Source organism: Pseudophryne corroboree, chromosome 10, assembly GCF_028390025.1.
Source record: "Pseudophryne corroboree isolate aPseCor3 chromosome 10, aPseCor3.hap2, whole genome shotgun sequence".
In the NCBI taxonomy this organism is placed as follows: Eukaryota; Metazoa; Chordata; class Amphibia; order Anura; family Myobatrachidae; genus Pseudophryne; species Pseudophryne corroboree.
In genome coordinates, this window is record NC_086453.1 from 84,103,575 (window position 1) to 84,175,663 (window position 72,089).

Here is a 72,089-nt window from a genome sequence, read left to right on the forward strand (position 1 = left end):
GGGAGACTGGCCTTGCTGGGCATACCGTGTTTTTGGACCAAATGCGGTGTCAGAATGCGATTGTAGGTCAGAATGAGTGTTTGTAAATTGTGGTGTAGAGGTCATTTTGGAAAAAAGCTGACCTAGGAATTCACGGTTCTCGCTGCTGATCTTATCCTGCATAGCTACTATTTGCGTTAGCAAATTCCTCTGCAGTTCACGTTCATTGTCCATAAATTTTTGCAATCTTGCATCCTCTTGACTCTGCCAATCTGAGTCCATCTCGCGTAGTTGGTCGCACAGGATATTTGTCATGGCTTTTGTAGCTACCTCTATTTTGGTCTTCTTTTTCCTACGAGGCGGGACTGTGTAAATTGAAAAACAAAGCAGATTTTTTTTTGACCATCTCAAAGGTAACAATGGGATATGGCAGAGAAGTGTAAGTTGGACAAATAGATTTATAAAATATATGAATACATCTGTGCTTGCGGTTACCATACGCTAGCACAATATGAACGCAGCAACAGGTACAGTTTAATAATAACACCCTATTACGTCACAATATCATAGTCATTACTGCTAGTATACTACATAAAACTATTGTCATTTACTATATGTTAAATATGTCTCTGACAATGATAATGCCGGAAACTTACTGTTTGAGCATAGGGTAGGCTTGTCTACCTGGGTCTGTGGTAGGGAATCGTCCCCCGTGCTCTGCGACGATGCTGTCACATCTGTGGCCTTGTTTGGATCGATGATGATGGTGACATCCGAATCAACATCTGGATCATCATCTAATAGGCTCTGCGATGATGCCGGGCTCTGCTGGCTGCACTCTGGAGACGATGTAGCTGCAGCTGATGGTATAGCAGACAGCGTGCCAGCATCACTAGATGAGGATAGGGCAACGGGATTGGTAAGTGCTGTATGGCCAAACACGTTGCTGCACAGTTCATATAAGGGCCACTCCATCCTTCCCATGCCACTGCGATTTCCATTGTGGTCATGGACCTTGGTATATTGTTTCTTAAGGGACTTTAGTTTGTTAAGAACTTGCTGTTGTGTCTTCACAATACCTCTGCTGGACAGGATCTTTGCAATGTTGCCATAGATCATGGCATCCTTAACAGTCCCTCTTATTTGTGATTTAATTTCCTCCTCACTCCTCACATGTAGTAGCTCCTGGACCTCCTTCTCCTTCCAGTGAGCCATTATGAACAAAATGGCAGTCTCTTCACTGGCACCCTCTGGCACACTTCTCTGCACAGCTCTGTGTTACTCTGGCACTCTCTGGCACTGGCACACATACATGCACCGCTCTGTGTACCTTCTGCACTCTGGCACTGCCACACTTCACAGCAAAGCTCTCTGCTTCCTCCCATGCTGCTGTGGCGTCTGTTCCCCTCTGTCTGCCGCTGATGAGGTCATCAGCAGGCATCAGGTGGCCCTTTCTGACCAATGAAAACCTTTTTCATGCAGCCAGAGAGCAAATTCCCTGGTCGCGCCTTTCAGACTTAACCCGGGAAGCCAACCCGGGAAGAAAAACCCGGGAAAAACCCAGGTCAATTGCAGGGTTGGCGACCCGGATCACATTTCCGGGTCGGTGCCTTTCAGACATACCAAATTCCCGGGTTGATGCGCGTTCATGTGTAAAAACCCGGGAATTTAGAGCATGTCTGATAGAGGTATAATTAGCAGAATTTGCTATCCTTTTCCTAGCATGCTGGTGGCCGCCCATCGCTAGGCAAGGCCGCTCAGCATGCTGACCGACGCCTTTCGCCCCTTGATGAAGCAGAAATTGTGATCTCCTCGCAGTTTCTGCTTCATCGTAGAAATTAGTGATGGCTCCTGCAGGCGCAGCTCAGCTGCGCCCGCAGAAGCCCCGCCGTAGTGATCATGATCACGGCGGCTGCATGTGACATCACCCAGCCGCCGTGATCACGCCCCCGACACCCTCCTATTTGGCAGCCTCCGCCCCCCGTTCGCACCGCACCGTCCCCGCAACGCTCCCTCTCCTCCCTGGAAACAGAGCTTTGCAATTTGCGATCCAACCTGAATTAGCCCCGTATCCACCGAGCACACTTGTGGCATTCTATCCACAATGGAAATAAAATATTGTTCCGGAAGTTCTTCCCAACATGTTACAGAAGTTGCCGCAGATGTGTTGCACTTGTTGCTTTGCTTTCACTCTTCTGCCCAGTTCATCTTAATCCGTGCTGGGGATGGGGTTAAGCTTGGAGACTGGTGGTCCATTCCATGATTTGGAACATGCCGTTCTGGTTCTTTCCTGGAGGTATATTGTGGGCCATTATCTTGCTGTAGAATGATCCCTTGACCACCTATATAAAGGGTACTGCATGACTCGCCAATATGTGTGGTAGCCCTTTTGGCTGAAGATGTCAGTCGCTCTGTGCAAGTTGCCAACTCAGGATCCAGCAAAAGAGCTCCAGACCATCATGCTTCATCCTCTCTGTTTGAAAGTTGGCATCTAAGCGGCGCTTTGTAAAACACTGTGCTTACTGGCATGTTTAAGCCTGAAATTGAAAAAGGCAATGCTTTTAATAACAAACCATGGTTTTGCATTTAAAGGCATTGCCCTTTTACAGGCTGCCGCTTAGTAAATAAACCCCAAACATCCTTTTGCCTACTCAATGGTGTACAGTCACCCTGAGCTCTGAACCAAAGATTTTACATTTGAATTAATCGATCCATAAGACCTTCTTCCACTTTTCAGCAGTCCACTGAAGGTGCTTCATGGCTCAGGTTACCCTCTTTTTCATTGCTGCAGAACAGCTGTAAGGTCTTAACTCATTCCTTTTCATAATCTGTAATTGACACAATTTTTCAGTTTTTGATTATTTATTTTTTTCAACCTCCAGAAGCAGTGCCGTAACTAGGTGTGGGCCAGCGGTGCATTGCATCTGCACTGAGCATCTGCACTGAGGGCGCATCCGCTGGCACACACAAGAAGTGGGCAAGCAGTGTAATAGCATTTATCCTGTAGGTGCCGTCACTTCCCTCGCTAGCAGCCAGATTTTTTAACAGCAGTGCTGCGCTGCCGTTCCCACCCAGCATCCCAAGCCAGAATGCGCAAGACATTCTGGGAGCGGCAGCGGAAGGAGTCAGGAAAGGCGGCAGCGGGAGGACAGAGAGCAGCAGCGGAAGGAGTCAGGACAGGCGGCAGCGGGAGGACAGAGAGCGGCAGCAGAAGGACGGACTACAGTGGCAGCGGGAGGACAGAGAAGAGGAGCCCTCAGCAGTACAGCGCATCTCCGCGTTGGGAGTGGTTCCAAACACCGGAGCGCTGCATCCCGCCTCCCTGACTGAGCCCCTCAAATACAGGAACTGCTGTGTGACGGACGGTCCCAGGGCTGACTGCGCTGGGAGACAGAGTTTGCTACCTGTGAGGATTTCTGTAAGTGCGCTGTCAGAGTGGGGGACTGTGTATGCGTGTGGAGGGGTTGTCAGTGTCAGGGGGGAGGGCAGGAATCAGAATCAGCTTTATTGGCCAGGTGTACTCACGTACACTAGGAATTCTTTGTGGTACAATGCATCGCCAAGCAGCAACATGGAGGAAAAAACTTAGCATACATTACAAACATTACACATATGAGTTCATACTGTACATATGCAACTGTACAGTAGACATATTATACATTTAAGACTAAAAACTAAGGCTGCTTGGCAGAGCAGCACCGAGGCAGCCATCCGCGGCGCCAACTAGAACTCACACAATGCACATAATACAGAAGATTTAAGTATTACATCAAAAGATAAACCACACAGACAAAGACACAGAAAGAATAATGCATGATTGGTGTAGGCATTTTGAGTAATAACCTCCAGGGGTTGTGTATTCCACCATCACAAGGCACCAGCCATCTTAGGCGCACTGCGTAGGATTACCCAGGGTGGAATAGTCCACCCCTAGAAGAGAACACAAAATGGGGAGATTGCAGAGTCCTTAAGTTCAGAGTAGGGTTCCAATAAAAACATCAGGTCCACGCATTTTTCATCCCATCCACAAGCGCACCAGATAAGGCAGCCATGTTGGGCGCACTACAAGGTTACACAGTGGGAGATGAGCCACACAGGGGCCAAATGCATGTATGGGAGAACTGACACGTGTGTAGGAGTATGCTATACCCTGCATGGAAAGATCCAAATGAAGCACACCCCGCCCACAGGGGAACCATCCGAGGCAGCCATGTGGGGCGCACTGCATAGGTTACTGCTGGCAGGGTGTGCAACCAATGGAGGTACACATTACGGGAATAGCACACAGTGGGGTGGAAGTACCGTGTAAGAAGAAAGAGAAGAGAAAGACACATTTGCAGGAAAACTGTACTAACATTATTTTGTGAAAAAGATAAATGTCCTGGTCTCATGAGAGCAGTGCGGGTGCGTGTGAGAATGTGGAGTGCACACTAATGTCCAATGGAACTGACCCAGCAAAGTCTGGTCCTGATGCGCACGTCCCTCAGTTCCCTGCTGAGCTTGGGGGTAGTCCTGGGGGCAGTCATGATGTTCTTGGACACAGAAGTAGTAGGCATTGGTCCTGGTGTTCTCATGGCAGAGGTGAGGAGAGGCCACATAATGTTCCAGATTTCTTTCTTGATGCTGTTCAATGTTTGTTTAACTGTTTTTTTAACTGTTCATTTTCAAGACGATTAGAGAAGGAACGCTTTGAGTATTGGAACGCACAGCTGACATGCACAGCTTTGCATGGTTGAAGTTACAGATATACTATAGGAAATTGACCCAACTACAGCTGAGGCAAATGTCCCACTAATCAAAGGTGTTACATTACACAGTGATTGACTAAACAAACACCAGCCCAGTGAGCCTTAATTAAATATGCGGCACTGACCAAGCTTTGAAACGCAGGTATTTTAAATTACAAACAAAAGCATAAATCACAAAACTGTCTAACAAATGATTTGAACATACATTTGGACTATAGATGATTTGCATAGGTGCAGATAGCAATAGGCAAATTACATGGGGAGATTTGAACATACATTTGGAATATAGATGATTTGCATAGGTGCAGATAGCAATAGGCAAATTACATGGGGAGATTTGAACATACATTTGGAATATAGATGACTTGCATAGGTGCAGATAGCAATAGGCAGATTACATGGGGAGATTTGAACATACATTTGGAATATAGATGATTTGCATAGGTGCAGATAGCAATAGGCAGATTACATGGGGAGATTTAAACATACATTTGGAATATAGATGATTTGCATAGGTGCAGATAGCAATAGGCAGATTACATGGGGAGATTTGAACATACATTTGGAATATAGATGATTTGCATAGGTGCAGATAGCAATAGGCAGATTACATGGGGAGATTTGAACATACATTTGGAATATAGATGATTTGCATAGGTGCAGATAGCAATAGGCAGATTACATGGGGAGATTTGAACATACCTGAGGATGAGAAGAAAAAGGAAGATGGTTAAGTTCAGTCCAATGCAGGATCTGTTTTTTTAACTGTTCATTTTCAAGACGTTTAGAGAAGGAACGCTTTGAGTATTGGAACGCACAGCTGACATGCACAGCTGTGCATGGTTGAAGTTACAGATATACTATGGGAAATTGACCCAACTACAGCTGAGGCAAATGTCCCACTAATCAAAGGTGTTACATTACACAGTGATTGACTAAACAAACACCAGCCCAGTGAGCCTTAATTAAATATGCGGCACTGACCAAGCTTTGAAACGCAGGTATTTTAAATTACAAACAAAAGCATAAATCACAAAACTGTCTAACAAATGATTTGAACATACATTTGGACTATAGATGATTTGCATAGGTGCAGATAGCAATAGGCAAATTACATGGGGAGATTTGAACATACATTTGGAATATAGATGATTTGCATAGGTGCAGATAGCAATAGGCAGATTACATGGGGAGATTTGAACATACATTTGGAATATAGATGATTTGCATAGGTGCAGATAGCAATAGGCAGATTACATGGGGAGATTTGAACATACATTTGGAATATAGATGATTTGCATAGGTGCAGATAGCAATAGGCAGATTACATGGGGAGATTTAAACATACATTTGGAATATAGATGATTTGCATAGGTGCACATAGCAATAGGCAGATTACATGGGGAGATTTGAACATATATTTGGAATATAGATGATTTGCAAAGGTGCAGATAGCAATAGGCAGATTACATGGGGAGATTTGAACATACATTTGGAATATAGATGATTTGCATAGGTGCAGATAGCAATAGGCAGATTACATGGGGAGATTTGAACATACATTTGGAATATAGATGATTTGCATAGGTGCAGATAGCAATAGGCAGATTACATGGGGAGATTTAAACATACATTTGGAATATAGATGATTTGCATAGGTGCACATAGCAATAGGCAGATTACATGGGGAGATTTGAACATATATTTGGAATATAGATGATTTGCATAGGTGCAGATAGCAATAGGCAGATTACATGGGGAGATTTGAACATACATTTGGAATATAGATGATTTGCATAGGTGCAGATAGCAATAGGCAGATTACATGGGGAGATTTGAACATACATTTGGAATATAGATGATTTGCATAGGTGCAGATAGCAATAGGCAGATTACATGGGGAGATTTGAACATACATTTGGAATATAGATGATTTGCATAGGTGCAGATAGCAATAGGCAGATTACATGGGGAGATTTGAACATACCTGAGGCTGAGAAGAAAAAGGAAGATGGTTAAGTTCAGTCCAATGCAGGATCTGTTTTTTTAACTGTTCATTTTCAAGACGCTTAGAGAAGGAACGCTTTGAGTATTGGAACGCACAGCTGACATGCACAGCTGTGCATGGTTGACGTTACAGATATACTATGGGAAATTGACCCAACTACAGCTGAGGCAAATGTCCCACTAATGAAAGGTGTTACATTACACAGTGATTGACTAAACAAACACCAGCCCAGTGAGCCTTAATTAAATATGCGGCACTGACCAAGCTTTGAAACGCAGGTATTTTAAATTACAAACAAAAGCATAAATCACAAAACTGTCTAACAAATTATTTGAACATACATTTGGACTATAGATGATTTGCATAGGTTCAGATAGCAATAGGCAAATTACATGGGGAGATTTGAACATACATTTGGAATATAGATGATTTGCATAGGTGCAGATAGCAATAGGCAGATTACATGGGGAGATTTGAACATACATTTGGAATATAGATGATTTGCATAGGTGCAGATAGCAATAGGCAAATTACATGGGGAGATTTGAACATACATTTGGAATATAGATGATTTGCATAGGTGCAGATAGCAATAGGCAAATTACATGGGGAGATTTGAACATACATTTGGAAGATAGATGATTTGCATAGGTGCAGATAGCAATAGGCAGATTACATGGGGAGATTTGAACATACATTTGGAATATAGATGATTTGCATAGGTGCAGATAGCAATAGGCAGATTACATGGGGAGATTTGAACATACATTTGGAATATAGATGATTTGCATAGGTGCAGATAGCAATAGGCAGATTACATGGGGAGATTTGAACATACATTTGGAATATAGATGATTTGCATAGGTGCAGATAGCAATAGGCAGATTACATGGGGAGATTTGAACATACATTTGGAATATAGATGATTTGCATAGGTGCAGATAGCAATAGGCAGATTACATGGGGAGATTTGAACATACCTGAGGATGAGAAGAAAAAGGAAGATGGTTAAGTTCAGTCCAATGCAGGATCTGTTTTTTTAACTGTTCATTTTCAAGACGCTTAGAGAAGGAACGCTTTGAGTATTGGAACGCACAGCTGACATGCACAGCTGTGCATGGTTGAAGTTACAGATATACTATGGGAAATTGACCCAACTACAGCTGAGGCAAATGTCCCACTAATCAAAGGTGTTACATTACACAGTGATTGACTAAACAAACACCAGCCCAGTGAGCCTTAATTAAATATGCGGCACTGACCAAGCTTTGAAACGCAGGTATTTTAAATTACAAACAAAAGCATAAATCACAAAACTGTCTAACAAATGATTTGAACATACATTTGGACTATAGATGATTTGCATAGGTGCAGATAGCAATAGGCAAATTACATGGGGAGATTTGAACATACATTTGGAATATAGATGATTTGCATAGGTGCAGATAGCAATAGGCAGATTACATGGGGAGATTTGAACATACATTTGGAATATAGATGATTTGCATAGGTGCAGATAGCAATAGGCAGATTACATGGGGAGATTTAAACATACATTTGGAATATAGATGATTTGCATAGGTGCAGATAGCAATAGGCAGATTACATGGGGAGATTTGAACATACATTTGGAATATAGATGATTTGCATAGGTGCAGATAGCAATAGGCAGATTACATGGGGAGATTTGAACATACATTTGGAATATAGATGATTTGCATAGGTGCAGATAGCAATAGGCAGATTACATGGGGAGATTTGAACATACCTGAGGATGAGAAGAAAAAGGAAGATGGTTAAGTTCAGTCCAATGCAGGATCTGTTTTTTTAACTGTTCATTTTCAAGACGCTTAGAGAAGGAACGCTTTGAGTATTGGAATGCACAGCTGACATGCACAGCTGTGCATGGTTGAAGCTACAGATATACTATGGGAAATTGACCCAACTACAGCTGAGGCAAATGTCCCACTAATCAAAGGTGTTACATTACACAGTGATTGACTAAACAAACACCAGCCCAGTGAGCCTTAATTAAATATGCGGCACTGACCAAGCTTTGAAACTCAGGTATTTTAAATTACAAACAAAAGCATAAATCACAAAACTGTCTAACAAATGATTTGAACATACATTTGGACTATAGATGATTTGCATAGGTGCAGATAGCAATAGGCAAATTACATGGGGAGATTTGAACATACATTTGGAATATAGATGATTTGCATAGGTGCAGATAGCAATAGGCAGATTACATGGGGAGATTTGAACATACATTTGGAATATAGATGATTTGCATAGGTGCAGATAGCAATAGGCAAATTACATGGGGAGATTTGAACATACATTTGGAATATAGATGATTTGCATAGGTGCAGATAGCAATAGGCAGATTACATGGGGAGATTTGAACATACATTTGGAATATAGATGATTTGCATAGGTGCAGATAGCAATAGGCAGATTACATGGGGAGATTTGAACATACATTTGGAATATAGATGATTTGCATAGGTGCAGATAGCAATAGGCAGATTACATGGGGAGATTTGAACATACATTTGGAATATAGATGATTTGCATAGGTGCGGATAGCAATAGGCAGATTACATGGGGAGATTTGAACATACATTTGGAATATAGATGATTTGCATAGGTGCAGATAGCAATAGGCAGATTACATGGGGAGATTTGAACATACATTTGGAATATAGATGATTTGCATAGGTGCAGATAGCAATAGGCAGATCACATGGGGAGATTTGAACATACCTGAGGATGAGAAGAAAAAGGAAGATGGTTAAGTTCAGTCCAATGCAGGATCTGTTTTTTTTAACTGTTCATTTTCAAGACGCTTAGAGAAGGAACGCTTTGAGTATTGGAACGCACAGCTGTGCATGGTTGAAGTTACAGATATACTATGGAAAGAAGATGCATGCATATAGGGGATGCTGTCTGCTGTACTGTGTAAAAAGGGGGACGCTGTCTGCTGTACTGTGTAAAAAGGGGGACGCTGTCTGCTGTACTGTGTAAAAGGGGGGACACTGTCTGCCGTAATGTGTGAAAAGGGGAGGCTGTCTGCCGTAATGTGTAAAAAGGGGGACGCTGTCTGCCGTAATGTGTAAAAAGGGGGACGCTGTCTGCCGTAATGTGTTAAAAGGGGGACTCTGTCTGCCGCAATGTGTAAAAAGGGGGACGCTGTTTGCCGTAATGTGTAAAAATGGGGACTGTCTGCCGTAATGTGTAAAAGGGGATCTACCTGGTGTAGTGGCGCTACTGTGCGGCGTAATTTGAATAATGGAGACTACTGTGCACCGTAGCATGAATTGATATTATTTTGTGACCACACCCCTTCCCTATGAAGCCACGCCCCTATTTTTTTTGCACGCGCCTACGGTGCGCAACGCCCATATTTTACATGGGAGGGGGGTGTGGAAATGACGTTTCTTGCACACAGCGCTGGAATGCCTAGTTACGGCACTGTCCAGAAGTTTACCACTTACCCTTGCACCATGTCAAGTATACTCGACTTGCTTAAATTATAATAAACAGTGGCAAAATGGCCGGGGTTCTTTTTTTGACCAGTAGTGAATACATATTAGCATACACAAGGCACCTACAATTATATTATCTACTTAATTCCAGATATTTAACAGATATTTATACACTGTTGTATTTATCTAACCACAAGCACAGATGTGTAAGTGATGGTTCCAACTTATGTGCCATACCCATTCCATTCCCCTTCTCTTTGAAGGGGTAGCAGTGTGTCAGGAAATAAGAACTGTATATGGGTAAAGTGGTTTAAGGGGCTCAGAATTGTATACATATAGCAGAGTGCCATGAACTCAGTATTGAACACAGGTAGCAGGGTGCAAGGAAATCATATTGCCCACAGGAAGTATAGTGTCAGGAACTCAGTATTGCATTTAGGTGTCATAAACATATATATAGCAGAGTAAAAGGAACTCAGATTTTTACTTGGGTAGCAGAGTGTTCAGAACAGATGAGTAGCAGTGTAACATGAACTCACGGTTGCACATGGGTATTAGTGTGCCAATACTGTAACTCAGTATTGCATTATGGTAGCAGAATACCAGGATCACATGAATAACAGAGTGCCAAGGATTTAGTATATGGGTAGCATTAATTTAGAAACTCAAGATTAGACAGAGTCTCAGGAGAACATGGATAGGAGACTGTCGGGAACTCAGATTTGCACAAGTTTTGTATAGTGTTATGAACTCAGGCTTGCACTTAGCATAATGTCAATAGCACTTGGATGAGTGTCGAAAACTCAAAATTGTACACAAGTAGCAGTATACTAGGAATACCTGAAAACACAGAGAGCAGGGTATCAGGGACTCTAAATTGCACATGGGTAGCAAAATGTCTGAAACTCAGGATTACACATTGGTAGCAGATTATGAGGATCTCAGGATACAATAGTAAGATCAGTCTACCAGGGACTTATAATAGGAGAAACAGTATCAGGACTGAATCATAGGAACTTCAACATTATGACAACAAACGATCACCAATAGTATGGCCATGATTGCAGGTAGAGACAGTTTTAAAAGCCAAGCAACAGGGTGTAATTCATTAAATGCTGGGGAGTCAAGCGGGACTAAGTAACTGCTGGATTGCTGAAACAGTAGACACCCAAGATACAGCAGCAATTCCGGTAGGAGTACGATATTATAACTACAAAGTTCAGTCCACAGGGTTCAATGTTTCAAGCCCAGACAATGCCCTTCTTATCTTCCAATGCCTCTGTTTGGTAAGGTTTATTTACTATGTTGACCGGTGGCAGGACTCTGACATTCACACTACTTACACAGTCTGTGTATTCTGCCTTCACAATTTCATTGCGTAGTCTCTTTTTTGACTGGCTTCAGGACTTCTACATAGACGGCAGTTCTCAAGTGCTGAAGCCATTTCCAGGCACCATCCAAGAACTCGCGCCCATGGTGCCCTTCTCCATCACGACAGTGCATCTGCAGGCACCGAAAGTTGTCGTGGAGGCCTACTTCCATCATGTAGAAGACACAACTGCTTCAGACTGGTCCAGCTGCTTCATCAAGTGTTTTTTGAGGCATGCAACTTTGCATAGACTCCTCTGGCGAATACTTAGAAAAAATGTAATGTTCATGTTGTTGTAAAAATAATACTTTTTGTGCATCCGGAAACTTATTACATTTATTGTACAAGACTATGGGGGACATGTACTAAGCAGTGATAAAAGTGGAGAAGTGAGCCAGTGGAGAAGATACCCATGGCAACCAATCAGTTGCTCTGAATAAATGTATAGTATGCAAATTATAAATGTTACGTCTAGTGATGTGCACCGGACATTTTTCGTGTTTTGGTTTTGGATTCGGTTCCGCGGCCGTGTTTTGGATTCGGACGCGTTTTGGTAAAACCTCCCTGCAAATTTTTTGTCGGATTCGGGTGTGTTTTGGATTCGGGTGTTTTTTTACAAAAACCCCTCAAAAACAGCTTAAATCATAGAATTTGGGGGTCATTTTGATCCCATAGTATTATTAACCTCAATAACCATAATTTACACTAATTTCCAGTCTATTCTGAACACCTCACAATATTATTTTTAGTCCTAAAAATTTGCACCGAGGTCGCTGGATGACTAAGCTAAGCGACCCAAGTGGCCGACACAAACACCTGGCCCATCTAGGAGTGGCACTGCAGTGTCAAACAGGATGGCAGATTAAAAAAATAGTCCCCAAACAGCACATGATGCAAAGAAAAAAAGAGGCGCAATGAGGTAGCTGTGTGACTAAGCTAAGCGACCCAAGTGGCCGACACAAACACCTGGCCCATCTAGGAGTGGCACTGCAGTGTCAGACAGGATGGCACTTCAAAAAATAGTCCCCAAACAGCACATGATGCAAAGAAAAAAAGAGGTGCACCAAGGTCGCTGGATGGCTAAGCTAAGCGACCCAAGTGGCCGACACAAACACCTGGCCCATCTAGGAGTGGCACTGCGGTGTCAAACAGGATGGCAGATTAAAAAAATAGTCCCCAAACAGCACATGATGCAAAGAAAAAAAGAGGCGCACTAGGTAGGTGTGTGACTAAGCTAAGCGACCCAAGTGGCCGACACAAACACCTTGCCCATCTAGGAGTGGCACTGCAGTGTCAGACAGGATGGCACTTCAAAAAATAGTCCCCAAACAGCACATGATGCAAAGAAAAAAAGAGGTGCACCAAGGTCGCTGGATGGCTAAGCGACCCAAGTGGCCGACACAAACACCTGGCCCATCTAGGAGTGGCACTGCAGTGTCGGACAGGATGGTAGATTAAAAAAATAGTCCCCAAACAGCACATGATGCAAAGAAAAAAAGAGGCGCAATGAGGTAGATGTGTGACTAAGCTAAGCGACCCAAGTGGACGACACAAACACCTGGCCCATCTAGGAGTGGCACTGCAGTGTCAGACAGGATGGCACTTCATAAAATAGTCCCCAAACAGCACATGATGCAAAGAAAATTAAAAGAAAAAAGAGGTGCAAGATGGAATTGTCCTTGGGCCCTTCCAACCACCCTTATGTTGTATAAAAAACAGGACATGCACACTTTAACAAACCCATCATTTTAGCCACAGGGTCTGCCACACGACTGTGACTGAAATGACTGGTTGGTTTGGGCCCCCACCAAAAAAGAAGCAATCAATCTCTCCTTGCACAAACTGGCTCTACAGAGGCAAGATGTCCACCTCCTCCTCATCGTCCGATTCCTCACCACTTTCACTGTGTACATTCCCCTCCTCACAGATTATTAATTCGTCCCCACTGGAATCCACCATCTCAGGTCCCTGTGTACTTTCTGGAGGCAATTGCTGGTGAATGTCTCCACGGAGGAATTGATTATAATTCATTTTGATGAACATCATCTTCTCCACATTTTCTGGAAGTAACCTCGTACGCTGATTGTTGACAAGGTGAGCGGCTGCACTAAACACTCTTTCGGAGTACACACTGGAGGGGGGGCAACTTAGGTAAAATAAAGCCAGTTTCTGCAAGGGCCTCCAAATTGCCTCTTTTTCCTGCCAGTATACGTACGGACTGTCTGACGTGCCTACTTGGATGCGGTCACTCATATAATCCTCCACCATTCTTTCAATGGTGACAGAATCATATGCAGTGACAGTAGACGACATGTCAGTAATCGTTGGCAGGTTCTTCAGTCCGGACCAGATGTCAGCACTCGCTCCAGACTGCCCTGCACCACCGCCAGCGGGTGGGCTCGGAATTCTTAGCCTTTCCCTCACAGCCCCAGTTGCGGGAGAATGTGAAGGAGGAGCTGTTGACGGGTCACGTTCCGCTTGACTTGACAAGTGTCTCACCAGCAGGTCTTTGAACCTCTGCAGACTTGTGTTTGCCGGAAAGAGAGATACAACGTAGGTTTTAAATATAGGATCAAGCACGGTGGCCAAAATGTAGTGCTCTGATTTCAACAGATTGACCACCCGTGAATCCTGGTTAAGCGAATTAAGGGCTCCATCCACAAGTCCCACATGCCTAGCGGAATCGCTCTGTTTTAGCTCCTCCTTCAATCTCTCCAGCTTCTTCTGCAAAAGCTTGATGAGGGGAATGACCTAACTCAGGCTGGCAGTGTCTGAACTGACTTCACGTGTGGCAAGTTCAAAGGGTTGCAGAACCTTGCACAACGTTGAAATCATTCTCCACTGCGCTTGAGTCAGGTGCATTCCCCCTTCTTTGCCTATATCGTAGGTAGCTGTATAGGCTTGAATGGCCTTTTGCTCCTCCTCCATCCTCTGAAGCATATAGAGGGTTGAATTCCACCTCGTTACCACCTCTTGCTTCAGATGACGGCAGGGCAGGTTCAGAAGTGTTTGCTGGTGCTCCAGTCTTCGGCACGCGGTGGCTGAATGCCGAAAGTGGCCCTCAATTCTTCGGGCCACCGACAGCATCTCTTACACGCCCGTCGTTTTTTAAATAGTTCTGCACCACCAAATTCAATGTATGTGCAAAACATGGGACGTGCTGGAATTTGCCCACATGTAATGCACGCACAATATTGGTGGCGTTGTCCGATGTCACAAATCCCCAGGAGAGTCCAATTGGGGTAAGCCATTCTGCGATGATGTTCCTCAGTTTCCGTAAGAGGTTGTCAAGTGGACATTGGGTACAACTGCATTTTTTAGGACACTGGTGACTCTTTTTCTGACGTCTGTGTACATTTTCGGTATCGCCTGCCTAGAGAAATGGAACTTAGAGAAACGGAACCTAGATGGTGTTTGGTACCGGGGACACAGTACCTCAATCAATTCTCTAGTTCCCTGTGAATTAACGGTGGATACCGGAAACACGTTTTTCACCACCCAGGCTGCCAAGGCCTGAGTTATCCGCTTTGCAGCAGGATGACTGCTGTGATATTTCATCTTCCTCGCAAAGGACTGTTGGACAGTCAATTGCTTACTGGAAGTAGTACAAGTGGTCTTCCGACTTCCCCTCTGGGATGACGATCAACTCCCAGCAGCGACAACAGCAGCGCCAGCAGCAGTAGGCATTACACTCAAGGATGCATCGGAGGAATCCCAGGCAGAAGAGGACTCGTCAGACTTGACAGTGACATGGCCTGCAGGACTATTGGCTTTCCTGTCTAAGGAGGAAATTGGCACTGAGGGAGTTGGTGGTGTGGTTTGCAGGAGCTTGGTTACAAGATGAAGGGATTTAGTTGGCAGTGGACTGCTTCCGCTGTCACCCAAAGTTTTTGAACTTGTCAATGACTTCTGATGAATGCGCTCCAGGTGACGTATAAGGGAGGATGTTTCTAGGTGGTTAACGTCCTTACCCCTACTTATTACAGCTTGACAAAGGCAACACACGGCTTGACACCAGTTGTCCGCATTTCTGTTGAAATAATTCCACACCGAAGAGGTAATTTTTTTTGTCATTTGACCAGGCATGTCAATGGCCATATTCGTCCCACGGACAACAGGTGTCTCCCCGGGTGCCTGACTTAAACAAACCACCTCACCATCAGAATCCTCCTTGTCAATTTCCTCCCCAGCGCCAGCAACACCCATATCCTCATCCTGGTGTACTTCAACAGTGACATCTTCAATTTGACTATCAGGAACTGGACTGCGGGTGCTCCTTCCAGCACTTGCAGGGGGCGTGCAAATGGTGGAAGGCGCCACCTCTTCCCGTCCAGTGTTGGGAAGGTCAGGCATCGCAACCGACACAATTGGACTCTCCTTGGGGATTTGTGATTTAGAAGAACGCACAGTTCTTTGCTGTGCTTTTGCCAGCTTAAGTCTTTTCATTTTTCTAGTGGGAGGATGAGTGCTTCCATCCTCATGTGAAGCTGACCCACTAGTCATGAGGAACATAGGAGAGGGCCTCAGCCGTTCCTTGCCACACCGTGTCATAAATGGCATATTGGCAAGTTTACGCTTCTCCTCAGGCGCTTTTTATTTAGATTTTTGGGTCATTTTACTGAACTTTTGTTTTTTGGATTTTACATGCTCTCTACTATGACATTGGGCATCGGCCTTGGCAGACGACGTTGATGGCATTTCATCATCTCGGCCATGACTAGTGGCAGCAGCTTCAGCACAAGGTGGAAGTGGATCTTGATCTTTCCCTATTTTACCCTCCACATTTTTGTTCTCCATTTTTTAATGTGTGGAATTATATGCCAGTAATATATCAATAGCAATGGCCTACTACTATATATACTGCGCACAAAAACTTAAATGCAGCACAGGTATGGATGGATAGTATACTTGACGACACAGAGGTAGGTAGAGCAGTGGCCTACTGTACCGTACTGCTATATATTATATACTTGTGGTCAGCAAAATTATGCACTGTCCTACTACTGTATATATATACTGCGCACAAAAACTTAAATACACCACACGTATGGATGGATAGTATACTTGACGACACAGAGGTAGGTAGAGCAGTGGCCTACTGCACCGTATTGCTATACATTATATACTGGTGGTCAGCAAAATTATGCACTGTCCTACTACTATATATATACTGCACACAAAAACTTAAATGCACCACAGGTATGGATGGATAGTATACTTGACGACACAGAGGTAGTTAGAGCAGTGGCCTACTGTACCGTACTGCTATATATTATATACTGGTGGTCAGCAAAATTATGCACTGTCCTACTACTATATATATACTGCGCACAAAAACTTAAATGCACCACAGGTATGGATGGATAGTATACTTGACGACACAGAGGTAGGTAGAGCAGTGGACTACTGTACTGTACTGGTATAATTCTGGTGGTCACTGGTCAGCAAAATTCTGCACTGTCCTCCTACTATATACTACAATGCAGCACAGATATGGAGCGTTTTTCAGGCAGAGAACGTATAATACTGGTGGTCACTGGTCAGCAAAACTCTGCACTGTCCTCCTACTATATAATACTGGTGGTCCCCAGTCCCCACAATAGAGCACACTGAGCACAGATATTTGTAGCACACTGAGCACAGATATGGAGCGTTTTTCAGGCAGAGAACGTATAATACTGGTGGTCACTGGTCAGCAAAACTCTGCACTGTCCTCCTACTATATAATACTGGTGGTCCCCAGTCCCCACAATAAAGCACACTGAGCACAGATATTTGCAGCACACTGAGCACAGATATGGAGCGTTTTTCAGGCAAAGAACGTAGATATTTGCAGCACACTGAGCACAGATATTTGCAGCACACTGAGCACAGATATTTGCAGCACACTGAACACAGAAACTGAGAGAACGCCAGCCACGTCCTGTCACTATCATCTCCAATGCACGAGTGAAAAATGGCGGCGACGCGCGGCTCCTTATATAGAATACGAATCTCGCGAGAATCCGACAGCGGGATGATGACGTTCGGGCGCGCTCGGGTTGACCGAGCAAGGCGGGAGGATCCGAGTCTGCTCGGAATCGTGCAAAAATGGGTGAAGTTCGGGGGGGTTCGGATCCCGAGGAACCGAACCCGCTCATCACTAGTTACGTCAATGCTGATTGGTTGCCATGGGCAACATCTCCACTGGCTCACTTCTCCACTTTTATCACTGCTTAGCATATGTCCCCCTATGTCACACTGTCCACTGTTAGGAGCTCTGCTCATCATGCTCATCTTCTCCTTGGACCCACCCCTCCTCTGGTAAGTACTGGGTCTGTGGGTCAAACATACAAGGGATGATTCTGTGTCACATGCAAAGTGGTTGTAGTTGTGGGCATCCACGGGAACCTAACTGACCACCTTATGCTAGTGTGACTATCTGTTCAACTAATGTGAGAGTTTGTAGAAGTGCAAGCGGAAACCAGTGCCGCCCATTGATTTTACGCCAGCCGCTGTACCGCCATCATTAGTAATGGCAGTTACACCCTCCCCGTTTGGTGCAAGAGATCCATCAAAGAAAGGCTTCCCTTCCACACATCACATTGTCACTGCCCAGTTCCCGTCCCTAAAAGGCCAATATCACAGAAAGACAATATCCTGCCAAGTTGCTCCCTAGTCAAAAAAGTACAGACACACTTAAAGATGAGTTAATTTGCATCTGCACTTGTGCTGCATGCAAAAAATCGCTGTTTGCATACACAAAAAAAATCCATTATAAAGTTGATTATCGTCTCCCTTATATAATAAGCCAATGTATTTTAGGTTTAGTGACCCTTTAAATCGATCGGGCAGTCTTGTCTGTGAAATTTCCCATTTTTACTACCCCCATTCATCCAAGAAAGGGAATTTAAAACTTTGAAATCTTTATTAAATATGTGAAATTCGGCTCTCCAGGAATCCAAATCCACAAATTTTGTGGATCAGAACTGAACCAAAATCCGAGGCCGGTTCCCAGTTTGAATCTTCCAGCGGTTTGGAATTCTGATTTTAAATCCGAATTTCGAGTTTAGGATTGCAGAAAATTACATGGTTTTAGCTGTTTTATCGATTTTTATCAATACACTTTTTTTAAATCGATTTTAAACCAACCCGAAATCCGAATCTGAACCAAAACACGATGATAAATTAGAACCAAAACAAAAACATGGGGGTCCGTGCACATCTCTATACTTTATAATGAACAGTCAATTAATCCTAATTGGCTTTCTACAGTATTCCAAGTAACACAGGTGCTGTCTACAGCTAACTAAATGTATCCGGAGGCACATACTGTAATGATGTCCGGAAAGTCGGTGGGAGAGTGGTCGTTACCAACTCGGTCCATTTAGTTTTCTTTTTCACAATTATTCATGATAATTAAAACATGTAATTAGACCACTTATCCGTCTTAAAGAAGTAGTCAATGAGAAGAAATCAGGGATTTTAATTAATGGTCTTACAATCCTATACAACTTTTATGATACTCCAGTGGAAATTTCTGTAGTGTCAGGAGGGTTTCAGTTTCTATATACAAAGTAAGAAACTGAACAAATGGTGGGCCTGGCACTGTTCCTATATATATATATATATATATATATATATATATATATAAAATAAGATTTTACTCACCGGTAATCTATTTCTCGTAGTCCGTAGTGGATGCTGGGTACTCCGTAAGGACCATGGGGAATAGACGGGCTCCGCAGGAGACTGGGCACTCTTTAAAGAAAGATTAGGTACTACATCTGGTGTGCACTGGCTCCTCCCTCTATGCCCCTCCTCCAGACCTCATTTAGGGAAACTGTGCCCGGAAGAGCTGACATTACTAGGAAAGGATTTGGAATCCAGGGTAAGACTCATACCAGCCACACCAATCACACCGTACAACTCGTGATAACTATACCCAGTTAACAGTATGAACAACAACTGAGCCTCATTAAACAGATGGCTCAGAACAAAAAACCCTATAGTTAAGCAATAACTATATACAAGTATTGCAGAATTCCGCACTTGGGACGGGCTCCCAGCATCCACTACGGACTACGAGAAATAGATTTACCGGTGAGTAAAATCTTATTTTCTCTGACGTCCTAGTGGATGCTGGGTACTCCGTAAGGACCATGGGGATTATACCAAAGCTCCCAAACGGGCGGGAGAGTGCGGATGACTCTGCAGCACCGAATGAGCAAACTCAAGGTCCTCCTCAGCCAGGGTATCAAACTTGTAGAATTTTGCAAACGTGTTTGATCCCGACCAGGTAGCAGTTCGGCAAAGTTGTAAAGCCGAGACCCCTCGGGCAGCCGCCCAAGAAGAGCCCACCTTCCTCGTGGAATGGGCTTTGACTGATTTAGGATGCGGCAGTCCAGCCGCAGAATATGCAAGTTGAATCGTGCTACAGATCCAGCGAGCAATAGTCTGCTTAGAAGCAGGAGCACCCAGCTTGTTGGGTGCATACAGGATAAACAGCGAGTCAGTCTTCCTGACTCCAGCCGTCCTGGAAACATAGATTTTCAGGGCCCGGACTACATCCAGCAACTTGGAAGCCTCCAAGTCCCGAGTAGCCGCAGGCACCACAATAGGTTGGTTCAAATGAAACGCTGATACCACCTTAGGGAGAAATTGGGGACGAGTCCTCAATTCTGCCCTGTCCATATGGAAGATCAGATAGGGGCTTTTACATGACAAAGCCGCCAATTCTGACACACGCCTAGCCGAAGCCAAGGCCAAAAGCATGACCACTTTCCACGTGAGATATTTCAACTCCTTGGTCTGAAGTGGCTCAAACCAATGTGATTTTAGGAAATCCAACACAACGTTGAGATCCCAAGGTGCCACTGGAGGCACAAAAGGGGGCTGAATATGCAGCACTCCCTTAACAAACGTCTGAACTTCAGGCAGTGAAGCCAGTTCTTTTTGAAAGAAAATAGACAGGGCCGAAATCTGGACTTTAATGGATCCCAATTTTAGGCCCATAGTCACTCCTGACTGTAGGAAGTGCAGAAATCGACCCAGCTGAAATTCTTCTTTTGGGGCCTTCATAGCCTCACACCAAGCAACATATATTCGCCATATGCGGTGATAATGTTTTGCTGTCACATCCTTCCTAGCTTCCATCAGCGTAGGAATGACTTCAACCGGAATGCCCTTTTCCATCAGGAGTCGGCGTTCAACCGCCATGCCGTCAAACGCAGCCGCGGTAAGTCTTGGAACAGACAGGGCCCCTGCTGTAGCAGGTCCTGTCGGAGCGGCAGAGGCCAAGGGTCCTCTGAGATCATTTCTTGTAGTTCCGGGTACCAAGTCCTTCTTGGCCAATCCGGAACGATGAGTATAGTTCTTACTCCTCTCTTTCTTATTATCCTCAGTACCTTTGGTATGAGAGGAAGAGGAGGGAACACATAAACCGACTGGTACACCCACGGTGTCACTAGAGCGTCCACAGCTATCGCCTGAGGGTCCCTTGACCTGGCGCAATATCTTTTTAGCTTTTTGTTTAGGCGGGACGCCATCATGTCCACCTGTGGCCTTTCCCAACGATTTACAATCAGCTGGAAGACTTCTGGATGAAGTCCCCACTCTCCCGGGTGGAGGTCGTGCCTGCTGAGGAAGTCTGCTTCCCAGTTGTCCACTCCCGGAATGAACACTGCTGACAGTGCTATCACGTGATTTTCCGCCCATCGGAGAATCCTTGTGGCTTCTGCCATCGCCATCCTGCTTCTTGTGCCGCCCTGTCAGTTTACATGGGCGACCGCCGTGATGTTGTCTGACTGAATCAGCACCGGCTGGTTTTGAAGCAGGGGTTTTGCCTGACTTAGGGCATTGTAAATGGCCCTTAGTTCCAGAATATTTATGTGTAGGGACAGGGCCGTAACTAGGTGTGTGCGAGTGGTGCCTCGCACACAGCGCAGTGCCCTGGGGAGCGCACTTTCACTGCCCTGTTTCAGTACCTTCAGTCGGACATTGCTGAAACTGCAGGCTCCATTTCCAGCGCCATAACGTCACGCACTGAAGTGCCGGAGCGCCGAGGGCCAGCCGATGCATTCAAGTCCCAGACAGCCTCAGTACACCAGGCTCAGCTCCACTGTACGGAGCATCAGAGCAGTGAGGACCCACCAGCACATCCCAGCCGCAGGCCCCCTCAGCTCCACCGTATAGCGCATCGGAGTGGGGAGGACCCGCCAGCACATCCCAGCAACGGGCCACCTCTGCTCCACTGTACAGCGCATCGGAGCGGAGAGGACCCGTCAGCACATCCCAGCCGCAGGCCGCCTCTGCTCAACTGTACAGCGCATCGAAGTGGGAAGGACCCGCCAGCATATCCCAGCCACAAGCCGCCTCAGCCCGCCCCAGCACAGCAGCACCAGTACAGCCAGTGTCACAGTGCACAGAGGATTAAGTAGAGGAGCATGCAGGCTGTCCGAGACAGAGGTAAGTTGGAGGTGTCTCACAGGGGACAGAGGGGTCCATTTACATGGAGACAGGAGGTGGGGGTGCATTTACATTGGGGTAGGGAGAGTGTGTTTACATGGGGACGGGAGGTGCATTTACATGGGGACAGGAGGTGGGGGTGCATTTATATGGGGACAGGAGGTGGGGGTGCATTTACATTGGTAGGGAGAGTGTGTTTACATGGGGACGGGAGGTGCATTTACATGGGGACAGGAGGTGGGGGTGCATTTATATGGGGACAGGAGGTGGGGGTGCATTTACATTGGTAGGGAGAGTGTGTTTACATGGGGACGGGAGGTGCATTTACATGGGGACAGGAGGTGGGGGTGCATTTACATGGGGGAAGGGGGTGGGGGTGCATTTACATGGGGGCAGGGGGAGTGCATTTACATGGGGACAGGAGGGGGGGTACATTTACATGGGGACAGGAGGGGGGGTGCATTTACATGGGGACAGGAGGGGGTACATTTACATGGCAACAGGGAGGTGCATTTACATGAGGACAGGGGGAGTGCATTTACATCGCAACAGGGGGGTGCATTTACATGGGGACAGAGGGGCATTTACATGGGGACAGCGGGAGTGCGTTTACATGGGGACAGGCGGGTGCATTTACATGGGGACAGGAGGGGGGTGCATTTACATAGGGACAGGAGGGGGGGTGCATTTACATAGGGACAGGAGGGGGGTGCATTTACATAGGGACAGGAGGGGGGTGCATTTACATAGGGGCAGGGGGAGTGCATTTACATGGTTACAGGAGACTGCATTTACATGGGGACAGGAGGGGTGCATTTACAATGGGAAAAGATGGCTGCAGTTACATGGGGACAGGTGGATGCAGTTACATGGGGACAGGTGGATGCAGTTACATGGGGACAGGTGGATGCAGTTACATGGGGACAGGTGGATGCAGTTACATGGGGACAGGTGGATGCAGTTACATGGGAACAGGTGGATGCAGTTACATGGGGACAGGTGGATGCAGTTACATGGGGACAGGTGGATGCAGTTACATGGGAACAGGTGGATGCAGTTACATGGGGACAGGTGGATGCAGTTACATGGGAACAGGTGGATGCAGTTACATGGGGACAGGTGGATGCAGTTACAGGGGGACAGGTGGATGCAGTTACATGGGAACAGGTGGATGCAGTTACATGGGGACAAGAGAATGCCGTTACAGGAGGCTGGAAAGGAGGCAGAAAGCTGGCATGATGGCAGGAGACAGGGTAGTAGCAGGAAAGAAAAGACTGAAAAGATTGGGCAAGAGGCTGAAGGGGCAGGAGACTGGGGACACAGAGCAGGTGTTGAAACAGAGTGTACGAGTCTCATTGAACGTCTGTTATATGAGGATGACATTTGTTATATTCCTACACAAACAGACGTCTTCAGGACCAGGTGATTTCCTACATGAATAGCGACTGACGGCACCGTCTGCCCATGAAGGATCAGTTTCTTCAAAGGTTCCCCATTGCAGAGAAACCAACATATAGGTAAGGTGTATTTTTATGTACTACACACAAAAAACAGTATAGATTTTTTTTTAAGGGGCTCTACAGGGATCTAGAACTGGCCCTGTCCACCCTCCATCATCAGTCGGCTCTGGAACCAATTACGGACTCTACAGTATCCTTTCTTGGGCTGGAGTGGGCAATACTGTCTGCATGAGGCAAGGTGCTTTTTCACTAGCACTTATGGAGGGAAGAAGGTTGAGGAAAGAAACAAAGAGGCAAGTACGTGGGGAGATGCTAAAACTACAGATGCTGTTAAAGAGGGGGAGAAAATGAAGAAGGGATAGAGTGAGGTAAAGAAGAGGGTGATGGTAATGAGGGGGGAAGTTGTAGTCAAGTAAAATGGGACTAGAAGGGGAATGAGGTAGCTAAAGAGGAAGTAAAAATATAGAGGCTGGTGTTGAGGGAGGAGTAAGCAATATAGTCACATAATGAGAGTAGTGAAGGGAGTTAGATGGGTACAGTAAAGGAGTGTGTACTTTACAGCAGATATCGCTGGGTAGACAGATTACCTGCACTCCAGCCATCATCGCATAGGTACCGCAGTGTGTGTCTCCCCCCCCCTCTCCCCCTCCCACCCCTCCCTCTGTCTCCTTCCCACCACTCACTCTGTCTCTCTACCTGCCACCTTTCTTTCTTTCTTTCTCCCTACCAACTCTAACTCTCTCTCCCTCCCTCTCTCATGTGACTCTACCTGCCATACTGTGTAAAAGGGGACTCTACCTGCCGTACTGTGTAAAAGGGGACTCTACCTGCCGTACTGTGTAAAAGGGGACTCTACCTGCCGTACTGTGCAAAAGTGGACTCTACCTGCTGTAACATGTAAAAGGGGACTCTGCCTGCTGTAACGTGTAAAAGGGGGACTCTACCTGCCGTAATTTGTAAAAGGGAGCTCTGCCTGCCATAATGTGTGATAGGGGCTCTACCTGGAGTAATTTGTAAAAGGGGTCTACCTGTTTGTAAGTAGCGCTACTGTGCAGCGTAATTTTAATAATGGAGACTACTGTACAGCGTAATATGAATTGGTATTATTTTGGCCACACCCCTTCCCCACAAAGCCTATGGCGCGCACTACCCTATTTTAAATATGGTGGTGGTAGTGGTTGTGATGGGGGGGGGGGGCGCCGATGCTGTTTCTTGCACACAGCGCTAAAATGTCTAGTTACGGCACTGTGTAGGGAAGCCTCCTGACTCGACCATTGTCCTTGGAAGTTTCTTCCCTGAGTGACTGCCCCCCAACCTCGGAGGCTTGCATCCGTGGTCACCAGGACCCAGTCCTGTATGCCGAATCTGCAGCCCTCGAGAAGATGAGCACTCTGCAGCCACCACAGCAGAGACACCCTGGCCCTCGGGGACAGGGTGATCAGCCGATGCATCTGCAGATGCGATCCGGACCACTTGTCTAACAGATCCCACTGAAAAATCCTTGCATGGAACCTGCCGAAGGGAATTGCTTCGTAAGAAGCTACCATCTTTCCCAGGACTCGCGTGCAGTGATGCACCGACTCCTGTTTTGGTTTCAGGAGGTCTCTGACCAGAGATGACAACTCCTTGACCTTCTCCTCCGGGAGAAACACCTTCTTCTGTTCTGTGTCCAGAATCATACCCAGGAACAGCAGACGCGTCGTAGGAACCAGCTGCGACTTTGGGATATTCAGAATCCAGCCGTGCTGTTGTAGCACTTCCTGAGATAGTGCTACTCCGACCAACAACTGCTCCATGGACCTTGCCTTTATAAGGAGATCGTCCAAGTACGGGATAATTATAACTCCCTTCTTTCGAAGGAGTATCATCATTTCGGCCATTACTTTGGTAAATACCCTCGGTGCCGTGGACAGACCAAACGGCAACGTCTGGAATTGGTAATGGCAGTCCTGTACCACAAAACGGAGGTACACCTGGTGAGGTGGGTAAATGGGGACATGTAGGTAAGCATCCTTGATGTCCAGTGATACCATGTAATCCCCCTCTTCCAGGCTTGCAATAACCGCCCTGAGCGATTCCATTTTGAACTTGAACTTCCTTATATAAGTGTTCAAGGATTTCAAATTTAGAATGGGTCTCACCGAACCGTCTGGTTTCGGTACCACAAACATTGTGGAATAGTAACCCCGTCCCTGTTGAAGGAGGGGAACTTTGATTATCACCTGCTGGAGGTACAGCTTGTGAATTGCTGCCAGTACTAACTCCCTGTCCTGGGGAGTAGCTGGCAAGGCTGATTTGAGGTAACGGCGAGGGGGAGACGTCTCGAACTCCAGCTTGTATCCCTGAGATACCACTTGTAGAACCCAGAGATCCACCTGTGAGCGAACCCACCGGTCGCTGAAGTTCCGGAGACGGGCCCCCACCGCACCTGGCTCCACATGTGGAGCCCCAGCGTCATGCGGTGGACTTAGTGGAAGCAGGGGAGGATTTTTGTTCCTGGGAACTGGCTGTATGGTGCAGCTTTTTCCCTCTACCCCTGCCTCTGGGCAGAAAGGACGTGCCTCTAACCCGCTTTCCTTTCTGAGGCCGAAAAGGACTGCACTTGATAATACGGTGCTTTCTTAGGCTGTGAGGGAACCTGAGGTAAAAAAGTCGACTTCCCAGCTGTTGCTGTGGATACGAGGTCCGAGAGACCGTCCCCAAACAATTCCTCACCCTTATAAGGCAAAATTTCCATGTGCCTTTTAGAATCAGCATCACCTGTCCACTGCCGAGTCCATAATACTCTCCTGGCAGAAATGGACATTGCATTAATTCTAGATGCCAGCCGGCAAATGTCCCTCTGTGCATCTCTCATATATAAGACTACGTCTTTAATATGCTCTATGGTTAGCAATATAGTGTCCCTGTCAAGGGAATCAATGTTATCAGACAGGGAATCAGACCACGCTGCTGCAGCACTACGCATCCATGCTGAAGCAATAGCAGGTCTCAGTATAGTACCTGAGTGTGTATACACAGACTTCAGGATAGCCTCCTGCTTTCTATCTGCAGGCTCCTTTAAGGCGGCCGTATCCTGAGAAGGCAGTGCCACCTTTTTTAATAAGCGTGTGAGCGCCTTGTCCACCTTAGGGGATGTCTCCCAGCGTAACCTATCCGTTGGCGGGAAAGGGTACGCCATTAGTAACCGCTTAGAAATTACTAGTTTCTTATCTGGGGAACCCCACGCTTCTTCACACAATTCATTTAACTCATCAGATGGGGGAAAAGTCACTGGCTGCTTTTTCTCCCCAAACATAATACCCTTTTTTGTGGTAACCGGGTTAATGTCAGAAATGTACAACACATTTTTCATTGCAGTAATCATGCATCGGATGGCCCTAGTGGATTGTACATTTGTCTCATCCTCGTCGTCACTGGAGTCAGACTCCGTGTCGACATCTGTGTCTGCCATCTGAGGTAGCGGGCGTTTTTGAGCCCCTGACGGCCTCTGAGATGCCTGGGCAGGCGCGGGCTGAGATGCCGGCTGTCCCAAAGCTGCGTCATCGAACCTTTTATGCAAGGAGTTGACACTGTCGGTTAATACCTTCCACATATCCATCCACTCAGGTGTCGGCCCCGCAGGGGGCGACATCACACTTATCGGCACCTGCTCCGCCTCCACGTAAGCGTCCTCATCAAACATGTCGACACAGCCATACCGACACACCGCACACACACACAGGGAATGCTCTGACTGTGGACAGGACCCCACAAAGTCCTTTGGGGAGACAGAGAGAGAGTATGCCAGCACACACCAGAGCGCTATATAACAGAGGGATATACACTATACACAAAGTGAATTTTCCCCCTATAGCTGCTTATATCACAATTTGCGCCTAAATTTATGTGCCCCCCCCTCTCTTTTTTACCCTTTCTGTAGTGTATACTGCAGGGGAGAGCCTGGGGAGCGTCCTTCCAGCGGAGCTGTGAAGAAAAATGGCGCTGGCTGTGCTGAGGAAGATAGCCCCGCCCCTTCAGCGGCGGGCTTCTCCCGCTTTTTTAATGAAAATTATGGCGGGGGATTAGGCACATATACAGTTTAGAACTGTATTATGTGCAGTTTGCCATTAAGGTATACTAATTGCAGCCCAGGGCGCCCCCTCCCCAGCGCCCTGCACCCACCAGTGACCGGAGCGTGTGGTGTGCTGTGGGAGCAATGGCGCACAGCTGCAGTGCTGTGCGCTAGCTTATTGAAGACCGGAGTCTTCAGCCGCCGATTTTCTCCGGTTTCTTCCGTCTTCTGGCTCTGCAAGGGGGACGGCGGCGCGGCTCTGGGAACGGACGATCGAGGTCGGGCCCTGTGTTCGATCCCTCTGGAGCTAATGGTGTCCAGTAGCCTTAGAAGCACAAGCTAGCTGCAAGCAGGTAGGTTTGCTTCTCTCCCCTAAGTCCCACGTAGCAGTGAGTCTTTTGCCAGCAGATCTCACTTAAAATAAAAAACCTAACAAATACTTTCTTTATAGTGAACTCAGGAGAGCCCACTAAGTGCGTCCAGCTCAGGCGGGCACAGATTCTAACTGAGGTCTGGAGGAGGGGCATAGAGGGAGGAGCCAGTGCACACCAGATGTAGTACCTAATCTTTCTTTAAAGAGTGCCCAGTCTCCTGCGGAGCCCGTCTATTCCCCATGGTCCTTACGGAGTACCCAGCATCCACTAGGACGTCAGAGAAATATATATATATATAATAGAGATGTACGGCTGGCATTTTTCGTGTTATGAGTTTTGATTGGGTTCTAATTCCACTTTCGTGTTTTGGTTTTGGCTTGGTTATGCCAGAACCACCCTTTCCTGTTTTGGTTTTGGATCTGGATGATTTTTGAAAAAAAAAAAGAGGCTAAAATCACAGAATTGGGGGGTAATTTTTATCCTACGGTATTATTAACCTCAATAACAGTCATTTCCACTCATTTCCAGTATATTCTGAATACCTCACACCTCACAATATTGTTTTTAGGCCAAAAGGTTGCACTGAGGTGGCTGTATGACTAAGCTAAACGACACAAGTGTGCGGCACAAACACCTGGCCCATCTAGGAGTGGCACTGCAGTGTCAGACATGATGGCACTTTTCAAAAACTAGGCCCCAAACAGCACCTCATACAAAGATGTAGAAGAGGTGCAATGAGGTAGCTGTATGACTAAGCCAAGCAACACAAACAATTGGCCCATCTAGGAGTGGCACTGCAGTGGCAGACAGGAGGGCAGATATAAAAAAAAAAGGCCCCAAACAGCACATGATGCAAAGAAGAAAAAGAGGTACACCGAGGTTGCTGTATGACTAAGTTAAGCGGCACAACCACCTGGCCCATCTAGTAGTGTCACGCAGTGGCTGAATGTCGAAAGTGGGCCGCAATTGTTCGGTCCACTGACATCATATCCTGCACGCCCCTGTCATTTTTCAAAAATTCCGCAATTGGTTGACTTATACGGCAGTACCTCAAGACTAATACAGCAGTACCCCTGGACTCATACGGCAGTGTCAGACAGGATGGCACTTTTCAAAAACTAGGCCCCAAACAGCACCTCATGCAAAGATGTTGAAGAGGTGCAATGAGGTAGCTGTATGACTAAGCCAAGCGACACAAACAATTCCCACTGGAATTATACGTCCAAATCACTGGAATTATATGTCCAAATCACTGGAATTAAATGGCAAAATCACTGGAATTATATGTCCAATCACTGGAATTATACTGCAAAATCACTGGAATTATACGTCCAAATCACTGGAATTATACGGCAAAATCATTGGAATTATATGTCCAAATCACTGCAATTATACGTCCAAATCACTGGAATTATACTGCAAAATCACTGGAATTATACGTCCAAATCACTGGAATTATACGGCAAAATCACTGGAATTATATGTCCAAATCACTGGAATTAAATGGCAAAATCACTGGAATTATATGTCCAAATCACTGGAATTATACGTCCAAATCACTGGAATTATACGGAAAAATCACTGGAATTAAATTGCAAAATCACTGGAATTAAATGGCAATATCACTGGAATTAAATGGCAAAATCACTGGAATTATACATCCAAATCACTGGAATTATACGGCAAAATCACTGGAATTAAATGGCAGTACCACTGGACATATACGGAAGTGTCAGACAGGATGGCACTTTGAAAAAATAGTCCCCAAACAGAACATCATGCAAAGAAGAAAAAGAGGTGAAGATGGAATTGTCCTTGGGCCCTCCCACCCACCCTTATGTTGTATAAACAGGACATGCACACTTTAACAAACAAATAATTTCTGCGACAGGGTCTGCCACACGACTGTGGCTGAAATGAGTGGTTTGTTTGGGCCTCCACCAAAAAAGAAGCAATCAATCTCTCCTTGCACAAACTGGCTCTACAGAGGCAAGATGTCCACCTCATCCTCATCCTCCGATTCCTCACCCCTTTCACTGTGTACATCCCCCTCCTCACAGAGTATTAATTTGTCCCCACTGGAATCCACCATCACAGGTCCCTGTGTACTTTCCGGAGACAATTGCTGGTCAAGGTCTTCCTGGAGGAGTTTATAATTCATTTTGATGAACATCATCTTCTCCACATTTTGTGGAAGTAACCTCCTACGCCGACCCTGATGGGTCTTTCCGGCCTATTCTCAACATCACTGTACAGGTTTGTGAGAGTGTCCAAGTTCCATATGGAAACACTGCGCTCAATTGTACTGGCCATGGAACCCAGAGACTATATGGTATCCATCTATATACAAGATCCTTACCTGCATATGCCTATTGCCATATTGCATCAGTAATATATATGCGGTTTGCTATTGGCAACCTTCATTATCAATTCTAGGCTCTGCCGTTTGGACTGTCCATGACCCCTCTGATCTTCCCCAAGGTTATGGCCGTGATGACGGCTCATCTCCGTTGCCAGGGAGTCAGGATCTAGACGACTTGCTGATTCTGGCAAACTCCCAAGATGTCCTCCTCATTTATCTGCAACTGACGGTATGCTTCCTACAAGCCCACGGGTGGCTCGTCAACTGGAAAAAGTCCTCGCTGTCCCTGCTCGGATCATGGTGCACCTGGGGGCATTGCTGGACACACACAGCCAAAGACTGTTTCTGTCTCCAGAGAAAGTCCTGAAACTTCAGGACAGGATCAGATACTTCCTTTCTCGCCCAAGAGTGTTGATACACTTGGCAATGCAAGTACTAGGCCTCATGGTGTCAGCTTTTGGCATGGTAGAGTACGCTCAATTTCATTGCCGCCTTCTACAGAGGTTAATCCTTTCCAAGTGGGATGGCCTGCCTCATTGGATCAGGTCTCAAATGATCTCCTTGACTCCTAAGGTACGTCTGTTACTGAGCTGGTGGCTACACCAGCTGTTGAGCAAGGCCGTCCCTTCTGGATCCCCAACTGGGTCCTACTTACTACGGACGCCAGTCTGAGGGGTTGGGACTCAGTGCTAGAGCAACACTCTCTCCAGGGTCGGTGGACCAAGGAGGAATCTCTCCTCTTGATAAACATTCTGGAATTGTGGGCAGTATTCAATGCTTTGACTCTTGCCCTGCCTCTGTTACAGAACAGACCTGTTCAAGTACAATCAGACAATGCCACCATGGTGGCATACATAAACTATCAAGGCGGCACTCGAAACCGCATGGCAATGATGAAAGTGTTAAAAAGCCTTTGTTGGGCGGAACGCCATATGCCAGCAATATCGTCAAGTGTTCATTCCGGGAGTCCTCAACTGGGAAGCGGATTTCCTCAGTCATCAGGACATACACGCCGGAGAGTGCAGTCTCCATCAGGAAGTCTTTCAACTCCTAGTGGACAGGTGGGGTCTACCAGATGTAGACCTGATGGCGTCACGACACAATCACAAAGTTCCGGTCTTTGGCTCAAGAACAAGGGATCTACAAGCAGTGTTCGTGGATGAACTGGCAATTCCATGGAACTTTCAGCTGCCCTACGTGTTTCCTCCGGTGTCACTTCTGCCCAGGGTACTATGGAAGTTCAAGCAAGAAGGAGTAATACTACTTCTAGTTGCTCCAGCGTGTCCCAGACGACATTGGTTCTCAGACCTGCAGGGTCTATCAATAGAGCGTCCTCTACTACTTCCTCAATGCCTAGACCTCCTCGTTCAGGGCACTTGTGTCTACCTGGACCTGGACAGAATGGCTTTGACGGCGTGGCTCTTGAAGCTTCACTCCTGAGGGCCAAAGGATTCTCTGGGGCGGTTATCCAAACTATGCTAAAGGCCCGCAAACCGGCTTCTGCACGGCTTTATTATAGGGTCTGGAATTCTTACTTTACCTGGTGTGCTGCTAAGAATTCCGATGCTTCCAAGTTTAGTACTTCCAGACTTCTGGCTTTTTTGCAACAAGGCCTGGATTTAGGACTTCTTCTGGCCTCCCTCAAGGTTCACATGTCTGCCTTGTCGGTGTGGTTTCAGAGAAAAATTGTGTCTATACCTGATGTTCATACATTCACTCAGGGCGTACTGCGGATTCAGCCTCCCTCTGTCCCTCCTCTGGCTCCATGGAATTTGTCCGTTGTCTTAAATGCCCTGCAAGAGTCTCCATTTGAACCTCTTGAGTCAGTGGACCTTAAATGGCTCACAGCCAAGGTCCTGTTTCTGCTGGCTATTGCCTCTGCTAGAAGGGTGTCAGGCTTAGGCGCTTTGTCCTGTCGTCCACCCTTTTTGATATTTCATCGTGACCGAGCAGTTCTTAGAACTCGCCCTGGTTATTTACATACATCTTTTCACCTTAATCAAGAGATTGTGGTTCCAGCCTTCATCTCTTCTGGATTGTCCTCCAAAGAACGGTTTTTGGATGTGGTACGGGCTCTCCGTATATATATGTGGAGAGGATTGCTTCTATCAGGAGGTCAGATACCCTCTTTGTACCGTTTGGTTTCCACAAACGTGGCTGGCCTGCGAATAAGCAAACCTTGGCCAGATGGATTAGAATGGTGATTGCACAAGCTTATGCACAAGCTTATGCGCAGGCTGGACTCCCAGCTCCTGCTGCTATTAAGGCCCATTCTACTTCGTCTGTTGGATCCTCTTGGGCGGCCCATCGTGCAACTGTGCAAGGCGGCTATGTGGTCCTCAGCTAACATGTTTATTAGGTTCTATTCCTTTGATACTTCCGCCTCCCAGGATGCTTCCTTTTGGATGCCGGGTTCTCATACCCGCTAAGGTGCGTCCGCTCCTTTGAGGAACTGCTTTAGGACATCCCCGATGTATTCCCTGTGGAACACAGTGTACCTCACAGAAAGAGATTTAACCATGGTAAGTCTACCATAAATCTCCTTTTCTTGCATAGTGCTGAGAAGTTTTGTGGGGCAAACTCACCGGTTATATGTGTAAAAGTCTAGTTGTACCCACTGCAGTCCATGGATGCATGTAAGAGGACATGCAACCTAGAGGGAAGTGGGGGGTGACGCCAGAGAGGGGTTAGAGGGGATGGATAAGGGACCAAATCGTGTTTCTTATTCAAGCTGTCCCACACCTTCAGTACAGAGTGGGCGCAAGGAGTGTCATGTACCGAGGCTGGTCTCATATGTGGGGTGGAAGAAAAGTAACCGAGTGGTACTGAATCAGATCGCTTTCCAGGGACACCCACCTCTTGCAACCCCCAGGCATGTGCCATGCCCACTAGGTTATTTTATGAACCATTGTAGTTCCCTAGTTTACATATCACATTGTAAGACTGTCACACAGTATCCCCAATTCACAGTGGCCCTCATTCAGATCCCTTTGGATCTTCTTCCTGATATGTGAACGCAAGCCACCCGATGGGGAGTCAGTGTTCCAATGCCTGCATCCTAGAACGCAGGTCGGATCACTACTGTAGCAGGAGGCGTGTACTTGTAATAGACACTTCCTGCTACATCACTATACAGTGCTATCAATGCTGCTTCCAAAGAAGCAGGAGCAGTGGCCGCTCCACACCTTAAATAGCCCCATTATGACATACAGTGACCTCCAGTTCATCTTGTGTCACATTACGGTACCTCCTGGTCATGCTTTGCCACACTATAGTGCTTCCACTTTACAGGTATATTGTGCCACATTACAGTACCCCAGGTAATATTATGTAACATTATAGGGCCTAATTCAGACTTGATCGCAGCAGCAAATTTGTTAGCTAATGGGCAAAACCATGTGCACTGCAGGTGTGGCAGATATAACATGTGCAGAGAGAGTTAAGGTGGCCATCCACTACTCAGACTTGTCTGAACTGCAGATAGCATCAGATTTCTCTTGAACTCTCCCGGGAGCGTCCCGGGAATCAGATCAGACCCTGGCTTTAATTTTCATTACATTCACTTCAGATATATCTGATGCAATATATCATGTGCCAGATCGCATCAGATATATCTGATGCACACATGCTACATGTGATTGATCTGATGCTGCTGCTGCCGCTGTTCCCCCTCTTGGTGGGTGGGAGTGGTCAGGGAGATGCCAGTCAAGTGACGCTTCAGATGAATCTGATCAGATACATCTGAAGTAAAAAAAACAATCCGATGTGCACCTGTTTTCTTCAGATTCAGATAAATAGTTGGGGCAGCCTCAGAGATCTGTAGTTCAGACATATCTGACACGGGAGTGAGCATTGGATCTGAAGAGCCATCCAATGTGACACTTTTCTTCAGATATGACGGTCAGATGCATCGAAATCTGAAGAAAACTGCCCAAATCTGACTAGGGGATGGGGGCCTTTAGATCTGCTTTATTTTTACACTGCAATTTAGATTTCAGTTTGAACACACCACACCCAAATCCAGTGGCGTAACTAGAAATTTTTCTCCCCCAAGCCAAAACTCTCTGGCTCCCCCCCCCCCCCATAATGGCCACTAGTAAAGTGATTAATCGGCGTGCGCCACAAAAAGGGGGCGTGCTCTTACTGAAATGGGCATGGCTTTGCATAAAGGGCCATGGTATTGCAGGAAAAGACTACCTTATACCCAAGTTTTGCAACCTGCATGTCCAGACGTTGGCCACCACAGGAAAAAAAATAATCCTGATTCATGCCCCTTACATTATTTGTCATTTTTCCTCCTTATAGTAATGCCCAGTATACATTATGACACATACTGCAATGGCCCTTAGACATTATGCCACACACAGTAATGCCTGTGACACATTATGCCACGCATCGCAATGCCCGTTATAAATTATGCTACACACTGCAATGCCCCTGATACATTATAGCACATACAATGCCTGTGACACATTATGACACACACCGCAATGTCCGTGATACATTATGTCACACACCGCAATGCCCATTACACGTTAAGCTCTACAGTAAGGCTTCTAATTACTTTTAAACTACCTGCTCATTGCCAGGGATTTCATGCTTTTGGTTCCATACACGGTGCCAGGGGTTTTCATGCTCTGGGTGTCATGCTCGTTGCCAGGGGTTTCATGCGCTAGGTGTTATGCTTGTTGCCAGAGGTATCATGTGCTGAGTTTCAAGCTTGTTGCCAGGGGTTTCATGCACTGTGTGTCATGCTCGTTGCTAGGGGCTAATGCTTGTTGCCAGGAATTTCATGAGCTGGGTGTTGTGCTTGTTAATGCTTGGGGGTAATGCTTGTTGCTAGGGCTGTGCTCCCAGTGCCACATATGCCCCCAGTGCCAGATATTCCCCCACAGTGCCAGATAAAAATATGCCCCCATAGTGTCAGAAACACATATGCCCCCACTGCCAAATATGCCCCCCCAGTGCCAGATACACATATGCCCCCAGTGCCCCATATGCCCCTCCCCCCAGTGCCAGCTACACATATACCCCCCAGTGCCAGGTACACATATTCCCCCAGTGCCAAATATACCCCTCCAGTGCCAGTTACACATATACCCCCAGTGCCAAATATGCCCCCCAGTGCCAGGTACACATATACCCACAGTGCCAAATATGCCCCCCCCCCCCCAGGGCCAGTTACACACCCTCCCCTGGCTCCCCCACTGGAGCCGGAGGGCACAAGGATACACAGGAGGCGCGCGCTGTGGCCTCCGGCTCCTTCCCAAAACTCACAGCAGCAATCAGTGGCGGCGCCCCCGCAGCCCTGCGCCTCCAAGCCACCGCAATGGCTGCGGGGGCAGTAGTTACGCCACTGCCCAAATCTAACTCTCTCTGCACATGTTATATCTGCCCCCCCACCCCCGCAGTGCACATAGTTATGCCCATTAGTTAACAAATTTGCTGCTACGATCAGATCTGAATTAGGCCCATAGTGCCCTCCTCATTGTAAAGAGCCGATCAGATTATTACATATTACAGTGGCCTCCAGTTCAGATGATGCCACATTGCAGTACCCCCTTACCATTATTACATCCACTACACACTTCGCTCAGTTAAAATGTAATGTCACACAAAGCAGGCTGGGCAATGGATCCGACACAATTGCTTAGCAGGCAAATCTGGGAAATTGGTATACAACTTTATACCCAGGGTCAAGGCCCCCCTAAGCCTCTGGGCCCATATCAATGGCACCCCTTGCACCCACTATAGTTATGCCCATGTCAACGGTCTCCACAATATTTATTAAAGCTATAATTTGGTAGTGGATAGAGGACATATTGCCTGTTTTTTTCTCCCCCTCAACTTCTGTTTTCTGTGTAACTGTAGATCAGATAACTGAACATTTCAACTGGTGGCACAAAGAGCCTTTTTTTTTTTTGCCAAGAACTTCACAGAGGAAGCTGATATGATCAGGTGACTCATCCATCACCAAGTTCCCGACCAACCGAATGCATGTCTTCCAGGATGGCTATAAATACTAGTTTTCCCTTCCAGGAGAGAGGGGTGGTGGCTGCTGTTGAAGTTGAGGCAGACAAATTGTGTCCTGCCCATTTCACTAGGAAATATGTGGCATGTGGGATAGTAGGGATCAATGAGGGGCTCAGGTGATGAGGAGGCGTTATCAAATCCTGGGGGCTTGGTTACATCTGTCGTAAAGAAAATAATCGATACTACTATGCGCAAGCCAAGGAGGGAAGGGGAGCCCCTTTTATCAAGCATTGGCCCAGGTGTTTAGTATCTCCCCCCCCCCCCCCCTCACTGTGCCCCTGCAGGAGAGTAGACAGGTATGTGACAATGCCCCCATCCACACAGCACATGTGAGTGGCTTTCATGTGGCAGACATTGGCAGATTGCATGCTATGGCACATACTGGCCACCTGTGGTGTCAGACGCAGGGACGGATCCAGAAGAAAATGAAAGGGGGGGCACCATGATAGGGGAACGGTAATAGTTATATTTACATGCACCTAAGGCACGCGTGCTCCCAGAGAAGGGGTGTGGTATCACAGGGGGCGTGGCCTCACAGAATACGCCATCAGGTAATGATTGGCTGTAGGAGCGCATCCTGGTTCATTGCCAATGTTTCACCCTGATGAAAAGGCTGATTGGGCCTTGAAATGTTGGTCACCTGTTCCATTAGTTATGGGAGCCTGGAATGCATGTGGCAGGTGCAGCATACCTTATTTTGGGCCCATCTTTGATCAGTAGAAGCAGCCAGCTGGATCTCCAACAAGCAGCATAAGGCATCTGCAGGACAGCCCTGTCACAATCACACGGGCCGCCTTCTCAAAGCTGAGGCTGAGTGTGACTGCACCTAGAATGGTGGTAAAGGAAGTGGAGGAGGAAGTGCTGGGAAACTGTGCGGTGCAGTGAGGGCTAATGAAGCCTTCTGCGCCGTCATAAGTAACAGTCTTAAGGTGCATACACACGGAGCGATATAACTGAGCGATTTTGACTATATAGTCAAAATCGCTCAGAAAGTTAGTGCAGATCGCTCCGTGTGTACACAGCCAGCGATAGCGATGCGCGTCCCCGCTAGGTCGCTATCGCTGGGAAAAATAGTCAGTGCAGGCAAGTCAATTTTGACTATGTCGCTGCAAAAGTTAGGCAAAATCGCTAACACTTTAAGAGGCCAGCGATTTTGCCCAGCGATAGCGATGTGCAGGCGGCGGTGGTGCGGGCGGCGGCGGGTTGTGGCGGCAGTGCGGGCGGCGGCGGGTTGCGGTGGCGGTGTGGGCGACGGCGGGTTGCGGTGTGGGCGGTGCGGGCGGCGGCGGGTTGCGGCAGCGGTGCGGGCGGGGGAAATTTACCTTTCTATTGCAGAGTTTGGCAGCGGAGCGGTACCAGTTTCAAAAATGGCGCCTCAGCGTCATTTTTGAAATTCAAGATGGCCGCCGCGAGCCAATCACGGCTCGCCGCGTCATCGCCCCGCCCCCTCCCGCTGACTTATATAAGTCAGCGCGAGGCAGCGGCTGTCAGTCCGACGGCGGAGGAGGAGCGGAGAAGAGCTCCTGAAGACGCCGTGGAAGTCCTGGATGGGCGGCGGCTATGCAAAAGAGCTTAGCAGCCGCCGCCCACCAGGTGAAGATGCCGGAGCAAGACCACAGAAGCCCTGGGGAGGTGGCGCCCCCCCAGGTGAAGACGCCGGAAGCCCTGGGAAGGCGGCGGCCATGCAAAAGAGCTTAAAGGCTGCCGCCCCCAGGTGAAGACCCAGTTTAATAAAGGATTTTTAAAAGAATGTGTTGTGTTTTTTTTTTTATATTTTCTTTACAGGTGGACTACAGGTGCCAGCGGGCCCTTTATGTCCAGGCATGCTGGCACTTGTGGTTCTCCAAGTGCCAACATGCTGGGGCAGGCTTGCTGGGACCTGTAGGCCTCCTGTAAAGAACAATATTACTATTGAAAGGCTATCAGCCTCCCATCCACCGGGCCACGGATGGGGGGGACAGCCTCGGGCTTCACCCCTGGCCCTTGGGTGGCTGGAGGGGGGGGACTCCTTGATTTAAGGGGTCCTCACTCCTCCAGTGTACCCCGGCCAGGGGTGACTAGTTGGGGGGGTAATGGCACGGCCGCAGGGACCAATATAAACGTGTCCCCCGGCTGTGGCATTATCTCCCTGGCTAGTGGAGCCCGGTGCTGGTTTGAAAAATACGGGGGACCCCTATGTCTTTTGTCCCCCGTATTTTTTAAACCAGGACCGGACGCAGAGCCCGGTGCTGGTTGTCTAAATATGGGGGAACCCTACTCATTTTTTCCTCTGTATTTTAACAACCAGGACTGGCTCAAAGAGCCCGAGGCTGGTTTTACATAGGAGGGGGGACCCCACGCAAATTTTTTTTTTAACTTTCAGCTATTTAAATACCAGCCACCCTGTAAAATCGTCCTATATATGACACTCATCCCCTTATTTAAATGAGATAGTCAAAATCTCCCATAGCCAAAATCTCTTGCATAGTTAGACAAAATCTCTGGTAAAGTTAGTCAAAATCTCCTACTGCCAGTTCAAGGGAAAAGTTAGTCAAAATCTCTCATAGCCAAAATCTCTCCGTGTGTATGCACCTTTACTCGATGCTGGCATTTGAACCCCGCGCCTGGGCTGGACTATGGCTGGCTGGCAGTGGGGGAGGTAGGTTGCGGTGTGAGCAGGGGGAGGCTGGAGCTGCAGCTCCAGCCTCCCCATTGGTTACCACACAGACTTGCTGTTAGAGCGACGGCGGGTCCTAGTGCCTGCCGGCTCTTTTCTAAAATCTGACTGACGGAAATAGCAGTAGTGCTGCTGCTGTTCTCCTTTTGAAAAAAAAAAATGAAGTCAGAAACGTCAGGGAGGGCACGGGCCCGGGTGCCCTCCCCCTGGATCTGCCTATGGTCCCACGCCCTATTAGGTGACTCTATATTGGTGTTTCTTTTCTCCAGCCTACTCTCTGTATATTGTATCCCCCTTGTGTAAGTTATGGCTGCAAACAACGCTACAATATAAAATATTTTCAAAACATGTCATTCTTCTCGGAAAGGTTACGTTTTACAAATAAACGTCAATACGTAATCCTTTCCAGCAGCAGGCATGCCTATGCATATGCAAATATCCCAGTAACAAAACAGAAGCTTTATCTTCCCGTGTAAGATGCAAATAAAGATATGTACAGGGTGTTGTTTTTTTAAAAGGCAACTGAAACTTTTTTCATTGCTCACACATTGTTCATGGTGCTGCGAGGTCTGCCGGAATGTCCTTTATTATGATTAGCCACAGACCCTGTTTGCCGGAACATTTCCACCCAAGACAGGATACTGTAGTTTTGTTTAGTTGGGCAGGTCTCTGAAAAATGCCCTGGAACCCAGTTGTTATGGATGTCAGGGAAGGACTGCCATTCCGTCCTGTCCCGTAACTTCGAAAATAATGGGGGTCATTCCGAGTTGATCGCTCGCTAGCTAGTTTTAGCAGCCGTGCAAACGCTATGCAGAAGTGCGAACGCCTGTGCAGCCGAGCCCTGTAAAAACAGTTTGTGCAGTTTCTGAGTAGCTCTGAACCTACTCAGCGCTTGCGATCACTTCAGCCTATTCATGTCCGGATTTGACGTCATACACCCGCCCAGCGAACGCCCAGCCACGCCTGCGTTTTTTCAGACACGCCTGCGTTTTTGCAAACCCTCCCTGAAAACGGTCAGTTGACACCCAGATACGCCCCCTTCCTGTCAATCTTCTTGCGGCCGTCAGTGCGACTGAAGACTTCGCTAGAACCTGTGCACAACCACAACGGGCTTTGTACCCGTACGTCGCGCGTGCGCATTGTGGGGCATACGCATGCGCAGAAATGACATTTTTTAGCCTGATCGCTGCACTGCGAACAACGGCAGCTAGCGATCAACTCGGAATGACCCCCAATGTTCCACACACCATGCACGTTCCTGGATGGCGTATCGTGGCATACCGGCTGTTACTCAAAGCCTACTCTAACACATCTCATGCATAAGATACACATACAGGTTTCAGTTATCTTATTTTTTGAAACACCCTGTACTTGCTAAGTTGTATCTATCTATCTATCTATCTATCTATCTATCTATCTATCTATCTATCTATCTATCTATCTATCTATCTATCTATCTATCTATCTAACTGTCTGTCTGTCTGTCTAGTATATATTCAGGGTATTTGAGATCATAAAAATGCTCAAAAAATGTAACCTTTTTTATGTAATGTTTACTGTGTCAGGTTGCTCTGGACAGTAGATTCTTAAGGTAAAAATCTATTCAGCTAATAGCTTAAAAGGAACAGGGACAGATGTCCCAACATTTTTGTTTGATGAGAGAGAGAGAACTCAAATGTGAATATTCCCATTATGTAAATGACCTGCACCTGTTATATATAATGGACATTAGGAATTTTCAGGGGACTTCATGCAGTTGTCTTCAGTAGCCTAACTCATGGACCAGACCCCATCACACATACAGTATCTTCCAATATGACATATTTTCCTGAGGCTTTGACACTTATAAATCATTGGCTATGTAAAAAGTCCCCCAGGGTGGGGTCTCGCCACTATGATTCCCCCAACCCTAGGCCAGTTGGCGTAAGGGTTGTACCCCCCCAGGAGAGTGGGGCCTGCACAACAAGACCTAATGCACATAGCACAGGTGCTCCTCTCTGTATTCCCTGGACTTTAGGTACAGAGGTCATGGATAATAACATAAATATCTGGATTTTTGTCATGTGGACTACTGGCCCCAGAAAACCACAAATGCTAGCATGCCAAGGCATCAAGGGCCAACCAGGGACGTGTAGTCAAGGGAGGCAGTGCCCTCCTGCCTCCCCTGACTGCAAAAAAACCTGTAAGCGGCACTGGTATAAGTGCCTCTTTGACAGGGGTGTGCTTTCAGCCCATATAAAAGCACGCCCCTGTCACTGAGGAAGAGGTGATTGGGCAGTGGCAGATTCAGGGGTGGGTCATCTAGGAATTTTAGTATCAACTATATGCGGCCGTCCCTGCTTACCCGTCCCCTAGTCCATCCCGCAGTACGTCCCCCTGCACAGTGGCAAACCCGGTAAAGGGGAGCGGCGCTGGCCAGGAAAATGTATACAGAGAAAAAGTTCCCTGTGCGCGGTGCAGCCAGATAGCACCCACCTCCCCTCACTCCCCCTATGATTCCGCACCACTGCCCGTCTTGCACCAAAGCTGCTGCTGTCACTGACTGAGAGCATTCTCGGCAGAGGGGCGGGTGGGGGAGGGGCCACAATCCCCCGCTCCTCCCCTCTTCGATCACTCTTTCTCCTATGATGGATTCCTGGTCAGTTAACACCAAAGGAGGAGCCACCAGGTCCATGTAAGTAAATAGCAATATAATGGTCATTTACTGTCTGTTCCCATCACCCTTTCCTTCTCTCTTTCCCTGGCGTCACCCACTAATGTCACCCTCTCCCTAGCGTCACCCTCTCCCTGTCATCCAGTACTGTCACCCTCTCCCTAGTGTCACCCTCTCCCTGTCATCCACTACTGTCACCCTCTCCCTGTCATCACCCTCTCCTTGGCGTCACTCCCTGTCACCCACTGCTGCCACCCACTCCCTGGCGTCACCCTCCCCGTCACCTTCTCCCTGGCGTCACTCCCTGTCACTCACTGCTGCCACCCTCTCCTTGGCGTCACCCTCTTCCTGTCACCCTCTCCCTGGTGTCACCCTCTTCCTGTCACCCGCTCCCTGGTGTCACCTTCTCCCTGGCATCACGCTCTTCTTGTCACCCTCTCCCTTGCGTCACGCTCTTCCCGTCACCCTCTCCCTGGTGTCACGCTATTCCTGTCACCCTCTCCCTGGCATCACGCTCTTCCTGTCACCCTGTCCCTGGTGTCACGCTATTCCTGTCACCCTCTCCCTGGTATCACGCTATTCCTGTCACCCTCTCCCTGGCATCACGCTCTTCCTGTCACCCTGTCCCTGGTGTCACGCTATTCCTGCCACCCTCTCCCTGGCATCACGCTCTTCCTGTCACCCTGTCCCTGGTGTCACGCTCTTCCTGTCACCCTCTCCCTGGCATCATGCTTTTCCTGTCACCATCTCCCTGGCATCACGCTCTTCCTATCACCCTCTCCCTGGCGTCATGCACTTCCTGTCACCCTCTCCCTGGCATCACGCTCTTCCTATCACCCTCTCCCTGGCGTCATGCACTTCCTGTCACCCTCTCCCTGGCATCACGCTTTTCCTGTCACCATCTCCCTGGCGTCATGCACTTCCTGTCACCCTCCCGCTGGCATCACCCACTCCCTGTCACCAACAGCTGTTACCCTCTCTCTGGCATCACACTCTCCCTGTCACCCACTGCTGGCAATTTTGTTGTCCAGGACCTCCATTAACTTAATAGCGCCACACCCACAGTGCTATTGAGTTAATGGAAGCCCTGTACAACAAAACTGCATTCATGTCCTCCTTCCACTCCCTCCCCAGTCCCAAACACTAATTTTTATATATTTTTTCTATAAAAATTTACAATATATTAGCCGCCTGCTCTTCACAAGTTTGATGAGCAGGCAAGCTACAGGCATTGGTGGCGGCATCGGACTGAGATGCGAAATTAGTGGTGGAGGGCCAGGGCAGTTGATCGTTGGCAATTGGCGGTGGCGGGGGTAGAGGGCATCGGCTCAGGGGCAGTAGCGGCCATTGGCTCAGCGGCATTAGAGGTCATCGGCAGGATTCAGCAGATATTAAGGCTGCAGTTCCTCACTAGCCACTGACCTCACCGCACGCCACTGGTGCCAACTGACACCACCTGTAGAAAAAATGATTCAAATAAAGACAGGACACATACACCACAGAAAAAAAATAAGATTTTACTTACCGATAAATCTATTTCTCGTAGTCCGTAGTGGATGCTGGGGACTCCGTCAGGACCATGGGGAATAGCGGCTCCGCAGGAGACAGGGCACAAAACTAAAGCTTTAGGATCAGGTGGTGTGTACTGGCTCCTCCCCCTATGACCCTCCTCCAAGCCTCAGTTAGGATACTGTGCCCGGACGAGCGTACACAATAAGGAAGGATATTGAATCCCGGGTAAGACTCATACCAGCCACACCAATCACACCGTATAACTTGTGATCTAAACCCAGTTAACAGTATGACAAACGTAGGAGCCTCTGAACAGACGGCTCACAACAAATAACAACCCGATTTTTTTGTAACAATAACTATGTACAAGTATTGCAGACAATCCGCACTTGGGATGGGCGCCCAGCATCCACTACGGACTACGAGAAATAGATTTATCGGTAAGTAAGATCTTATTTTCTCTGACGTCCTAAGTGGATGCTGGGGACTCCGTCAGGACCATGGGGATTATACCAAAGCTCCCAAACGGGCGGGAGAGTGCGGATGATTCTGCAGCACCGAATGAGAGAACTCCAGGTCCTCTTTAGCCAGGGTATCAAATTTGTAGAATTTTACAAACGTGTTCTCCCCCGACCACGTAGCTGCTCGGCAAAGTTGTAATGCCGAGACCCCTCGGGCAGCCGCCCAGGATGAGCCCACCTTCCTTGTGGAATGGGCCTTGACAGATTTAGGCTGTGGCAGGCCTGCCACAGAATGTGCAAGTTGAATTGTGCTACAAATCCAACGAGCAATCGTCTGCTTAGAAGCAGGAGCACCCAGCTTGTTGGGTGCATACAGTATAAACAGCGAGTCAGATTTTCTGACTCCAGCCGTCCTTGAAATGTATATTTTCAATGCCCTGACAACGTCCAGCAACTTGGAATCTTCCAAATCGCTAGTAGCCGCAGGCACCACAATAGGCTGGTTCAGGTGAAACGCTGACACCACCTTAGGCAGAAAATGAGGACGCGTCCGCAGTTCTGCCCTGTCCGAATGGAAAATCAGATATGGGCTCTTATACGATAAAGCCGCCAATTCTGATACTCTCCTGGCTGAAGCCAGGGCCAGTAGCATGGTTACTTTCCATGTAAGATATTTCAAATCCACCGATTTGAGTGGCTCAAACCAATGGGATTTGAGAAAATCCAAAACTACATTCAGGTCCCACGGAGCCACTGGGGGCACAACCGGGGGCTGTATATGTAGTACTCCTTTTACAAAAGTCTGGACTTCAGGAACTGAAGCCAATTCTTTCTGGAAGAAAATCGACAGGGCCGAAATTTGAACCTTAATGGACCCCAATTTGAGGCCCATAGACAATCCTGTTTGCAGGAAATGTAGGAATCGACCCAGTTGAAATTCCTCCGTGGGGGCCTTCCTGGCCTCACACCACGCAACATATTTTCTCCAAATGCGGTGATAATGTTGTGCAGTCACCTCCTTCCTGGCTTTAACCAGTGTAGGAATGACCTCTTCTGGAATGCCTTTTTCCTTTAGAATTCGGCGTTCAACCGCCATGCCGTCAAACGCAGCCGCGGTAAGTCTTGGAATAGACACGGTCCCTGCTGAATCAGGTCCCGTCTTAGAGGTAGAGGCCACGGATTTTCCGTGAGCATCTCCTGAAGTTCCGGGTACCAAGTTCTTCTTGGCCAATCCGGAGCCACGAGTATCGTTCTTACTCCCCTTTGCCGTATAATTCTCAGTACTTTGGGTATGAGAGGCAGAGGAGGAAATACATACACTGACTGGTACACCCACGGTGTTACCAGAGCGTCCACAGCTATTGCCTGAGGGTCTCTTGACCTGGCGCAATACCTGTCCAGTTTTTTGTTGAGGCGAGACGCCATCATATCCACCTTTGGTTTTTCCCAACGGTTCACAATCATGTGGAAGACTTCTGGATGAAGTCCCCACTCTCCCGGGTGTAGATCGTGTCTGCTGAGGAAGTCTGCTTCCCAGTTGTCTACTCCCGGAATGAACACTGTCGTTTGGAATCCGCATCACCTGACCACTGTCGCGTCCATAAACTTCTTCTGGCAGATATGGACATCGCACTTACTCTCGATGCCAGAGTGCAAATATCCCTCTGAGCATCTCGCATATAAAGAAAAGCACAAAAAGGAAAATGAAGGCTGCGCTATGTAGAGGAAAGAACAGTATAAACACTCAATAGGTAATTAAAAAATTTATTATAAAACTTGAATTCTTTAAAAGCAGGAATTCTGTGCAGGATGATGTGCCAAATATATGCAGAAAAAATAGATTTGCCAATATTATGCAAAGGTTGGAATTTACCCAGAATGCTGGTACAGGATTAGTGGAAATTGTTCTCTAGAATCCGTTCCATATTTTGCCCATCAATATGGTGTCCAGTTATGATCCGGTATGGAGGGTACCTTTTAGTATTGCTGAAGAGAGTCCATAGAAGACTTCCATATACCGCTAGAGGATTAATGCAATGTCTCTTAGATGTAGAGTACCTCATGCAATGCGGGAATAAGCTGGTGCTTCTCTCGGGCTCTTTCGGATTGCTGGTCAGCAGAATGGGCTGGTTCGGATCCAATTCAGAGATGTCCTGTTCCAACGGGTGAATACCTGACGCGTTTCGCTGCATAAACCCTGCAGCTTTTTCAAAGGTGTATTCTGATGTCTGGGTTTATGGCTTTATATACCCTAGACAAGATGGTGGCTTAATTGGCACCTGGATGCACATTTCCTGTTTGGCACTATTATTTCTCTTTCTAATCTTTAAAACAATAAAAAATGTATGTATATGTATAGGAGACAGACCTACTTATGTAAAACAATATATGAATTATGAAAAGCTTTTGTTTTAACTGTTTAAATAAACATTTCATTTCCTTAAGATTTTAACATGGAATACGTTGGTCCAATCAGAGGATTTGTATATGGCTCTGTAGTCATGGAGACCTCTGAAAGAGCCCATTTCATAGGTTGAGTTACAAATCATGTGATCAATGTCAGTCATGTGACCTAGGTCACCTGATGAATAAGGTATTATCCAAAAACAGTATATACTGGATGAAGAGACTGTTTACATTTCCAAGTAACAATATAACCTCATTAGTGGCATCAGTCTCAGATTCCTAATTAATTTATTTTATTTGTTGAGAAGGGAGCTCCGAGGATGCAGCGTCAGCTCCCGGACCGTTGCCTTGGCAACCGCGACCGGAAGTGACGTATTAGATCGAGGAGCCAGTGAAAGTGCCCGGGCCGTAAATTTCTAAATGGCAATATGACCTCATTAGTGGCATCGGACTCAGATTCCTGGTTAATTTATTTTATTTGTTAAAGAGGGAGCTCCGAAAATGCGGCGTCGACTCCCGGACCGTTGCCTTGGCAACCGCGACCGGAAGTGACGTGTTGGATTAAGGAGCCAGTGAGAGTATCCGGGCCGTCGTCATAGAGACGCGGCTTGTAGTGGGCGGATTGTTGTCCCCACATGATTGGAAGTTTAAACCCTCCTCCCTCTATTGTCATGACGACGCGGTTTTCGGCCGCGTCCTCCTATTCATAGAAACCATTGTTTCCATGGAATGTTTACATGAATTTTCAGCCGGTAACCATGGAGACCCTATTGAGTTTGTACTTTGCTGGCTGGTCTCAGCATACAGGCAAATGAGTTGAGATTAATTGCAAATTATATGTTATATCTGGTTTCCATGAAAACCGGGCTGAATAGACTTTCACCAGTCTTATTGTAATTGGCTATGCTACCAACTTTGTATACATTTATTTCCATAACCTTAACCGGGATTTTTATCCGAACTCTTAGAATTATTGGACAACGCAGTGGCCTTGGAAATTATCTCCAAAGAAGAGTTTAAGTTTCTCTACATAAAACATCCGGTCATTCCTATTTACTACCACTTGCCAAAAATACACAAATCCCTCACTTCACCTCCTGGGCGCCCTATTATTTCAGGTATTCGCTCACTCACTTCTAACCTTTCGTTTTATGTAGATTCTTACCTACAGCCACGGGTTTCTTTTCTTCGTTCGCATGTCAAGGACACCACTCACTTTCTGTCACTTATTTCAGGTGTTAAATGGAAAGACACATATGCCTTTCTTACCTTGGACGTACAGAGTCTGTATTCTAATATACCACACCAAAAAGGATTGTCGGTTATATCTAACCATCTTAAGCAAGATGGCGACCTTACAGACATTCATCAAAAATTAATTGTAGACTCTATTTCTTTTATATTACGTCACAATTATTTTTTGTTCTTGGATTCACATTATCTTCAAATTTTGGGCACCGCCATGGGGACCAGGTTCGCGCCTAGCTACGCCAACCTTTACATGGGTCAATTTGAGGACCAACATGTGTGGGGCGGCGGGCATGGCGCAACCCTGGTCCTCTATGGCAGGTACATTGATGATTTATTTATTATTTGGGATGGGGATGCACTTTCAGCACAAGCATTTGTTAACTCACTTAATCAAAATTCTTATAATTTAAAATTCACTTATCAGTATCACCCCAATTCTATCACTTTTTTGGATTTAAATTTAGAGGCACGTGATGGACAAATACACACTACTAATCATACCAAAGAGGTAGGATCAAATGCCTATCTCCACTTCTCCAGTGCACATTATCCACCCTGGAAAAAAAGTATACCTCGGAGTCAATTGATTCGTCTCAGAAGAAATTGCTCCGACCTAAAGCTGTTTGATTTACAAGCCAAACTGATGGTAGACTCCCTTGAACATCGGGGATATCCGTTACCTCTATTACAGAAAACATTAGGAGAAGTGAGAGAGATGAATAGAGACCTTTTACTATCTAAAGCAAAGAAGCCAAACAACGATCTTGAAAGAGATAAAGATTACCACTCGGCATTTATCACCACTTATAATGATTGTTGTCCCAAGATAAAATCCATAATTAGGAAAAATTACAGTATATTAAAACAAGACAATGTGCTAAGGGATATCCTTCCAGCTAAGCCCACATTTATATTCCAGAAGGGACAATCTTTAAAGAACTCCCTAGCTCCCAGCCATTTGAGATCTGAGAAGAGAAGTAATTCCAATAAAGATCCATGGCTCCAGCCAGTAACGGGCTTCTACAAATGTGGTGGCACAAGATGTACCACGTGTCAATATATAGAGAAAACACAGCACGTTAAAACTGATAAAGGGGAAAAACAATATAAAATTAGGAGTCATATTAATTGCAACTCGACATACGTTGTATATATCCTACAATGTGGTTGTGGCCTCCATTATGTAGGCCGCACCACCAGAAAACTCCGTATCAGATTTCTAGAGCACCGTAGGAACATTCTCAATCGAATATCCACACATAGCGTCTCCCAACATTTTAAGGTTTATCATAATGGAGATCCAAAAAGCCTCAAAATAATAGGGATAGAACAAATCCCCACAACAAAGAGGGGGGGTGACCGTTTCAAAAAATTGTGCCAACAGGAGGTCTACTGGATGTTCAGAATGGGTTCCATCCATCCAGATGGCCTCAATGAGGCAGTAGAACTAAACATGATTATTTAATCCTAAGATTAACCATTATGTTCATATATCCGTCAATTTGTCATAAGGATTATCCCTTCCTTTTCTGTATAGGTGTTGTTATCTAGGACCTCCAATTTATTCAGTACATCAATTCTCTCTCTCCTTAATTTTATTCTATACATCATGTAGTCTCTGTCCTTTCTTTCAAATTATTAACAACTCAGTTAGTCATAGAAATAATTTATTTTTATTCTCTGATTAATTAGAATCCCTATGGAGGTAGCTAATAAAATAATTATCATATACTATGCTAAGAAAACTCTGGTGCAGATATGTAAAGGTTCCTGCTATATGGTACTTATTGACCCAATTAGATATAATCAGGTCTTTAGAATAATTGGCACTGAATTGTATATAAAATTAAATCAAAATAACTTGTCTTAAAAAAGACTAACTAATGAAAAACTTAACATTAATAATAATAAAAAAATAAAAAAATAAAAAAATATAAATATATAAATATTCTTTTTCATGGGTCTTATGATCTTGTATATGATCTAGATATAAGATACATGTGGGCTTTTTAGAACAGCAGCCATTGAGCTACATAGGTATCTTAATTCAACATGATTGCTTAAGGTTATGGAAATAAATGTATACAAAGTTGGTAGCATAGCCAATTACAATAAGACTGGTGAAAGTCTATTCAGCCCGGTTTTCATGGAAACCAGATATAACATATAATTTGCAATTAATCTCAACTCATTTGCCTGTATGCTGAGACCAGCCAGCAAAGTACAAACTCAATAGGGTCTCCATGGTTACCGGCTGAAAATTCATGTAAACATTCCATGGAAACAATGGTTTCTATGAATAGGAGGACGCGGCCGAAAACCGCGTCGTCATGACAATAGAGGGAGGAGGGTTTAAACTTCCAATCATGTGGGGACAACAATCCGCCCACTACAAGCCGCGTCTCTATGACGACGGCCCGGATACTCTCACTGGCTCCTTAATCCAACACGTCACTTCCGGTCGCGGTTGCCAAGGCAACGGTCCGGGAGTCGACGCCGCATTTTCGGAGCTCCCTCTTTAACAAATAAAATAAATTAACCAGGAATCTGAGTCCGATGCCACTAATGAGGTCATATTGCCATTTAGAAATTTACGGCCCGGGCACTTTCACTGGCTCCTCGATCTAATACGTCACTTCCGGTCGCGGTTGCCAAGGCAACGGTCCGGGAGCTGACGCTGCATCCTCGGAGCTCCCTTCTCAACAAATAAAATATATTAATTAGGAATCTGAGACTGATGCCACTAATGAGGTTATATTGTTACTTGGAAATGTAAACAGTCTCTTCATCCAGTATATACTGTTTTTGGATAATACCTTATTCATCAGGTGACCTAGGTCACATGACTGACATTGATCACATGATTTGTAACTCAACCTATGAAATGGGCTCTTTCAGAGGTCTCCATGACTACAGAGCCATATACAAATCCTCTGATTGGACCAACGTATTCCATGTTAAAATCTTAAGGAAATGAAATGTTTATTTAAACAGTTAAAACAAAAGCTTTTCATAATTCATATATTGTTTTACATAAGTAGGTCTGTCTCCTATACATATACATACATTTTTTATTGTTTTAAAGATTAGAAAGAGAAATAATAGTGCCAAACAGGAAATGTGCATCCAGGTGCCAATTAAGCCACCATCTTGTCTAGGGTATATAAAGCCATAAACCCAGACATCAGAATACACCTTTGAAAAAGCTGCAGGGTTTATGCAGCGAAACGCGTCAGGTATTCACCCGTTGGAACAGGACATCTCTGAATTGGATCCGAACCAGCCCATTCTGCTGACCAGCAATCCGAAAGAGCCCGAGAGAAGCACCAGCTTATTCCCGCATTGCATGAGGTACTCTACATCCAAGAGACATTGCATTAATCCTCTAGCGGTATATGGAAGTCTTCTATGGACTCTCTTCAGCAATACTAAAAGGTACCCTCCATACCGGATCATAACTGGACACCATATTGATGGGCAAAATATGGAACGGATTCTAGAGAACAATTTCCACTAATCCTGTACCAGCATTCTGGGTAAATTCCAACCTTTGCATAATATTGGCAAATCTATTTTTTCTGCATATATTTGGCACATCATCCTGCACAGAATTCCTGCTTTTAAAGAATTCAAGTTTTATAATAAATTTTTTAATTACCTATTGAGTGTTTATACTGTTCTTTCCTCTACATAGCGCAGCCTTCATTTTCCTTTTTGTGTTGTCTTCTTGGGAGTGACTCCCCTGTAATATTGGCTGAGGCTTAGCGAACCATCCCGTCTCACAGCGCCTGAATATCCTTCGGTATATTTTACCTTATTCTTGCATCCACATATAAAGAAAAGCATCCTTTAATTGCTCTATAGTCAATAAAATACTGTCCCTATCCAGGGTATCAATATTTTCAGTCAGGGAATCCGACCAGACCACCCCAGCACTGCACATCCAGGCTGAGGCGATGGCTGGTCGCAGTATAACACCAGTATGTGTGTATATACTCTTTAGGGTAGTTTCCAGCCTCCTATCAGCTGGATCCTTGAGGGCGGCCGTATCAGGAGACGGTAACGCCACTTGTTTTGATAAGCGTGTGAGCGCCTTATCTACCCTAGGGGGTGTTACCCAGCGCGCCCTAACCTCTGGCGGGAAAGGGTATAATGCCAATAACTTTTTTAAATTAGCACTTTTCTATCTGGGTTAACCCACGCTTCATCACATACATCATTCAATTCCTCTGATTCAGGAAAAACTACAGGTAGTTTTTTCACCCCCCACATAATACCCCTTTTTGTGGTACTTGCAGTATCAGAGATATGCAAAGCCTCCTTCATTGCCGTGATCATATAACGTGTGGCTCTACTTGAAAATACGTTTGTTTCTTCACCGTCGACACTAGATTCAGTGTCCGTGTCTGGGTCTGTGTCGACCGACTGAGGTAAAGGGCGTTTTACAGCCCCTGACAGTGTCTGAGACGCCTGGGCAGGTACCAACTGGTTTTCCGGCCGTCTCATGTCGTCAACTGATTTTTGTAATGTGCTGACATTATCACGTAATTCCATAAACAAAGCCATCCATTCCGGTGTCGACTCCCTGGGGGGTGACATCACCATTACCGGCAATTGCTCTGCCTCCACACCAACATCGTCCTCATACATGTCGACACACACGTACCGACACACAGCAGACACACAGGGAATGCTCTTATCGAAGACAGGACCCCACTAGCCCTTTGGGGAGACAGAGGGAGAGTTTGCCAGCACACACCCAAGCGCTATAATATATATGGGAACAACCTTATATAAGTGTTGTATCCTTATAGCAGCTTAAATATATAAAATATCGCCAACAAAAGTGCCCCCCCTCTCTGTTTTACCCTGTTTCTGTAGTGCAGTGCAGGGGAGAGTCCTGGGAGCCTTCCTCACAGCGGAGCTGAGCAGGAAAATGGCGCTGTGTGCTGAGGAGAATAAGCCCCGCCCCCTATTCCGGCGGGCTTTTCTCCCGTAGTTTGTAATATCTGGCAGGGGTTAAATACATCCATATAGCCTCAAGGGCTATATGTGATGTATTTTTTAGCCATAAAAGGTATTTACATTGCTGCCCAGGGCGCCCCCAGCAGCGCCCTGCACCCTCCGTGACCGTTGGTGAGAAGTGTGTGACAAACAATGGCGCACAGCTGCAGTGCTGTGCGCTACCTTCAAGAAGACTGAAGAGCCTTCTGCCGCCGGTTTCTGGACCTTCAATCTTCAGCATCTGCAAGGGGGGTCGGCGGCGCGGCTCCGGGACGAACCCCAGGGTGAGACCTGTGCAGTGGCGGTTCTTGCCACGGGCAAGCAGGACTTTTGCCCGGGGCGCCGCCTTCCGGAAGGCGCTGGCGCCATCCGGAGGGCGCCGCACCGTGGCAAGATCCGCCACTGCTGCCCGCTGTGTCCCCCGTCCGCCTCCGCTGCCCGCTGCCGTCCCCGTCCTCGGCGCCTCCTGTGAAGGGAACTAGACGCTATGCGTCTAGTTTCCCTTCGTGGAGAGTAACTGCTGAGCGGTGCGCGATGACGTCATCGCGCACCGCACAGCAAAGGTCCTCTCCACGAAGGGAACTAGACGCATAGCGTCTAGTTTCTCTTCGTTGAGAGGACCTTTTGCTGTGCGGTGCGCGATGACGTCATCGCGCACCGCTCAGCATTCAAGCGGCGCTTTCAATATACAGGGGGCGTGACTCACCACGCCCCCTGTATTAGGCCACGCCCCCTTTCCTGCCCGGGGCGCTCTGCGCCCTTGAACCGGCCCTGGACCTGTGTTCCGACTCCCTCTGGAGCTAATGGTGTCCAGTAGCCTAAGAAGCCAATCCATCCTGCACGCAGGTGAGTTGAACTTCTCTCCCCTAAGTCCCTCGATGCAGTGAGCCTGTTGCCAGCAGGACTCACTGAAAATAAAAAACCTAAAAACTTTTTCTAAGCAGCTCCTTAAGAGAGCCACCTAGATTGCACCCTGCTCGGACGGGCACAAAAACCTAACTGAGGCTTGGAGGAGGGTCATAGGGGGAGGAGCCAGTACACACCACCTGATCCTAAAGCTTTAGTTTTGTGCCCTGTCTCCTGCGGAGCCGCTATTCCCCATGGTCCTGACGGAGTCCCCAGCATCCACTTAGGACGTCAGAGAAAAGTAATTAATAAAAAAACCCACTCCTCACGAATCCCTCATTTACCTATTTATTAATCACTTAGGGCCTAATTCATATTTCGATGAAATTGCACAGCTGCAAGGAAGCGGCTGTGTAATTCCTTGTAATTAAAATTCAAATGCAGTAGGAGAAGTCTGTAGAAGATAGACGCCTCCCGCATGCTTCTGCAAGATCAGAGGGTTGCGTCTGAGGTTGCAGCCTCAGATCACCATCATGAGTCATGACCCTTGCAACCATCGGTTGCGATTCGCGATGTTTCCAGGCAGCGGCTACCCTGCGTAAACTGAGGCTTATACAGGCTGGCCGTCGGATCTGAACACCTGGGTCCAGTAAGTCTGCATCTGACAATGCAGACCATGCACTGACCATGTCGCTGAGCAACAGCGGTTTCTTTTATGTCAATGGACGGTGAGCTGCTGCCGTTGCTCTACTATACAGTGGTAGTGGGCAGAGGAGAAGTGTTACAAGTGGGGGCACCAGCCCTGTCTCAGCAGTGCTGCAGAGGAGGAGCCTCCCACCTGCCTGGGCTTGGTTAAGTAGTACCCCCCTCTCGGCACCCCTGCCTGCAGTGGGCACAGGTAATTTTCTCAGTAGCCTCAACAATTTGGTGTTTCAGTAAAATACTTCTGCATAGACAAAGGAAAAGACTATGTAGGGCATCTTGTGTGTCCGAACAGCATAAACTTACTGGTCTGGTCATGTAGCATGTCACTCTGCTGCTCACTTCGGGCTGTCAGGGGTTAATGCTTTTTGAGGGAGGAACGTTTTTGCTGGCTTGGTTAGAGGCGATTGGTTGTTGCAGAGTCAGGGGTGGCACAACTAGTGATATAGGAGTTGAGCCTAAAAGGTTCTGTCTCTTTCCAGTATTTTTTTTGCCCACCCTCCCTCCGTTGGTGGGTTGGGTTAGCTGGGATTGTTTTGTTGTGTCGGCTGGTGGGTGGCCAGTTCAGAACCATTAGTTAATCTTTGATTTATTAATATTTATTTTAGCGATTGTTTTTTATTGGAATCGTAGTTACTTATGCTTGGTGGAGTGAGCTATGGGCATCACCGGACCAGGCGGGCCCATATACAATTGTTGTGTATTCTAACTGTGGCTCATGGGGCAGGTGGCCCAATTTTTTTATCCCTGTAGGGGTTGAGTGTTTAGCTTTGACCTTATGAGTCGTGTCATGGTCAGGGGTAGTGGCAGGAGGTCGATCCCTGGCCATGTGGGGGCAGATGGCCCATGTTGGTTTGGATTCTGGATGGTCAAGGATAGTGGCAGAAGGTCGATCCTTGACCATCTGGGCAGGAGGCCCTTTAACTTATACTTTGTGTTATATTTTCTATATTTATATTTGTGTTTATATGTGTATTTTCATGTGCAATTTCTAACCGTTCTTCTCCCCATCACCTTAGTTAGAAGAGGGACTTCTTATATTAGTTATAGTTTAAATAGGCCTTCCTCTTCATAAATAAAATGCCGATCCCTTTCATGCCATATTTCAGTTGTCAGCGTCTTTATTTACTTAGATAAGTAAGTATGAGTGGTGTGCGAGTACATCTGACCGTGTGAGGTTTATAATATTTCATGCTGCTCCTTTTCATGCGTCACATCTACAGATGTTGCATGGGAATTTCTGATTTCAATAAGGTAAATGTCAAGTTATTAAAGACATGTCAGAGCATCAGGCTAGTATATATATATATATATATATATATAATATACAATAGGTGACTGATATTGCTATTTATTGTTACATCACACATATCAGGGGGTACAGGTAGCTGAATGCTTTCAGAGTGCAGTCACTCCCAGGTGGACGTCTGCCGCTGGCTGGAGGAGATTAGGTTGCAGCAGCCGTTTAAAATCTATTTGAAGGAGAGATTTTTTTTAATGCAAATCTACAAGGTCTTTCTCATTTGCATGATTTGCATCGTTTTGCATGACTTTTATATTGGCTGAAGTTTACCCAGAAGATGTGACCAACGCTGCAATTGTTAACCCTTTCATGGCACAGAATTACAGCACGTTCTGGACTGCACGCAGCCCGAGACTTAACAAATTCATGTGCGAATGCCACACCCGTTAAATTTACACCTGGACTCAGAGTGCTTATTTACTTACATGTATGGAGCTTCATTTCTACCCTGATTCCAAGTTCCAACTCCAAGCATGTCTAATGGGGCTGGAGGACAAGAGTAAATAATACATGCTACACTTTATTTACCAACTCTTTCGGAGTGTCTGGGAGACTCCTGAGAGAGTGGGCTCAACTCACTCGGGAATTCAGGGGATTGGGGGTTTGCGTTTTGCATGGAATTATGGTCCAATCCCTCACTGTACAATTCCACCAATCACAGCTTTGAACCTCAAGGGGTGGTGCCATATTGATGTAAATGCGCCCCCATGCCTCCCCATCCGTGGGCAGCATGTGGGCAGTACTGACGGAGTAATGATTAGCAGTACTGCCTCACGCAATCGCGTCATTCCGCGAAACCCCGCCCCCCCGAGCTGGGCACTCGGGAGGAGGGAGCCAAGCCGGCCGGCGGCAGCGCCGCGCAGACGAGGGAGAGGCGGCTGAAGAGCGGGAAGAACCGCTTCAAATGTAAGTCAGCCCCTCTCCCTCTCTCTCCCTCCCTCCCTCCCTCCCCCCCCACCACCACCACCTGCCGGAATGTGTAAAATGGGGGCACGTGCCTGCCTTAATGTGTACAATAGGGACACTTGCCTGCCGGAATGTGTAAAATGGGGACACTTGCCTGCCGGAATGTGTAAAATGGGGACACAGTCTGCCGGAATGTGTAAAATGGGGACTCTTGCCTGCCTTAATGTGTAAAATAGGGACACCTGTCTGCCGGAATGTGTAAAATGGGGGCACGTGCCTGCCGGAATGTGTAAAATGGGGACACTTGCCTGCCGGAATGTGTAAAATGGGGACGCAGTCTGCCGTAATGTGTAAAATTCGGGCACGTGCCTGCCGTACTGTGTAAAATGGGGACACTTTCCTGCCGTACTGTGTAAAATGGGGGCACGTGCCTGCTTCAATGTGTAAAATGGGGACACTTTCCTGCCGTACTGTGTAAAATGGGGGCACGTGCCTGCCGCAATGTGTAAAATGGGGACACTTTCCTGCCGCAATGTGTAAAATGGGGGCACGTGCCTGCCACAATGTGTAAAATGGGGACACTTGCCTGTTGTACTGTGTAAAATGGAGGCACGTGCCTGCCGCAATGTGTAAAATGGGGACACTTTCCTGCCGCAATGTGTAAAATGGGGACACGTGCCTGCCGTAATGTGTAAAATGGGGACTCTTGCCTGCCGCAATGTGTAAAATGGGGACACGTGCCTGCCGCAATGTGTGAAATGGGGGCACATGCCTGCCGCAATGTGTAAAATGGAGACTCTTGCCTGCCATACTGTGTAAAATGGGGACACTTTCCTGCTGCAATGTGTAAAATGGGGACACTTGCCTGTTGTACTGTATAAAATGGGGGCACGTGCCTGCCGCAATGTGAAAAATGGGGACACAGTCTGCCACAATGTGTAAAATGGGGACACTTTCCTGCCGCAATGTGTAAAATGGGGACACTTTCCTGCCGCAATGTGTAAAATGGGGACACAGTCTGCCACAATGTGTAAAATGGGGACACTTTCCTGCCGCAATGTGTAAAATGGGGACACTTTCCTGCCGCAACGTGTAAAATGGGGACACGTGCCTGCTGCAATGTGTGAAATGGGGGCACATGCCTGCCGCAATGTGTAAAATGGGGACTCTTGCCTGCCATACTGTGTAAAATGGGGACCCGTGCCTGCCGCAATGTGTAAAATGGGGACACTTTCCTGCCGCAATGTGTAAAAATAAGAATTTACTTACCGATAATTCTATTTCTCGGAGTCCGTAGTGGATGCTGGGGTTCCTGAAAGGACCATGGGGAATAGCGGCTCCGCAGGAGACAGGGCACAAAAAGTAAAGCTTTTCCAGATCAGGTGGTGTGCACTGGCTCCTCCCCCTATGACCCTCCTCCAGACTCCAGTTAGGTACTGTGCCCGGACGAGCGTACACAATAAGGGAGGATTTTGAATCCCGGGTAAGACTCATACCAGCCACACCAATCACACCGTACAACTTGTGATCTAAACCCAGTTAACAGTATGATAACAGAGGAGCCTCTGAAAGATGGCTCCCTAAACAATAACCCGAATTAGTTAACAATAACTATGTACAAGTATTGCAGATAATCCGCACTTGGGATGGGCGCCCAGCATCCACTACGGACTCCGAGAAATAGAATTATCGGTAAGTAAATTCTTATTTTCTCTATCGTCCTAGGGGATGCTGGGGTTCCTGAAAGGACCATGGGGATTATACCAAAGCTCCCAAACGGGCGGGAGAGTGCGGATGACTCTGCAGCACCGAATGAGAGAACTCCAGGTCCTCCTTTGCCAGGGTATCAAATTTGTAGAATTTTACAAACGTGTTCTCCCCTGACCACGTAGCTGCTCGGCAGAGTTGTAATGCCGAGACCCCTCGGGCAGCCGCCCAAGATGAGCCCACCTTCCTTGTGGAATGGGCCTTAACAGATTTAGGCTGTGGCAGGTCTGCCACAGAATGTGCAAGTTGAATTGTGTTACAAATCCAACGAGCAATCGACTGCTTAGAAGCAGGCGCACCCAACTTGTTGGGTGCATACAGTATAAACAGCGAGTCAGATTTTCTGACTCCAGCCGTCCTTGAAATGTATATTTTTAAAGCTCTGACAACGTCCAACAACTTGGAGTCCTCCAAGTCGCTTGTAGCCGCAGGCACTACAATAGGCTGGTTCAGGTGAAACGCTGATACCACCTTAGGGAGAAAATGCGGACGCGTCCGCAGCTCTGCCCTATCCGAATGGAAAATTAAATAAGGGCTTTTATAAGATAAAGCCGCCAGTTCAGATACTCTCCTGGCGGACGCCAGGGCCAGTAACATAGTCACTTTCCATGTGAGATATTTCAAATCCACATCTTTTAGTGGTTCAAACCAATGGGATTTGAGGAAATCTAAAACTACATTTAGATCCCACGGTGCCACCGGAGGCACCACAGGAGGCTGTATATGCAGTACTCCTTTGACAAAAGTCTGGATCTCAGGAACTGAGGCCAATTCTTTTTGGAAGAATATTGACAGGGCCGAAATTTGAACCTTAATAGATCCCAATTTGAGACCCATAGACAATCCTGATTGCAGGAAATGTAGGAAACGACCCAGTTGAAATTCCTCCGTCGGAGCACTCCGATCCTCGCACCACGCAACATATTTCCGCCAAATGCGGTGATAATGCTTCGCGGTGACTTCCTTTCTTGCCTTAATCAAGGTAGGAATGACTTCTTCTGGAATGCCTTTTCCTTTTAGGATCTGGCGTTCAACCGCCATGCCGTCAAACGCAGCCGCGGTAAGTCTTGGAATAGACACGGTCCCTGCTGAAGCAGGTCCTGTCTTAGAGGTAGAGGCCACGGATCGTCCGTGACCATCTCTTGAAGTTCCGGGTACCAAGACCTTCTTGGCCAATCCGGAGCCACTAGTATCGTTCTTACTCCGCTTTGCCTTATGATTCTCAATACCTTTGGTATGAGAGGCAGAGGAGGAAACACATACACCGACTGGTACACCCAAGGTGTTACCAGCGCGTCCACAGCTATTGCCTGCGGATCTCTTGACCTGGCGCAATACCTGTCCAGTTTTTTGTTGAGGCGAGACGCCATCATGTCCACCATTGGTCTTTCCCAACGGTTTATTAGCATGTGGAAAACTTCTGGATGAAGTCCCCACTCTCCCGGGTGAAGATCGTGTCTGCTGAGGAAGTCTGCTTCCCAGTTGTCCACTCCCGGGATGAACACTGCTGACAGTGCTATCACGTGATTCTCCGCCCAGCGAAGGATCCTGGCAGCTTCTGCCATTGCACTCCTGCTTCTTGTGCCGCCCTGTCTGTTTACATGGGCGACTGCCGTGATGTTGTCCGACTGGATCAACACCGGTCTTCCTTGAAGCAGAGGTTCCGCCTGGCTTAGAGCATTGTAGATTGCTCTTAGTTCCAGAATGTTTATGTGAAGAGACTTTTCCAGGCTCGACCTTGCATGGAATCTGCCGAATGGAATTGCTTCGTAAGAAGCCACCATTTTTCCCAGGACTCTTGTGCATTGATGTACAGACACCTTTCCTGGTTTTAGGAGATTCCTGACCAGGTCGGATAACTCCTTGGCTTTTTCCTCGGGAAGAAAAACCTTTTTCTGAACCGTGTCCAGAATCATCCCTAGGAACAGCAGACGAGTTGTCGGCATTAATTGGGATTTTGGAATATTCAGAATCCATCCGTGCTGCTTTAGCACCTCTTGAGATATTGCTAATCCCATCTCTAGCTGTTCTCTGGACCTTGCCCTTATTAGGAGATCGTCCAAGTATGGGATAATTAATACGCCTTTTCTTCGAAGAAGAATCATCATCTCGGCCATTACCTTTGTAAAGACCCGAGGTGCCGTGGACAAACCAAACGGCAGCGTCTGAAACTGATAGTGACAGTTTTGTACAACGAACCTGAGGTACCCCTGGTGTGAGGGGTAAATTGGAACGTGGAGATACGCATCCTTGATGTCCAAGGATACCATAAAGTCCCCTTCTTCCAGGTTCGCTATCACTGCTCTGAGTGACTCCATCTTGAACTTGAACTTCTTTATGTACAGGTTCAAGGACTTCAGATTTAGAATAGGCCTTACCGAGCCATCCGGCTTCGGTACCACAAATAGAGTGGAATAATACCCCTTCCCTTGTTGTAGAAGAGGTACCTTGACTATCACCTGCTGAGAGTACAGCTTGTGAATGGCTTCCAAAACCGTCTCCCTTTCGGAAGGGGACGTTGGTAAAGCAGACTTCAGGAAACGGCGAGGTGGATCTGTCTCTAATTCCAACCTGTACCCCTGAGATATTATCTGCAGGATCCAGGGATCTACCTGCGAGTGAGCCCACTGCGCGCTGTAATTTTTGAGACGACCTCCCACCGTCCCCGAGTCCGCTTGAGAAGCCCCAGCGTCATGCTGAGGCTTTTGTAGAAGCCGGGGAGGGCTTCTGTTCCTGGGAAGGAGCTGCCTGTTGCTGTTTCTTCCCTCGACCTCTGCCTCGTGGCAGATATGAATAGCCCTTTGCTCTCTTATTTTTAAAGGAACGAAAGGGCTGCGGTTGAAAAGTCGGTGCCTTTTTCTGTTGGGGAGTGACTTGAGGTAGAAAGGTGGATTTCCCGGCTGTAGCCGTGGCCACCAAATCTGATAGACCGACTCCAAATAACTCCTCCCCTTTATACAGCAAAACTTCCATATGCCGTTTTGAATCCGCATCGCCTGTCCACTGTCGCGTCCATAAAGCTCTTCTGGCCGAAATGGACATAGCACTTACCCGTGATGCCAGTGTGCAGATATCCCTCTGTGCATCACGCATATAAAGAAATGCATCCTTTATTTGTTCTAACGACAGTAAAATATTGTCCCTGTCCAGGGTATCAATATTTTCAATCAGGGACTCTGACCAAACTACCCCAGCACTGCACATCCAGGCAGACGCTATAGCTGGTCGTAGTATAACACCTGCATGTGTGTATATACTTTTTTGGATATTTTCCATCCTCCTATCTGATGGATCTTTAAGTGCGGCCGTCTCAGGAGAAGGTAACGCCACTTGTTTTGATAAGCGTGTTAGCGCCTTGTCCACCCTAGGAGGTGTTTCCCAGCACTCCCTAACCTCTGGCGGGAAAGGGTATAATGCCAATAATTTCTTTGAAATTATCAGCTTTTTATCAGGGGCAACCCACGCTTCATCACACACGTCATTTAATTCTTCTGATTCAGGAAAAACTATAGGTAGTTTTTTCACACCCCACATAATACCCTGTTTAGTGGTACCTGTAGTATCAGCTAAATGTAACGCCTCCTTCATTGCCAAAATCATATAACGTGTGGCCCTACTGGAAAATACGGTTGATTCGTCACCGTCACCACTGGAATCAGTGCCTGTGTCTGGGTCTGTGTCGACCGACTGAGGCAAAGGGCGTTTTACAGCCCCTGACGGTGTTTGAGGCGCCTGGACAGGCACTAATTGATTGTCCGGCCGCCTCATGTCGTCAAACGACTGCTTAAGCGAGTTGACGCTATCCCGTAATTCCACAAATAAAGGCATCCATTCTGGTGTCGACCCCCTAGGAGGTGACATCCCCATATTTGGCAATTGCTCCGCCTCCACACCAATATCGTCCTCATACATGTCGACACACACGTACCGACACACAGCAGACACACAGGGAATGCTCTAAACGAAGACAGGACCCACTAGCCCTTTGGGGAGACAGAGGGAGAGTCTGCCAGCACACACCAAAAAGCGCTATATATGACAGGGATAGCCTTATAATAAGTGCTCCCTTATAGCTGCTTTATATATATCAAGATATTGCCATTAAATTTGCCCCCCCTCTCTGTTTTACCCTGTTTCTGTAGTGCAGTGCAGGGGAGAGACCTGGGAGCCGTCCTGACCAGCGGAGCTGTGAGAGGAAATGGCGCCGTGTGCTGAGGAGATAGGCCCCGCCCCTTTTTCGGCGGGCTCGTCTCCCGCTATTTTGTGAATACAGGCAGGGGTTAAATATCTCCATATAGCCTCTGGGGGCTATATGTGAGGTATTTTTAGCCTTTTAATAGGTTTTCATTTGCCTCCCAGGGCGCCCCCCCCCAGCGCCCTGCACCCTCAGTGACTGCGTGTGAAGTGTGCTGAGAGGAAAATGGCGCACAGCTGCAGTGCTGTGCGCTACCTTTAGAAGACTGCAGGAGTCTTCAGCCGCCGATTCTGGACCTCTTCTTACTTCAGCATCTGCAAGGGGGCCGGCGGCGCGGCTCCGGTGACCATCCAGGCTGTACCTGTGATCGTCCCTCTGGAGCTGATGTCCAGTAGCCAAGAAGCCAATCCATCCTGCACGCAGGTGAGTTCACTTCTTCTCCCCTCTGTCCCTCGTTGCAGTGATCCTGTTGCCAGCAGGAATCACTGTAAAATAAAAAAACCTAAGCTAAACTTTCTCTAAGCAGCTCTTTATGAGAGCCACCTAGAATTGCACCCTTCTCGGCCGGGCACAAAAATCTAACTGGAGTCTGGAGGAGGGTCATAGGGGGAGGAGCCAGTGCACACCACCTGATCTGGAAAAGCTTTACTTTTTGTGCCCTGTCTCCTGCGGAGCCGCTATTCCCCATGGTCCTTTCAGGAACCCCAGCATCCACTAGGACGATAGAGAAATGGGGGCACGTGCCTGCCACAATGTGTAAAATGGGGACACTTGCCTGTTGTACTGTGTAAAATGGGGGCACGTGCCTGCCGCAATGTGTAAAATGGGGACACGTGCCTGCCGCAACATGTAAAATGGGGGCACGTGCCTGCCGTACTGTGTAAAATGGGGACACTTGCCTGCCATACTGTGTAAAATGGGGGCACGTGCCTGCCGCAGTGTGTAAAATTGGGACTCTTGCCTGCCGCAATGTGTAAAATGGGGACCCTTTCCTGCCACAATGTGTAAAATGGGGACACGTGCCTGCCGCAATGTGTAAAATGGGGACATGTGCCTGCCACAATGTGTAAAATGGGGGCACGTGCCTGCCGCAATGTGTAAAATGGGGACTCTTGCCTGCCGCAATGTGTAAAATGGGGACACTTTCCTGCCACAATGTGTAAAATGGGAACACGTGCCTGCCACAATGTGTAAAATGGGGGCACGTGCCTGCCGTACTGTGTAAAATGGGGACACTTGCCTGCCGTGCTGTGTAAAATGGGGACACTTGCCTGCCGCAATGTGTAAAATGGGGACACTTTCCTGCCGCAATGTGTAAAATGGGGACACTTTCCTGCCGCAATGTGTAAAATGGGGACACGTGCCTGCCGTGCTGTGTAAAATGGGGACACTTGCCTGCCGTGCTGTGTAAAATGGGGTCGCGTGCCTGCTGTAATGTGTAAAATGAGGACTTTTTTTTTTATCCTGTGGTGGCTGTGATGATGAGATCAGATGAGGCCACGCCCACCTTAACAAAGCCATGCTCATTTTAACGAGGCCATGCCCCCTTGCCGGGAGCGCGCGCGCATGCTTTTCCTCTTTATATCTATGGGGGGGGCATTTTTTTATATGTGAATGGGGAGGGGGGGCGCATTTTTAAATCTCGCACTGGGAGCCAGATTGGCTAGAAACGGCCCTGTGCCCAGATGTACCCTTTGGCTCATATATTGCGAGTAAATCTAGCTCTGATGCTAGCCAGTGCCTCCTTAGTCATTTACCTCACCGCACATCCCTGGTGCAGATACTCAGCTGCAGTGTAATTAATTGCAAGGGGCCTGTCTCTGGGCCTAATTCAGACCCTATCGCTGCAGCAGCGATCGCAGCCTGATACCTTATGTCTAGTGCGCATGCGAAAGCATCTCATTGGTGCAATCGCCTCTGCCTGATTGACAGGCAGAGGCAGTCGGGAGGTGGGAGGGGGCGTGCCAACGGCGTTAGAGCTCCGTTGGGGGGCGCGGTCCGGAGAACGCAGGTATGTCTGGACCGTTGCCGGATTCAAGATAAACTGTAATGCTGGTTACTGACTTTGAGGGCCTAACACTTTCTTGTTTATTATATATTTATTTGGCAGCAGATCTTGACACATTCATTTCAATAGCCCATTCATTTTGATATGGTTACTACTTACTGTACTTCTAGAGATGAGCGTCCCGGATTCCTTGTGGCTGACTCTTGATGAAAGAGATAACCAAAACGGGCTGTCGGGATGGCCATATGCAGCTACATAAATTGAATTTCTGTACCATTGATTCTGATGAGTATAATGCTGCTATGATATTAAGGCTTGATGACTTGTCTTGTTGAGATATATTAAATGGATTTTTGCATTTTCTAACAAATGTTGTGTGCTGCTTACTTGATAATGCCTTATTGTGTTATTTCTCTATGTTGTTATATAACTTGGAACCCACACCTTAAGCAGTAAGTGTGTGCGGTTTGGTGCGCTTAACCCTAGTGGGCAAGCTCTGTGATCCATGCAGTTTGAACCGAGCTGCATGTTAAAAATACAGGGGGGGGGGGGAAATAATGATATATATATATATATATATATAATAAGAATTTACTTACCGATAATTCTATTTCTCGGAGTCCGTAGTGGATGCTGGGGTTCCTGAAAGGACCATGGGGAATAGCGGCTCCGCAGGAGACAGGGCACAAAAAGTAAAGCTTTAGGATCAGGTGGTGTGCACTGGCTCCTCCCCCTATGACCCTCCTCCAAGCCTCAGTTAGGTACTGTGCCCGGACGAGCGTACACAATAAGGAAGGATTTATGAATCCCGGGTAAGACTCATACCAGCCACACCAATCACACTGTACAACCTGTGATCTGAACCCAGTTAACAGTATGATAACAGCGGAGCCTCTGAAAGGATGGCTCACAACAATAATAACCCGATTTTTGTAACTATGTACAAGTAATGCAGATAATCCGCACTTGGGATGGGCGCCCAGCATCCACTACGGACTCCGAGAAATAGAATTATCGGTAAGTAAATTCTTATTTTCTCTATCGTCCTAGTGGATGCTGGGGTTCCTGAAAGGACCATGGGGATTATACCAAAGCTCCCAAACGGGCGGGAGAGTGCGGATGACTCTGCAGCACCGAATGAGAGAACTCCAGGTCCTCCTTAGCCAGGGTATCAAATTTGTAGGATTTTACAAACGTGTTTGCCCCTGACTAAATAGCCGCTCGGCAAAGTTGTAAAGCCGAGACCCCTCGGGCAGCCGCCCAAGATGAGCCCACCTTCCTTGTGGAATGGGCATTTACATATTTTGGCTGTGGCAGGCCTGCCACAGAATGTGCAAGCTGAATTGTATTACACATCCAACTAGCAAAAGTCTGCTTAAAAGCAAGAGCACCCAGTTTGTTGGGTGCATACAGGATAACAGCAAGTCAGTTTTCCTGACTCCAGCCGTCCTGGAACCTATATTTTCAGGGCCCTGACCACATCTAGCAACTTGGAGTCCTCCAAGTCCCTAGTAGGCGCAAGACACCCCAATAAGCTGGTTCAGGTGAAACACTGACACCACCTTAGGGAGAGAACTGGGGACGAGTCCGCAGCTCTGCCCTGTCCGAATGGACAAACAGATATGGGCTTTTTTGAGAAAAAAACCACCAATTTGACACTCGCCTGGTCCAGGCCAGGTCCAAGAGCATGTTCACTTTTCATGTGAGATGCTTCAAATCCACAGATTTGACTGGTTTTAAACCAATGTGTTTTGAGGAATCCCAGAACTACGTTGAGATCCCACAGTGCCACTGGAGGCACAAAAGGGGGTTGTATATGCAATACTCCCTTGACAAACTTCTGGACTTCAGGAACTGAAGCCAATTCTTTCTGGAAGAAAAATCGACAGGGCCGAAATTTGAACCTTAATGGACCCCAATATGAGGCCCATAGACACTCCTGTTTGCAAGAAATGCAGGAATCGACCGAGTTGAAATTTCTTCGTGGGGCCTTCCTGGCCTCACACCACGCAACATATTTTCGCCACATGTGGTGATAATGTTGTGCGGTCACCTCCTTTCTGGCTTTGACCAGGGTAGGAATGACCTCTTCCTGAATGCCTTTTCCCTTAGGATCCGGCGTTCCACCGCCATGCCGTCAAACGCAGCTGCGGTAAGTCTTGGAACAGACATGGTACTTGCTGAAACAAGTCCCTTCTTAGCGGCAGAGGCCATAAGTCCTCTGTGAGCATCTCTTGAAGTTCCGGGTACCAAGTCCTTCTTGGCCAATCCGGAGCCATGAGTATAGTTCTTACTCCTCTACGTCTTATAATTCTCAGTACTTTAGGTATGAAAAGCAGAGGATGGAACACATACACCGACTGGTACACCCACGGTGTTACCAGAACGTCCACAGCTATTGCCTGAGGGTCTCTTAACCTGGCGCAATACCTGTCCCGTTTTTTGTTCAGACGGGACGCCATCATGTCCACCTTTGGTAATTCCCAACGGTTTACAATTATGTGGAAAACTTCCCCATGAAGTTCCCACTCTGCCGGGTGGAGGTCGTGCCTACTGAGGAAGTCTGCTTCCCAGTTTCCATTCCCGGAATGAAACACTGCTGACAGTGCTATCACATGATTTTCCGCCCAGCGAAAAGTCCTTGCAGTTTTTGCCACTGCCCTCCTGCTTCTTGTGCCGCCCTGTCTATTTACGTGGGCGACTGCCGTGATGTTTTATCCCACTGGATCAATACCGGCTGACCTTGAAGCAGAGGTCTTGCTAAGCTTAGAGCATTATAATTTTACCCTTAGCTATATTTATGTGGAGAAAAATCTCCAGACTTGATCACACTCCCTGGAAATTTTTTCCTTGTGTGACTGCTCCCCAGCCTCTCGGGCTGGCCTCCGTGGTCACCAACATCCAAAACTGAATGCCGAATCTGCGGCCGTCTAGAAGATGAGCACTCTGTAACCACCACAGGAGAGACACCCTTGTCCTTGGATATAGGGTTATCCGCTGATGCATCTGAAGATGCGATCCGGACCATTTGTCCAGCAGATCCCACTGAAAAGTTCTTGCATGAAATCTGCCGACTGGAATTGCTTCGAAGGAAGTCACCATTTTTTTACCATGGCCCTTGTGCAATGATGCACTGATTTTAGGAGGTTCCTGACTAGCTCGGATAACTCCCTGGCTTTCTCTTCCGGGAGAAACACCTTTTTCTGGACTGTGTCCAGAATCATCCCTAAGCACAGGAGACTTGTTGTCGGGATCAGCTGCGATTTTGGAATATTTAGAATCCACCCCTGCTGTTGTAACAGTATCCGAGATAGTGCTACTCCGACCTCCAACTGTTCCCTGGACTTTGCCCTTATCAGGAGATCGTCCAAGTAAGGGATAATTAAGACGCCTTTTCTTCGAAGAAGAACCATCATTTCGGCCATTACCTTGGTAAAGACCCGGGGTGCCGTAGACAATCCAAACGGCAGCGTCTGAAACTGATAGTGACAGTTCTGTACCACGAACCTGAGGTACCCTTAGTGATAAGAGCAAATTTGGGACATGGAGGTAAGCATCCCTGATGTCTCGGGACACCAGATAGTCCCCTTCTTCCCGGTTCGTTATCACTGCTCTGAGTGACTCCATCTTGATTTGAACCTTTGTAAGTGTTCAAATTTTTTTAGATTTAGAATAGGTCTCACCTAGCCTTCTGGCTTCAGTACCACAATATAGTGTGGAATAATACCCCTTTTCTTGTTGTAGGAGGGGTAATTTAATTATCACCTGCTGGGAATACAGCTCGTGAATTTTTTCCCATACTGCCTCCTTGTCGGAGGGAGACCTTGGTAAAGCAGACTTCAGGAGCCTGCGAAGGGGAAACGTCTCGACATTCCAATCTGTACCCCTGGGATACTACTTGTAGGATCCAGGGGTCCTGTACGGTCTCAGCGTCATGCTGAGAGCTTGTCAGAAGCGGTGGAGGGCTTCTGTTCCTGGGAATGGGCTGCCTGCTGCAGTCTTCTTCCCTTTCCTCTATCCCTGGGCAGATATGACTCTTATAGGGACGAAAGGACTGAAGCTGAAAAGACGGTGTCTTTTTCTGCAGAGATGTGACTTAGGGTAAAAACGGTGGATTTTCCAGCAGTTGCCGTGGCCACCAGGTCCGATGGACCGACCCCAAATAACTCCTCTTCCTTTATACGGCAATACACCTTTGTGCCGTTTGGAATCTGCATCACCTGACCACTGTCGTGTCCATAAACATCTTCTGGCAGATATGGACATCGCACTTACTCTTGATGCCAGAGTGCAAATATCCCTCTGTGCATCTCGCATATATAGAAATACATCCTTTAAATGCTCTATAGTCAATAAAATACTGTCCCTGTCAAGGGTATCAATATTTTTAGTCAGGGAATCCGACCAAGCCACCCCAGCTCTGCACATCCAGGCTGAGGCGATCGCTGGTCGCAGTATAACACCAGTATGTGTGTATATACTTTTTATGATATTTTTCCAGCCTCCTGTCAGCTGGCTCCTTGAGGACGGCCCTATCTATAGACGGTACCGCCACTTGTTCTGATAAGCGTGTGAGCGCCTTATCCACCCTAAGGGGTGTTTCCCAACGCGCCCTAACTTCTGGCGGGAAAGGGTATACCGCCCATATTTTCTATCGGGGGGAACCCACGCATCATCACACACTTCATTTAATTTATCTGATTCAGGAAAAACTACGGTAGTTTTTTCACATCCCACATAATACCCTCTTTTGTGGTACTTGTAGTATCAGAAATATGGAACACCTCCTTCATTGCCCTTAACGTGTGGCCCTAATAAGGAATACGTTTGTTTATTCACCGTCGACACTGGATTCAGTGTCCCTGTCTGTGTCTGTGTCGACCGACTAAAGTAAACGGGCGTTTTAAAACCCCTGACGGTGTTTTTTAGACGTCTGGACCGGTACTAATTGTTTGTCGGCCGTCTCATGTCGTCAACCGACCTTGGCGCGTGTTGACATTATCACGTAATTCCCTAAATAAGCCATCCATTCCGGTGTCGACTCCCTAGAGAGTGACATCACCATTACAGGCAATTGCTCCGCCTCCTCACCAACATCGTCCTCATACATGTCGACACACACGTACCGACACACAGCACACACACAGGGAATGCTCTGATAGAGGACAGGACCTACTAGCCCTTTGGAGAGACAGAGGGAGAGTTTACCAGCACACACCAAAAACGCTATAATTATATAGGGACAACCTTATATAAGTGTTTTCCCTTATAGCATCTTTTTTATATATTTCTAACGCCAAATTAGTGCCCCCCCTCTCTGTTTTAACCCTGTTTCTGTAGTGCAGTGCAGGGGAGAGCCTGGGAGCCTTCCCTCCAGCCTTTCTGTGAGGGAAAATGGCGCTGTGTGCTGAGGAGATAGGCCCCGCCCCTTTTTCGGCGGCCTCGTCTCCCGCTCTTAACGGATTCTGGCAGGGGTTAAATATCTCCATATAGCCCCCGGAGGCTATATGTGAGGTATTTTTAGCCAAAAAAGGTTTTCATTTGCCTCCCAGGGCGCCCCCCTCCCAGCGCCCTGCACCCTCAGTGACTGCCGTGTGAAGTGTGCTGAGAGGAAAATGGCGCACAGCTGCAGTGCTGTGCGCTACCTTAAGAAGACTGAGGAGTCTTCTGCCGCCGATTCTGGACCTCTTCTCGTTTCAGCATCTGCAAGGGGGCCGGCGGCGAGGCTCCGGTGACCATCCAGGCTGTACCTGTGATCGTCCCTCTGGAGCTAATGTCCAGTAGCCAAGAAGCCAATCCATCCTGCACGCAGGTGAGTTCACTTCTTCTCCCCTAAGTCCCTCGATGCAGTGATCCTGTTGCCAGCAGGACTCACTGTAAAATAAAAAACCTAAAACTAAACTTTTCTAAGCAGGTCTTTAGGAGAGCCACCTAGATTGCACCCTTCTCGGCCGGGCACAAAAATCTAACTGAGGCTTGGAGGAGGGTCATAGGGGGAGGAGCCAGTGCACACCACCTGATCCTAAAGCTTTACTTTTTGTGCCCTGTCTCCTGCGGAGCCGCTATTCCCCATGGTCCTTTCAGGAACCCCAGCATCCACTAGGACGATAGAGAAATATATATATATATATATATAGCTAGCATGTGGTCCGGCACTCACAATTATGTCCACAATGACCCAGGTGCCCTCACAGAGGAGAGATAGATAGCGGCATAAAGTGCGGCACTCTGGAGTTGTTAAAAAGAACAGCCAAAGCAGCAGCCTCTCTCACAGCCCAGCAGATGCTGGTGTGTGCTGGGGTGACGGGCAGCTCAGCGGTGGCCAGTTCTCTCTCCAGTGATAAAAGGAAGAGGAGCGATTGCGCCCTCCATTACTCTACCACCCACCAGTTCCGTGCCCCCCCCCCCCACCACCACCACCACCACCACACACACTCACTACAGGTGACACACACACACACACACACACACACACACACACACACACACACACACACACACACACAGTGTCCTGTGCCCACACTCACTACAGATGCCACACACACACACATACACACACACACACACACACACACACACACACACACAATCCTATCCCCACACTCACTGCAGATGATACACACACACATACACACACACACACACACACACACACACACACACACACACACACAGATACATACATCCTGTCCCCACACTCACTACAGATGCCACACACACATATACAATCCTGTCCCCACACTCACTACAGGTCATACACACACACACACACACACACACACACACACACACACACACACACACACACACACACACACACACACACACACACACTGCTACTCACCCCAGTCACTGGGCCCGGGTGGCTGCTGCTGGCACTTCAGATTCCCATCTCCCTCATTCCCTGTCACACTGCTCAGCTCCTGGTGTCTGTCTTCCTGCACTTCCTGGATTGGTCACATGACCAATCCGAGCTGCATCAGAGCACAAGTACGCCCCCACACTGAGGCATTCCTCCCATTTCTCCTTTCTAAGCAGCATGATTGGCTCTGACAGTGTGTGAGATGAGGCTCAGCTCTGGCTGCCTCATCTCTGTCTCTCCCTGCAATCACGGAGCCCTGCAGCTGTGCCCAGTATTATCTCTAAAATGCTTGCAATAATACAAAGAATATGCTTAGAAGTTATAAGCATCTTCTTTGTATTATTCCAATCATTTTTATAGTCAAAACTGTAAAGTATTACAGGGAGTATGACAGGTGAGGCTCTGCCTCCCCTGACTGCACGTCCCTGGTGGCCCCCTATATCTGGTCACATCAGGATTGGTCCATGACTGGTTATCTTAAAACTGGCAGGTCAGCTATTTATATCAATTGTACATACTGTAGTTTAAATTAGGCAATCAGAATCCATCCCGATTAATTGCAATGCAGTAATTTTACTGTGTCTGATACTAAATAGATGACCTATTATTGAAAGCCACGTCTTTTGAGTCACTTGTTTTATAAGTTTTGTTCTCGAAAGAAAATTGTAATTAACAGAGAAAACATTACATGCAAGGAATCTCCGATTTATAAGAACTCATCCAGGTTTATGGAAAGGTTATATTTTATTTATATGGTGCCACATGGCTTTGTAGCAGTGTACATACATAGTGGATGAAACAGCAAGCTGGCATAACGTACCGGTAATACATGGATGGTCAAGCAAGACATTTATAGACAATTTCTCAACTTTACACATACATAATGCAAATATACATAACTGAATACAGTATATGCATAATTACAACCTGCAGAACACATCAATATTTGGAGACAACAAAAGGACAAAGGGTTCTGCTCCCAGGAGCTCACATTCTAGAGGGGCTATGGAAATGCGCAGTAGTATCTCTAGTTCAGACATAAACATCCCCAATCCTCCCAATAAATTCCTGTCTCCCCAGAAGTGAAGTAATCTCTTTATGCTGCCTGTGAATGCAGAACCTCAGCAGGAAAAGGCTTCCTGGGTGCAGGAATGTCAGTGACTGACACAAGCCATTCTTATCTTTAAGAGAGGGGATCAGGAGGTTTGAAGACAAAAGGCTGAATTCTAGTAT